The sequence below is a fragment of the Plecotus auritus genome (assembly GCF_963455305.1).
Source record: "Plecotus auritus genome assembly, chromosome: 7".
In the NCBI taxonomy this organism is placed as follows: domain Eukaryota; kingdom Metazoa; phylum Chordata; class Mammalia; order Chiroptera; family Vespertilionidae; genus Plecotus; species Plecotus auritus.
The window spans coordinates 51691627-51763715 of NC_137774.1; the positions used below are offsets into that span (position 1 = coordinate 51691627).

At 45.9% G+C, this 72089-nt stretch overlaps 1 protein-coding gene across 4 annotated transcripts; it reads right to left on the reverse strand.

The window, feature by feature from the left end:
- Positions 1 to 25235: 25235 nt before the first annotated feature.
- On the reverse strand, positions 25236 to 54294 carry PMP22 (peripheral myelin protein 22). 4 transcript variants are annotated; one of them, XM_080678296.1, is made up of 5 exons: positions 54123 to 54294; positions 49750 to 49864; positions 48418 to 48517; positions 34319 to 34459; positions 25236 to 26537 (listed from the first exon to the last, which is right to left on the reverse strand). In XM_080678296.1, the coding sequence occupies exons 2-5, from the start codon at positions 49825 to 49827 to the stop codon at positions 26371 to 26373; spliced, it is 486 nt and encodes a 161-aa protein (XP_080534422.1). In that variant the 5' UTR covers positions 49828 to 49864; positions 54123 to 54294; the 3' UTR covers positions 25236 to 26370. The 4 variants fall into 4 exon arrangements, with proteins under 4 accessions (XP_080534422.1, XP_080534424.1, XP_080534421.1 ...); XM_080678298.1 differs by having other exon boundaries at positions 49750 to 49861; positions 54123 to 54288; XM_080678295.1 differs by lacking the exon at positions 54123 to 54294 and adding an exon at positions 51509 to 51688.
- Between the last annotated feature and the right edge of the window lie 17795 nt (positions 54295 to 72089).

Here is a 72089-nt window from a genome sequence, read left to right on the forward strand (position 1 = left end):
GAATTGGAAAAAATACCCCATTAAATACCAAAGCATTATTTGTTATTTACCAAAGCATTATTTAGTATCATAATAAAGTTCTGCATTCAATTTGCTAATATTCTATTTCAATATTTTTGCATCTGTATTCAGAGGTTAGATTGCTCTCTGCTTATATTCTTTGTGCAATACTTTTCATGTTGTACCCAGACATTGTGGCCTCCATTTGCCCCTTCAGAGACACCTCCATCTTTCACCTGCTCTCTGCCCTCGGAGGCTGGCTACATAGACCGTACAGTTTCCAGTTGGGTTTGGCCAATGAGGGACCCAGGAAGAAAATTGAAGGGTGGAAGGAAAATGAGGTGAGGGCATCCATTCTCCCAGCCCTTCCCTGAACAGTCTAGGGAAGCTGTCTGGGACCTTCCAGCAAATATCCCAGTTCCAGTCAGGCCTCCCACTAGGTTCTGACAACTACACTTTCCCCTGCCCCTTCAAACCATGAATTGGTAACAGGACTGCAGCACCACCTTTCCCACACCTGTATTAAACACTTCAAGTTACCCTAGGTGAGTGTGACATCACTTTTCTGCTGAGGAACTGGCTGATGCCTGTGGTTAAGTTAACTTAGTAAAATGAACTGGAAAGTCTTCTGTTTTTATCTGTACTCTGAAACACATTAGATGTAGCAAGAATTTTCTAGTCTTTGAAGGTCAGAGAACTAATTTTTAGTGCCCTCTTGGCCTAGTATTTGAGGGATGGCGTATTTCTTTGACAAATGTTGAAAATTTTTCTCAAGTTTATTACTTTATTTAGGTTTCTTCTTCTTTCGTCAAGTTTGGTAACTGATATTTCCTAAAAGAGCATCTACTTCTTTCAGTTTAAATATATCAACATGGAATTTTTCACACTCGTCTTTACTTGTCTTAATCTGCTCAGAATCTGTGGTCACCTTCCCTATCTCACTCCTAATGTTGTTTTTTCTTATTGTTTTGATTGTGTGTGTGTGTGTGTTTTCTTATTTAAAAGTTAATTAATTTATTTTGAAAAATACTCATTGCAGCTCACGAAATCAATGTAATCACTTACCAACAAGTTGGAAAGTTTGAAAGGCACCACCACAAAGAACTTGTGCACATGCGCCAGTTGACATATGTGAGGATACTCAGAGAAGATCTGGTGAAAACTGGAAAAAAACACACGCCCAACAACTGCAATAAAACTGGCCAGAAGAATGGCTAATAAACTATGGCACATTCACAACAGACTATTATTCAAATGCCAATGAATGAGATGCAGCTATTCAAATTTGCCTCAAAGAATCTCAAAAACACAATGAGGAGCAAATTGCAGAAGAATTCTTACCGTATGAGTCTATGTTCACAATTGTGAAGGATATATACATATTTGATAAAACTGTTCAGATAAGCAAGAGAATAATAAGCAGAGTTCAGGAAAACAATTATTTGGAAGAAATAATGTTGGGGAAAATAATAGGAGAAAACAGGGTGCTTCTGGGTAATGTTCTATTCTTAGCAAAGGATTTACAAGTGTGTTTTTTTTTCATAATTTTCATGATAACAAATATGCAATTCATGTATTTTTTGATGTTCACATAGTTCACTTAAAAAATATATGTGTTAAGCTTTTATAACTGTTCCATGGATATTTGTTGAATAGTCTCTGTTTGAAGGAGAGAAAGTTCTACATCTTTAAATGTATCTCTTTGAAATTTTGGCTATCTGACCTGTCTGTGGTTTTTAAACTCTTACTCTAGGATTGTAAATTTCTCATTGTGCTTTTAACTATTCTTGCTTTATATATTTCATTGTGATGCCATTTGGCACATAAAATTTTATGATGTCATTATCTTTATTGCGCAGTGATTCTTTTATAAACAACAACAACAAAAAAAAACACTTCTTTTTCCTTTATTGCCCTTTGACCGGATTTCAACTCCATCTGGTATGAACATTCTTGCTCTGCTTTATTCTATTTACACGACCTCATCTCTTATTTTAATCTTTATGTGTTATTGTTTACTTTGCAGTTGTTTTATTTTCCTTTAGTACATAATGTTGTTCTTTTTCTTTACTTACAGATTATTTGGATGTTACACAAACTTTTATTATTCTACCGGTAGTAACTTCTAAATAATTTTCTACATATTACTTAATGTTATTCAAAATTTTAAAAGAATTTATTTTTTGCTATTTACTAACATTGAAATGATTCATTCTTGAATAAGGTGAGAAATGCAATTTGTTTTTACTTCTACCCTCCCCTCCAGATCCACATATCTCAGTTTGTGATGATCCTAATGTTTTAGGTGATAAGTTTTCTAGTAAATTTAATTTCTAAATTGTGTAGCTTCTCATTGAAGAAATACTTTTCACACTTTTGCAGTTTTATAATAATTTGTTTACCTATTTTCCTATTCTCATTTCATTTGTAATACTTCTCCCCCATTCTAAAATTCCTTATTATTATTCATTCTCCCACTGAGTTGTAAAAATAGCACTTGACAATATTTTTAGAAAATTGTCAAATTTTGTTGGTATGTATGTGACATTACATTGATGGGAATTATTTGGTTCACAAGCATTTTCCTTTAAAATTTTCTAAAACAGGTGGGAAACCAAGATGGCGGCATAGGTAAACACCTAAACTGCTGCCTCGCACAACAATTTCAAAACTACAACTAAAAGACAAAACGGACATCATCCAGAACCACAGGAAGGCTGGCTGAGTGGAAATTCTACAACTAGAAGGAAAGAGAAAAGCACACTGAGACTCAGAGGAGCTGCAGGAGGCAGAGGTACTGAGACACGCATGTGGAGAGGACTGGCAACTGAGTGCACGGCTGGCTTTCTCAAGCGGAAGGGAGACAAAAGCTCCCAACTGCGCTGAACTCCAATTCCGGGCAAGACTCTGGGGAACCAGTCTCATACAAGGTGAAACTGGACTGTCAGGAAAGAGAAAAGCACAGTGAGACTCAGAGGAACTATGGAAGGGAGAGGTACTGAGGCGCACGCGCAGAGAGGGCGGGCAACTGAGTACACGGCTGGCTTTCTCAAGTGGGAGGGAGACAAAAGCTCTGACTGCACTGACCTCCAGTTCCAGGCGAGACTCTGGGGACCCAGACTCATTCGGGGAGAAACTGGGCTGTCTGGAGTTTCTCTCAGAGGTGCTTGCAGTGATTACCATGAGACACTGAGACACAGGGGCCTATTAGGGCAGGGCTGATGGGAAACCAATGCTGTCTGCTCCACCCTGAGACTCTGCCCCATCCAAGCTGAGCACAGAGGCTTTTGCAAGTCCTGTCTCATAAGGGTGTCTCCGGCACAGAAGTTCTCCCAGCATAGACACAGCTGATCCTCAAAGCCAATTGGCCTGGAGGTCATTTCCTCCCAGTGATACCAACAACAATCAAGGCTTAACTACAACAAGACTGGGCACACAGCCCACAAAGGGGTGCACCAAGAGTGTCCACCTCAGGGAACTGGGGAGGCTGAGCCACTGGGCCCTATAGGACACCTAGTACACAAAGCCACTCTATCAACTCAGGGAAGCAACGAAAATGCGGAGACAAAGAAACAGGTCACAAATGAAAGAAATGGAGGAAAGCAAATGACTGGACACGGTTATAAGGTTTTTCAAGAATTTTCTAGAAAAGGCCGATAAATTTAGCAAGACCCTCGAGAATATGAAAAAGGACCAACTAGAAATTAAGCATACACTAACTGAAATAAAAAATATTATACAGAGATCTAACAGCAGACTAGAGGGTTGCAAGAATCAAGTCAAAGGTTTGAAATACAAAGAAGCAAAAAACACTCAACCAGAAAAGCAAAAAGAAAAAAGAATCCAAAAATATGAAGATAGTGTAAGGAGCCTCTGGGACAACTTCAAACGTACCAACATCAGAATTATGGGGGTGCCAGAAGAAGAGAGAGAGCAAGATACTGAAAACCTATTTGAAGAAATAATGACCGAAAACTTCCTCCACCTGGTGAAAGAAATAGACTTACAAGTCCAGGAAGCACACAGAACCCCAAACAAAAGGAATCCAAAGAGGACCACACCAAGACACATCATAATTAAAATGCCAAGAGCAAAAGATAAAGAGAGAATATTAAAAGCAGCAAGAGAAAAACAGTTAATTACCTACAAGGGAGCACCTATATGACTGTCAGCTGATTTCTCAACAGAAATTATGCAGGCCAGATGGGAGTGGCGAGAAATATTCAAAGTGATGAATAGCAAGAACCTACAACCAAGATTACTCTACCCAGCTAAGCTATCATTCAGAATTGAAGGGCAGATAAAGAGCTTCAGAGATAAGAAAAGGTTAAAGGAGTTCATCACCACCAAACCAGTATTATATGAAATGCTGAAAGGTATTCTTTAAGAAGAGGAAGAAGAAGAAAAAGGTAAAGATAAAAATTATGAACAACAAATACATATCTATCAACAAGTGAATCTAAAAATCAAGTGAATAAAAAATTCTGATCAACAGAATAAACTGGTGAATATAACAGAATCAGGGGCATAGAAAGGGAGTGGACTGACAATACTTGGGGGGAAAGGGGTGTGGGGGTGCGGGAAGAGACTGGACAAAAATCAAAAATCATACACCTATGGATGAGGACGGGGGGAGGCGGGCGGTAAGGGCAGAGGGTGGGGTGGGAACCAGGTGGAGGGGAGCTATAGGGGAAAAAAGAGGAACAATTGTAATAATCTAAACAATAAAGATTTATTAAATTAAAAAAAAAAGAAAAAAGAGAAGATGGATGCTGGTGGAACCCATTATGGTAATTGTGCCACAATATATGTAAATCAAGCCATCGTGCTATATGCCTTAAACTTATACAATGAGGTATGTCAATTATTTCTCAATAAACCTTGATAAAAGCCAAAAAATTTTTTTTTCTAAAACATTTAATGTTGCTGAGAAGGCTGATGACAAACATCCTTTTTCCTTCAGAATTAATGAGGACATTTTCCTTTAATTCATGTAGGTTATTTTCTAAACTTTAAAATTAAAAGGTTCAACAGAATATGTCTACACATTGGTCCTTTTTTTGACAATTCTGTCTGCTACATTGGAGGTTGTATCCCAGGCCCAGCTGTAAAAACAAGTTGATGTCTCTATGCTCAACAGGAGGAGTAATGGTGTCCTCATGGACATGCTCACACGTGGTTTAAACTGGTGGCTGTTGCTGACTCCATAGCTTCATTCTGGTGAGGTAGCCGATTATTAAGTGTTGAATTGTGTTACACCCCCAAATTCATTCATTGAAACCCTAACCCTTAGTCCCTCAGAATGTGACTACATTTGAAAATAGGCCTTTAAAAGAATGATTAAGTTAAAATGAGGTCATTAGGCTGAGCCCTAATCCAATATCACTGATGTTTTTATAAGAGACAATTAGCTCTAACCGGTTTGGCTCACTGGATAGAGCGTCGGCCTGCGGACTCAAGGGTCCCAGGTTTGATTCCGGTCAAGGGCATGTACCTTGGTTGCAGGCACATACCCAGTAGGGAGTGTGCAGGAGGCAGCTGGTTGACATTTCTAACTCTCTATCCCTCTTCCTTCCTCTCTGTAAAAAGTCAATAAAAGAGACAATTAGGATACCAGAGAGAAACTAAGGATGCTCTGTACATACAAAAGACCATGAAGACAGCCATCTGCAAGCCAAGGAGAGAAGCCTCAGAAGAAACAAACCCTGCTAATACCTTGATCTTGTACTTCTAGACACAAAATTGCAAGAAATAAATTTATGTTGTTTAGTCCACCCAGTCTGTGGTATTTTATTATAGTAACCCTAGCAAACTAATACATTGATATTATTCAATATTTTTGTGGCTGCTAGAACTTCCTAAAATGGTTTTAGTTGTTTGAAACTAAGAACACTGATTCCACACATATTATGTAACTAGAGGCCCAGTGCACAAATTTGTGCACTGGTGGGGTCCCTCAGCCTAGCCTGCTCCCTCTAGCAATCCGGGACCACTCGGGGAACGTCAGACTACTGGCCTGTGGGGATCGGGCTGAAACCAGCAGTCCGACATCCCCTGAGGGATATAGTAGTGGGGCTGGACACTGTGCCACTCCCGCTCATCCAGGACCCATTGCGCCTGCCGCCGCCACTCGATAGCGCACTGCTGCGGAGGTGGGAGAGGCTTGTACCACCGCAGCTGCCCTTGCCAGCCCTGAGCCCAGCTTCTGGTTCCTGTCAGTCAGCTGAGTGGCGCTCTCTCTATGGTAACACACTGTTCCCACTATGGGAACACGCTCTGGGGCAGCTCCTGCGTTGAGTATCTGCCTCCTGGTGGTCAGTGCACATCATAGCAACTGGTCGACTGGTCATTTGGTTGTTCAGTGTTTGGTCACTGGGCTTTTATATATATAGCTTGTAGAAATGGTGTCCCTTTCTGATATGGCTGATTTTTTTTTAATATATTTTTTATTGATTTCAAAGAGAAAGGAAAAGGGAGAGAGAGATAGAAACATCAATGATGAGAGAGAATCACTGGTTGGCTGCCTCCTGTACGTCCCCTACTGGGGATCCAACCCACAACCCAGGCATGTGCCCTGACCAGGAATTGAACAGTGATCTGGTTCATAGGTTAATTGGGCCACGCCATCTGGGCGCTCAATAATTTTTTATTAGATCAATCCTCCTGAAGATTACAACCATAAATTCTGGACATTTTTTAAATAAATATTTTAAAACATTGTTTTAAGGCATGGGAGAGAAACTAAAAGTAGGCATATTCTGGAAGGGACTTGACATTTGAAAAATTGGAATAACACTGGATGTTTCCCATTTATAAAAGGTTTAGTCTGAAAACAGGCCCCAACCTTCACCATGTGGAGATGGCCAAAGCTTTAATGAAAAATCTGCCTCAAAAGCGGAAAGAGTTTGGCTGAAAGAGCTGGAAGAGTTTGAGGAAACCACAACCACTAGAAAGTTAGAAAGGAACTTTAGGAAGGACAGAGCCAGAGGAGAGAGCCACAAATTCTGTGTATATACTTGGATTAACTTTCAGGCTAATTTCTGAACCGCACATGTATGGGCAGACTCCAACTAGCTTACCAAGAACAAAATAACTGAACTGAAATTTGAGCTGTTGTCTAAGGGACACAATCTGTACTTTTAATCCTACCAAATGAATTGCCTGCTAAAATGAGCAAACAGAAATCAATCCTCTTCAGAGGAATATAAAAAAATCCAGAGTTTTTATAATATAATATTTATAATGTCCAAATACATTTCAAAATATTTGACATAAAGAAGAAAATGTGAGTTATTCTTGAGACAAAACAATCAATAGATATTACTCCAAGATGACCCAGGTGTATAAGTTAGAATTTTAAACCCCCATTATAACTATGCTCTTGGGAGTAAATGAAAATACACTCACAATGAATTTAGAGATAGTAATTTTTAGCAGAAATATATCAACAGTAATAACAGAGCCAAATGGAAATTCTACAACTAAAAATATATTTAAAATAATTATATGTACACATACATAAGGATACATGGGAATCTGAAATAAGAAAGGAAAGTGAGCTATTGCTTCCATAAGAAAACATTATTTTTCAGTCTAGGTGGTGTGTAGCCCAGAACATGGGAGAGAGCACCATGGCCCATGACCCTAAGAAAGCTGCCAGACACTTCATGAGAAGATAACAGAAGAGGTGGGATAGGTCTACTGAATCCATAGGCAATAATTGCCACCAAAGTTAACTTATTTTGCCAAATAGAGGTTTTTTAAAGTTTGCCTTCTACCATCACCATCTTTTCATTTAAAAAGAGAAACCTACAAGTGAAAAGCATATAATTTCAATTCTTCCCCCCAAAAGGTATAGTTGGCAATCTTATATTAATATGTCAAAAGGGGGAGTGGTAGAGAGAAGAATATATCTAAAAAATACTAATGCAATAAAACTACAACTCAAAATGCCATTTGATGGTACTGTATCATATGTAAATTGTTTCCTGACACAAATCTTTCCATTTGAAATCTATATTTTACATTATGACGTGTTTCAATACTTTATTTTTATTTTAATACAGTTAAAATGCAAAAATCACTTCATGCCATTTTTTAATGAAACAATATCTTTAATGTTATTCACTTAATTTAGAATATTCTGAATTAACAAAGAATTCTCAAGGAGAAAAACTCAACCTCTTCATGGACCATTTTACCTCTCGGCAGGAAAGAAAGCAGGTGACAGCAGGAATGATTCAGATGGTAAGGGCTGCAGGAAGGGGGCTGAAGATGCTCCCCAGTCAGTGGCTTCTCACCTATGGTCCAGCGTGGCTCAGAGCCAAAGGAGTTTATTGCCTTGTTGATAACTTTGATATGGGTTAGCCATGGTAAAATATTTAGTACCCACTGACCTAGTGTCCTGAGGAAATACAATGCACGGCTGGCTGCTGACTTGGTCAGTAAGGTATCTACCTGGCACCTAAGTTTGCAGCCTGGAATTCAGCTGGGCCAACTCTAACACTGATGCGTTAGAGTTCAAAGACTTTTGGTTCTACAGTACTTCACAGTTTTCTCAGGATCCTCCATGGGCTCCTTCAATCTTTCCTGCTTCCTAGGCCTAAAACTGAGGTCCTAATTTTCTAGCATGAGCCAGGCCCACTTGTCCACTCAAGAAACCGATAGTGTAAAATTTATATTGCAAGAAATCTTCTGAAACAGATGGCTGTTTAATAGGGAAAAATATATGTAAACTCTCCTAGACCAGAACCCTGTAGCACTAATCTATTTTTTCTTTATTTTCATGTCTTCAAATTTATGCCTTCTAAATCTGATTATTTTCAGCACAAATCAAAATGTTTACTACCTTCAAGTTTTAAATTTGACAATGGTTTCATCCTCAGGTAATCTTGCATTGTTTTCATAACTCACATTTTATAGATGCAATGTCATCATGAATCTTATTAAAATACCAGTTGGAAGAGATTTTTTTCCCCTAAGTTCTCTTCATTTTATAGAGTAATTTTGTTTCAAAGGAGAGCTTTGCTTTATATCATATTGCTTCTTGTCTTGAACAACTATGTCCTTTCAATGACTGTGATTTATGTGGGTTTTTTTCTCCCAACCTGTCAAAGGGTATTGATCTAGTTTTTAGAACAGAGATGATTTTTCCAGGAATTTCCTTTTTAATCTTTAGCCCTTCTGGGAAAAAGAAACTGCTTAAATTTACTCTACTGTCAGATCAGAGACCCAAGAGTGTGAAAAAATAAGGGAGTTTTCTCCCTTATAGAATTCCTCTTTCAGTTTGTTGTGGGTAGTTGGAAGTTTTGTGACCAACAATCCCAAACCCTCAAAAACACAACTCTTTTGTCAGGACCGGCGTGGTAGCTCTGCTGCATTCTGTTGGCCAGGACTGCGCCAGGTGCGTGGCTGGAGAGAGCACCACAGGGCTCTTTCTGCGGTGTGATCTTCCACACCAGGTGCTTTCCCTGAACGTGTCGCTGAAGTTTGCATCCCAGCCCATCCCCTGTGACCACCAAACCCAGTGTTCACCCTCTTTACCAGCCATCTCTCATCTAAGTTACAAGGTTTCAAAGAGGTTTGCACTTACTTCTTAAATGAGCTTTCTTCATATGTGAAGCAGATTGATGGAACATTCTCTTAAAACAATTGGATATTGTGCAAATGTACTTTGAGGTTTCTAGTATATGGTTTCATGCTATGTAGGTACAAATTTTTCCTTATTTTTTTTAAAATATATTTTATTGATTTTTTACAGAGAGGAAGGAAGAGGGATAGAGAGTTAGAAACATCGATGAGAGAGAAACATTGATCAGCTGCCTCCTGCACACCTCCCACTGGGGATGTGCCTGCAACCAAGTTACGTGCCCTTGACCAGAATCGAACCTGGGACCCTTCAGTCCGCAGGCCGATGCTCTATCCACTGAGCCAAACCGGTTTTGGCAATTTTTCCTTATTTTTAAGTAAATTTGATAATTAAAAAATTGAGGCTTAAGGATGCACATAAAGAAATATATGTGATCAAGCCATCATCTTTACTCAATTATAATCTTTTAAAGTGCACATGTAAATTTGTCTGACCCCTTCCTCAGGAAACCACACCTTCATCCTTTGTCCATGTGGTTTAGTGCAGCTAACCCCATTCCCACTACTACAGAAGTGGACCTGTGATGCAGGCCTGGCCAATTAGATTTTTAGTCCCCACCCACACTGGTCCAGAGACTGACACATGATCCAGGTTTGTCCATTCAGAGTCCTCCCCAGATCTTGGCCTTGCAGTAGTTATCAACAGGATGCTCCTCTTCTTCTCACATCTGGGGCTCCAGAACCGTACGGGCTGGGATCGCTGGAGGCCGTCCTGTAGCCATGTGGAGGAAGCCCATCTGAGAAACGTCCAACCACAGGCAAGAACTTCCAGGGATGAGGAGAGAGGCAGCATCCTGTTGACGATAACGCTGTTACCACGTGCGCCTGTGTTGAAAAACTGCAGTCTTCCTCCTGTGTCTCCTTGGCTCTCACTGACCACCATAGTTACACTTCTGACACCGTGTGTGAGGGTTTCCCCCACCAAGCAATTCTCTGTGACTGCAGCTGGTGTCCTACAATTTAACTCCATTCTGACACTATCCACCTGGAGATAGCCTCAGATACCAGACACCCCCGCTTCAGATGCCATTTGCAAGTTGTAGGTTCCCAGGTTACCCCCAGCACAAATCTGACGTGGCTGCAAATCAGAGGTTCCCATGACCCCCTCTTCAGGCTCAATTAATTTGCTAGAGCAGCTCATAGAACTCAGAGAAATGCTTACATTTACCAGTTTATTAAAGGATATGATAAAGAATTAAGATGAACAGATAGAGGAAGAGGGACAAATGATCTGGGAGGGTCCCAAGCACAGGAGTTTGTCTCTCTTCATGGAGTTGGGATGGTTCACCTCCTGGAGTGGATGTGCTCACCAACCTGGAAGCTCACTGAACCCCCTACTGTTTGGATTTTATGGAACACCACATACAGGCATGATTAATCATTAACTCCATTTCCAGCCCCTCTCCCTTCCCTGGAGAAAAGAAGGTGGGACTAAAACTTCCAAGCTTCTAATCTAATAGGGCGTGGTCTTTCCTGTGACCAGCACCCATCCCGGAGCCATCCAGGAGCCCATCCAGAGTTGCCTCAGTGGAACAAAGGACCTTCCTATCTCCCAGGAAATTACCAGGGTTTTGGGAGCTCTGTGCCAGGAACTGGGAGCAGAGGGCAATATACACTGTGTGGCCAGATTATTGTCATCTTTGAATGCATAATAATCTGGCCACTCATTGTATACCCTATATAATAAAAGGCTAATATGCAAATTGTCCCCTCGATCAGGAGTTCGACCAGCAGGCCGGCCGGCCAATCGCCCATGTCCCCTCCCCCTGGCCAGGCTGGCTGGACCCCACCCATGCACGAATTCATGCACCGGGCCTCTAATATATATATATATATATATATATATATATATACTGAGTGGCCAGATTATTATGCGTTCAGAGAGATCATAATAATCTGGCCACTCAGTGTATATTTTTCATTATCTCACAGTTCCTGATGCCACATCTGTGTCCTTGCACTTTCCAGTTACAAATGCTAATAGACTCCCTGTCTTATTTAAGCTGCCCTCTATCTAGATTTCTGACAGTCACAGTCAAAGTAGTCTGACCATTATATAAGCTGATTTCTCTTACCATCACTAAGCATTTTCATAAAATAACCTTTTTATATTCTATCTGATTTATTTGAATTATATGCCCTACTCCATACTTCCTATTCTAGCTATCAGTCTCTCACTATGAATAAACAAGATAATGAGAAGTGGAGGGCTGGATGAAATTAATATTTACTGAGCACATATTAGGTGTCAGGGACCTAATTTAATTTTGCAATCATCTTTTGCTATTACATTTAATTCTTACAGTGACTCTGGAGGTTGATGTATATTCACTGTTTTACAGATAAACACCCCCCCACACACAGAGTTTCTAAAATGAATTCTAAAGCCCTTTTGCCACCATTACTTGCCCTCCTTCTCTTCCTCTTCCACCACTTAATTTACATCACAAGAATGAGAATATAGTGAAGCCATATTAACACAACAGGGTTAAAATACTGCCTAGCCACTTTTGGTTTTCATGAAAATCCCTGACTTTTATAGCATTTTCTTCTTAATTTTGACAGTTTTTTTTTTTTTTTTGCATTTTAAAACTTTTATATTGTGATGTCTGCAATTGATGTCATATTTAATGGATGCTCTTCTTTTTCTTGAGAAGTTTTTATTAAAGCAATGGCACATCCTCCATTAGAGGCATGTGGGAATTAGTGGGAATTAGGGGAAAAAAGGAATGAACCTTCCTATACTGTTCTGTCGTGGGATAAAGAAGGCAAATTTGATTACCTCCCTTGTTCAGCTGACTTGCCTAGAGTAGATCCTTAATAACAATTTACTTCACTGAATAGATAAAAATGAAGAAACCATGATTCACAGATTGTGTGTGTGTGTGTGTGTGTGTGTGTGTGTGTGTGTGTGAGAGAGAGAGAGAGAGAGAGAGAGAGAGAGAGAGAGAGAGAGAGAGAGAGGCAGGGGCGGGGGGGACTTGCCCTTGGTCATCAGAAGCAGAACTTAAGTTTTCTAGTGTCTAGCCAAAATAGTTTGTCTGAGTTTTTCCTGAGCTCTGCCTGCCCGTCATCCTGGCAAAGCATCAACATGAACCCCAGATCTGATCAGGGTCAATTCCAAGGTGAGAGTTTAGAAATCAGATGGAGGAGCTAGTAAGTTTGTTCACAGCTCTGGGTCCTTGAGGCAAAGTCATATCATGGGTCAGGCATGTGACATAGATGATGACTCTCAAGTAGATCACCAGGCAGATAAGAGGGAGGGCAGAAGGCTCCACTCTGGAGAGCCAGATCTCTTGATCTTCTGGGAGATAATACTTTTAATTTTCATGAGCACAAGACTATACCCCAAACCAGAAGGGATTGGCCTAATCCATCATGCTCCCTGGCCACACAATGGGACCCCTGACAAGCAGAACATCAGGAGTAAGAGAAATGGACATCATGAATGCTCATGAATTGCAAATGCTTCTTCATTAAAGGATGCTATCTTGCTTGGGACCATCTGCTTGATATAACTGGGCCCAGGTCCTCAGGCCAGAAACATCTGCCACTTTAATAATTTCACCTCTTAATTAAAGTACAACCAAAAGGAGGCCAAACATAGCTATGACCCTGGACACATCAGATTTAGCCACACAGAGCAGAGAACACATCTGCCTTGGTCTGGCATCAATAGGAACACATAGGTATGCAGTTCATTCAATAGATGTGATAAAACAAATTTGAGCAAGTGAACCCCCTCCCCCATTGTCTTTATGCATCATATCAAAGACATTCTGTCTTCAAATTTAATTGATCTTCCACTGGTAGGGCCTCCTGACCAGTTGTCTTTTAGTTACTCTGCCCTGGAGGCATCTTGGTCAAGCAGTTAATGACCTATAAATAAACACTTTAATACACTAGTAGAGATGCTATTTAAAGGAAACCTGAACTAATCCTTTTGTACCACAAAGAATTCTTTTGTAATGCAAATAGTCCCCCTTAATTGACCTGTTTTGTAAGTTCAGATTTTCATATCAATTTCACATGCAGCATCAAAGAAACAATGTGTGGCAACACTCCAGCACTTCACAGGAAGGCACTAAATAAATGGAGGGTGATACTATTATTTCTCACTTTGGGATGCAACCACGTCATTTTGAACTTTGATCAAATTGTAAGTATGCCACAGAGATTCTGGGTATGCATCTGTCTTCCCCATTCTATTTGTCTGTAACCTTTCTAAGAGCCTAGATGCTTAAATGTCTTCTTTTTTTTCATATAGTTATCCTACACTGAGTTCTGTACTCCAGCAGTGGATGCAGGCAACATGGTTAATTGAGAAACAGGACCCATCATTGTTTATCATTCATTCACTCAACAAGTATTTATTAAGCATTGTTTTATGCCCTTATAATGCAGCCATAAACAAACCAAGGTAATGACTTTAGAGAGCTTTGTTCAAGTGAAATAGAGAGAACCAAATAAACACGTATCTACACCAATAAAAGGGTAATATGCTAATTAGACCAGGAGACCTTCCAGACGTCCTTCCCAAAAAAGCCATGGTGGTGGGGCTGAGGCAAAGGCAGTTAGGAGCAATCAGGCTGGCTGGGGAGGGCAGTTGGGAGTGAGCAGGCTGGCGGGGGGGGGGGGCAGTTGGGGGCGAGCAGGCTGGCAGGGGGGGAAGTAGGGGGTGAGCTGGCTGGCAGGGAGTGGCAGTTGGGGGTGAGCAGGCCGGCGGGGGGTGGGGGAGGCAGTTGGGGATCAGCAGGGGGTGGCAGTTGGGGGCGAGCAAGCTGGCAAGGGGGGGCAGTGGGGGCAATTAGGCTGGTGGGGGGCAGTTGGGGGCAAGCAGGTCAGTAGGGGGGGCAGTTGGGGGCGAGATGGCCGATGGGGGGGGGGCAGTTGGGCGTGAGCAGGCTGGCAGGGGGGGACTTGGGGGTGAGCTGGTTGGCAGGGGGTGGCAGTTGGGGGTGAGCAGGCCGGAAAGGGAGGCAGTTGGGGGCAAGCAGGCTGGCGGGGGGCTGGTGAGGGCAAGCAGGCCAGCAGGGGGGAGCAGTTGGGGGGAGCAGGCTGGCGGGGGGGTAGGTGGGGGCGAGCAGGCCAGCAGGGGGGGCAGGTGGGGGTGATCAGGCTGGCGAGGAGGCAGTTGAGGGCAAGCAGGCTGGCAGGGGGGCAGTTGGGGTTGATAAGGCCAGCAGGCAGAGTGATTAGGGGCCATCAGGCAGGCAGGCAGGTGAGTGGTTAGGAGCCAGCGGTCCTGGATTGTGAGAGGGATGTCCGACTGCCATGGGATTGGGCCTAAACCAGCAATCAGACATCCCCCAAGGGGTCCCAGATTGGAGAGGGTGCAGGCCAGGCTGAGGGACACTCCTCCCATGCACGAATTTTGTGCACTGGGCCACTAGTATGAATAAATAAAATGTCAGTAGTAAATGTTAACTATGAAGAAGAATGAAGCGGGTGGAGAAACTATTTTAAACCATCTTTCTCAAGGAACATCTCTCTTCAGAGGTGACAGCATAAAGCTGGGAGATGCTGGACAATGCCACGAAGTAGGTAGAAGGAACAGCAAGTGGAGTGGCCCTGAGGGAGAAGTGGGTTTGGTATTTTGGGGAACAGTAAGATCCATGGAACAGAAGGATCAAAAGCAATGGTGGCAGAAAGTGAAGCTTAAGAGGCATGTAAGGCCCAGGTCACATACAGCTTGCATGAATGGTAGAGACTTAGTCCTAAGAGGTGTTTGTATAATGTAGAAGGATGATGCCAAGCTCTAGCGACTACAAAAGGCAGGACTTGTCATATTTTGTTCAGCTCTTTCTTCCCTGGAGGGAAAGGACGAAGCAGAGATTCTGAAAAGCATCACAGCATCACAAGCCTCTAAACATCCACCAAAGCCCTGAAAACTCTTCAAAGCTTCTAAAGCCACCAACGTGTCAGTGAGGACCCTAAGGCCCAAGATCCTCATTTGAGAGTTGTAACCCGAATATTCTGGTATTCTCTATGATTCAGGCTCAAGAAAGTGTCTACCAAACAAAAGTAAATAAAAAGTTATTAAAAAAAAACCCTGGCCAGTGTGGCTCAATTGGTTGGACATCGTTCTATTGTCTGTGTCCATGGGTTATGCATACATGCATACAAGTTCTTTGGTTGATCTCTTCCCACCCATCCACCCACCCCCACTCTCCCTCTGAGATTTCACAGTCTCTTCTATGTCTCTGGATCTATTTTGTTCATTAATTTATTTTGTTCATTACATACCACATATGGGAGCGATCATGTGATACTTGTCTTTCCCTGACCGGCTTATTTCACTTAGCATGATGCTCCCTAGGTCCCTCCACACTGTCTTAAAGGGTAAGAGATCCTTCTTTTTTTACTGCTGCATAGTATTCCCTGGTGTAAATGTACCACAACTTTTTTATCCACTCACTGCGATGGTTTTTGATGTGTCAAACTGGCTACAATAAACTACAAGGACAGAAGGAAGAACAGCAGTCTTTTTGTGACATACAAATACCTTCTCCAAATAATTCAAGCAAACACTAATCAGGTGCTACAGTAAAGGGATTTTGCAGATGTAATTAATGTTCCTAATCAGTTGGCTCAAGAAAGATTACCCCAGTGCAGTGGTCGGCAAACTGTGGCTCGCAAGCTGCAGTTTGCTGCTCTGTTGACTAATGAGTTTGCTGACCACTGCCCCAGTGAGCCTGACTCAATCAGTGAAAGCCCTTTAAGGGAGGGCTTACCAGGGGTGGGCAAACTTTTTGACTCGAGGGCCACAATGGGTTCTTAAACTGGACTGGAGGGCCGGAACAAAAGCATGGATGGAGTGTTTGTGTGAACTAATATAAATTCAAAGTAAAGGAGCGGAGGGGAGAGCAAGAGAACCGGATAGAACAGCTGGATCCAGCCCGCAGGCCGTAGTTTGCCCAAGGCTGGCTTAGGCAGTCCCTGAGCCAGACTTCAAACAGCAATTGAGCCAAGAACTGTTTTCTCTTTATAAAAAAATCTTTATTGTTGAAAGTATTACATATGTCCCTCTCCCCACCGCCCCATTGACCCCTTCTAGCCTACTCCCACTACCCCCAACCCCTGCCTTCACCACCCTATTGCCTGTGTCCATGGATTATGCACATATGCACTCAAGTTCTTTGGTTGATCACCTCCCACCCATCCACTCTGAATTCTCCTCACACAGCTCTAGTCCACTCTGCCCTCCCTCTGGGGGAGACCAAGGTGAATGGCTGCACATGAAATTTTGTGCATTGGCCCTTTAAGAGGGTGCCTGCATTTCCAGCCTTCTCTCCCTGGCAGACAGCAACCCCACTGCTTTTCACAGCCAGATGTTATGTGAGTACTTTTCTCAGTTCTGGTGCTCTGGGCTGGAAAGCCCAGCTTAAAGTTTAGACCCCAGAGTTCTCAGTGGCAACCCCTCCCCCCCCACAGCTGATATCTCTCTCTCTGGAACTTTAGCTGCTGCTTGTGGGAGTCCTGCCAGCCCTCTCAAGCCTCCGCATTTTCTACCAGCCTCCGGGGTCTCCACTTTCCGTCCTTGGTTATCAGGGTTCTCTCCAGCTAGTCTTCGGTTGATTATTCAGGATGGTTTTTCTGTGTTTTAGTTGTAATTCCAGTTTGGTCCTGGAAGAGTGTCAACATAGCTTCCACCGACTTCGCTGCTGCCGTTTTGGAACTCCCAGATGATCTTTTCCTTATGCCTAGTTTGTCAAATGTTTTCTACCATGAAAGAGTTGAGATTTGTCAAATATTTTTTCTGAGTCTATTGAGATACCACCTGGTTTTTATTTTCTATTTTGTTGATACGATGTATGACATTAATTGATTTTCTGATGTTGAAACAATCTTGTGTTTCTAGGATAAATGCAATTAGTTTGTGGAGCATTGTGCTTTTTTATTATGTTGCTGGAATTGGTTTGCTAGTGTTTTTGAGAATATTTTAGTTCCAGAATATTTGTTGGTCTGTAGTTTTCATTTTTTATGATGTTTTTGGTTTTGGTGAGGATAATATTGGCCTCATATAAAAAGTCGGAAGCATTCCTTCACTCTTCTATTTTTTAAAAGTGTGAAGAATTGGTATTAACTATTTTTTTTAATATGTGGTAAAATCTGGTGGTGAAGCCATCTGGGCTAGGGCTTTTCTTTGTGGGTAGTTTAGTATTATTATTAATATTATTTTATTTATTTTTTTTTGCTAATACTCACTGGAGGATTTTCTTCCATTGATTTTTAGAGAGAGTGGAAGGAAGGAGTGGAGGGAAGGAAGGTGGGGAGAAAGTAATAGAGAGAGAAAGAGATAAAAACATCCATGGGAGAGAAACACATAGATTGGTTGCCTCCCACACTCACCCAGACTATGGGGCTGGGATCAAATCTGCAACCTATGTATGTGCCCTTGACTGGAAGTGGGACCTGAGACCCTTCTGTTTTCAGGCTGACACTCTAAGTACTGAGTGATACCGGCCAGGGCTGTGGCTAGTTTTTATTTCATTTTATTTATTTATTTATTTATTTATTTATTTATTTATTTATTTATTTATTTAAATTCTTCATTGTTGGAAGTATTACATATAGTGTTACATATGTCTCCTTTTTCCCCCATTGACCTCTCCCGGGCCACCCCCACCCCCTAGCACATGACCTCACCACCCTCGTGTCTGTGTCCATTGCTATGCTTATATGCATGCATACAAGTCCTTTGGTTGATCTCTTACCCCCATTCCCCTGCCTTCCCTCTGAAGTTTGAGGGTCTGTTTGATGCTTCTCTGTCTCTGGATCTATTTTTGTTCATCAGTTTATGTTGTTCATTATATTCCACAAATGAGTGAGAACATGTGATATTTATGTTTCTCTGACTGGCTTATTTCGCTTAGCATAATGCTCTCCATATCCATCTATGCTATTGCAAATGGTAAGAGTTCCTTCCTTTTTACAGCAGCATAGTATTCCACTGTGTAGATGTACCACAGTTTTTAATCCACTCATCTGCTGATGGGCACTTAGGCTGTTTCCAAATCTTAGCTATGGTGAATTGTGCTGCTATGAACATAGGGGTGCATATATCCTTTCTAATTGGTGTTTCTAGTTTCTTGGGATATATTCCTAGAAGTGGGATCACTGGGTAAAATGGGAGTTCCATTTTCAATTTTTTGAAGAAACTTCATACTGTTTTCCACAGTGGCTGCACCAGTCTGTGTTCCCACCAGCAGTGCACGAGGGTTCCTTTTTCTCTGCATCCTCTCCAGCACTTGTCATTTGTTGACTTGTTGATAATAGCCATTCTGACAGGTGTGAGATGGTACCGCATTGTTGTTTTGATTTGCATCTCTCTGATGATTAGTGACTTTGAACATCTTTTCATATGTCTCTTGGCCTTCTGTATGCCCTCTTTTGAAAAGTGTCTATTTAAGTCCTTTGCCCATTTTTTGATTGAATTGTTTATCTTCCTTTTGTTAAGTTGTATGAGTTCCCTATAAATTTTGGAGATTAGGCCCTTATCAGATACTAGGGGCCCGGAGCACGAATTAGTTCACAGGTGGGGTCCAGCCAGCCTACCCCAGTGGGGGCCATCGGGGCCAGGCCAAAGGGGGGGAGGGGCCACAGGCAGTTGGACTACTGGCCAGAGAGAGGGGCCGTGGGAGGTTGGAGCGGGGGCAATTGTGATCTCGATCAGGCCGGTTGGCTGCCACAGTGCATGTAATAGCAACCGATTATTTCAGTCATTCCAGTCGTTCCATCATTTGGGTCGCTTGGCTGTTATATATATATACTAGAGGCCCAGTGCACAAGATTTGTGCATGGGTAGGGCCCCTAGGCCTGGCCAGTAATCAGGCCAATCAGGGCCTTCCTTCCCCTGGCTGGGGCCTTCCTTCATTCTGCACCGTCCCCTGCCTGGTGGTCAGCACACATCATAGTGAGCGGTTGAACTCCTGGTCAGTCAAACTCCCGAGGAGACAATATGCATATTAGCCTTTTAATATATATATATATATATATATATATATATATATATATATATATATATATTAGCAAATATGTTTTTCCATGCAGTGGGCTTTCTTGTTGTTTGGTTGATGGTTTCTTTGGCTGTGCAGAAGCTTTTTATTTTGATGTAGTCCCATTTGTTTACTTTCTCCTTCATTTCCATTGCACTAGGAGCTGTATAGTAAAAGATATTGCTACAACATATGTCTGATATTTTGCTGCCTATGGATTCTTCTAAGATTTTTATGATTTCCTGTCTTACATTAAGTCCTTTATCCATTTTGAGTTTATTTTTGTGTATGGTCTAAGTTGATGGTTTAATTTCATTTTTTTTACATGTATCTGTCCAATTTTCCCAACACCATTTATTGAAGAGACTGTCTTGCCTCCATTGTATGCCCTTGCCTCCTTTGTCAAATATTAATTGAGCATAATGGTTTGGGTCAATTTCTGGGTACTCTGTTCAGTTCCATTGGTCTATATGTCTGTTCTTGTGCCAGTACCAGGCAGTTTTGAGAACAGTGGCTTTAAAATGTAGCTTGATGTCTGGTGTTGTGATCCCTCCAACTTTGTTCTTCTTTCTCCATATTGCTGCAGCTATTTGGGGTCTTTTTTTATTCCAGATGGATTTTTGGAGAGTTTGTTCTAGGTCTGTAAAATATGCTGTTGGTATTTTAATGGGGATTGTATTAAATCTATAGATTGCTTTGGGTAGTATGGAGATTTTAATGATGTTGATTCTACCAATCCATGAACACGGTATATTCTTCCATTTGTTTATGTGTTCCTCTATCTCTTTTTTCAATGTCCTGTAGTTCTCCAAGTACAGGTATTTTACCTCCTTAGTTAAGTTTATTCCTAGATATCTTAATTTTATTGTGCAATGGTAAATGGGATTTTTTTTTTGTTTGTTTCTCTTTCTGTGAGTTCATTATTAGTGTATAAAAAATCCATAGATTTCTGGGTGTTACTTTTGTATCCTGCTACATTGCCAAATTCATTTATTAAATCTAGTAGCTTTTTGATGGAGTGTTTAGGGTTTTCTATGTACAGTATCATGTCATCTGCAAATAATGACAGTTTTACTTCTTATTTTCCAATTTGGATGCCTTTTATTTCTTCTTCTTCTCTGATCGCTATGGCTAGCACTTCCAGTACTATGTTGAACAGGAGTGGTGAGAGTGGGCATCCCTGTCTTGTTCTTGTTAGGGGAAATGGTTTTAGTTTTTTCCCATTGAGTATGATGTTGGCTGTAGGTATGTCATATAAGGCTTTTATTATGTTGAGGTATGATCCCTCTATTTCCTCTTTGCTGAGAGTTTTTATCAGGAAAGGGTGTTGGATTTTGTCAAATGCTTTTTCTGCATCAATTGATATGATTATGTGATTTTTGTGTCTCAATTTGTTTATGTGATGTATCATGTTTATTGATTTGCAGATATTGTACCATCCTTGCATCCCGGAATAAATCCCACTTGGTCTAATGTAATGCTGCATCCAATTTGCTAGGTTTTTGTTGAGGATTTTAGCATCTACATTCATCACAGATATTGGCCTGTAATTCTCTTTTTTTGTAGTGTCTTTATCTGATTTTGGGTGGGTAGTTTGTTGTTGTTGTTGTTTATAACTACTTGAATCTCTTCACTTGTTATAGATCTATTCAGATTATTTATTCTTGAGTCAGTTTCTGTACAGTAAACCATCAATTTTGTGGACCTCAATTTAACAGACTTTGGACTTAGTGGACAAAATTTCCTGTCCATATGTCATGTGTGAAAATTAATACCCTGTTAATTTAAAAAATGTGTTTAACCAAGATTTGTTTATAATTAAGTTAACAGGTTTTTTTGTTATTAATTCACTGTTATTATTAACAAATTTTAGCGAATAGGCTATATGTTGGAACAACACTGTAATAATTCCACATACATAAATCAATATTGTGTACCTGAATCTATAGTCTACATATTTAAATCCAAGAATCACTGCTTGTAAACATTGTTCTGAGAATGATTAGCATGTGATCACACTGCATCCTGGGTGGCATTGGTTCCCTTGTCTCAGGGTGTGACTTTCTGCAGCACTTTTAACCCCTGCAGACTGATGTTCCCAGGTGTGCTAAGCCTCGCACCAGCCAGGTGCCTCTGTTTACTTGAGGTGACTGGTGAATGCACACATTTACTGGACCCAAATTAGTCTTTGATACCAAGGTTTTCCTGTAATTATATCTTTCTAGGAATTTGTCATTTCATCTAAGTTATCTAATTATTGGCATACAATTGTTCATAGTATTCCTTCACAATCTTTTTTATTTTTTAAATTTCTTTAGGGTCAGTATACTATGCCCTCTATCATTTCTGATTCTGGTGATTTTTTTTTTTTTTTTTTTGTCATTAAGGGAAAACTGTTTCTCTAGTCACAAATTCTCTATTCATAAATCACGATATTTCTGATACTAAATATTTCTGATACTAATTTCCACATCAAGAAATTTTCCAATTCTCTGCAGAAATCAGCTGGATGTCCTACAATTTAATTCTCTCTTGACACTGATTACCCAGAGTTAGTGTAGATCCCACAGGTTAGGGCTCTGTCCCATAAGACTGCCCCCACTTCAGATGACAGTTGCAAGTAGTGGGTCCTGGGGTTACCCACATTTCGTCCAACTTGGATCCAAGTCAGGGGTTCCCAGGACACTAATCTCAATTCACTAATTTGCTGTAATGGCTCAGAGAACTCAGGAAAGCACATTCCTTACCTGTACTGGTTTGTTATAAAGGACTTTATAGAGGACACAGGTGAGCAGCCAGGTGAAGAGGTACATAGGGTGAGGTCTGGAAGCATCTCGAGTGCAGAAGCTTCCACCCCGTGGAGCTTGAGGGGCACCACCCTCCCTGCACATGGATTTGTTCACCAACCTGGAAGCTCCCTGCCCCGTACTAGGATTTTTACAGAGTCCACTACATAGGCATGATTGGTTAGATCACTGCCATGGTGATTAACTGAGTCTGCAGCCCTTCTCCCCTCCGCAAGTCAGGAGGTGGGACTCAATTTCCAACTTTCTAATCACTTGGCTGATTCCTCTGGCAACCAGCTCTCATCCTCCAAACATCACCTCATTAGCATAAACTTGGTGTGATTGGAAGGGGCATATAATAAATAATAAATTCCTCCTCTCTTTTCACTCAGGAAATTATGAGCGTTTCAGCTCTGTGCCTGGAACCCATGAGGAAGACCAAATATATATATTTTTTCTATTTTTTTTCTGTTTTCCATTTTGTTAGTTTCTGCTCTTATCTTTATTAATTTCCTCCTTGTGCTATCAGCTTAATATGCTTTCCTTTCTCCAGTGTTGTAAGGTAGAAGGTAGATTAATTTCAGATCTTAATGTTCGCTTATAAATTTCACTTTAACCACTGCTTTAGCTGCCTTCCCCCTAAGTTTTGACATGTTATTTCTTCATTTTCATTTATCTCAAAGTATTTTGATTTTTCTTTTGATTTCTTCTTTAACTTACTGATTATTTAGTGGTGTGTTTTTTAATTCCCACATATTTATTTCTCAATTTTCCCCTGGCTATTGATTCCTAATTTCTTCCTACTGTGGGAAAAGAACTTTGTGTTATTTTTAATCTCTTAAATTTATTCAGATTTGTTCTATGGCCTTGCATGTGACATATCTTGGAGGCTGAATCTGTGTACATGTGAGAAGAATATATCTTCTGTGGTTGTTAGGTGGAATGTTCTACAGATTTCTTTTAAATCCAATTGTTTCAGAGGGATTTTCAAGTATTTTATTTCTTTGTTGATTTTCTGTTCAGTTGTTTATTCCACGAATGGAGTATTTAGGTCTCCAACACTTATTATTTGTCTATTTTCCCTTCATTTTGTCAGTTTTTGCTTTATATATTTTGGTGTACTAATAGTAGGTGCATATATGTTGACAACTGTTACACCTTCCTGGTGTACTGAGCTTTTTATCATTATGAAATGTCCTTCTTTATAGTCTATAAAAGAAAGTTTTTGGAATACAAGTGCAGGCAGTCCTCATTTTATTGCACTTCGCAGATATTGTCTTTTCTTACAAATTAAAGGCAAAAGCCTCACCAGCAGAACGGTGGACTGATGTACTGCAGTGGTCCAGCACTGACCCACAGTCCCTGAGGTATGCCTGTACACATTTGCAAAGCATGATCTTAGAAGTAAGCTTCTCAATCGCCTGTGTCTCACGTGCATTTCGTGGCCATCTGTGCCACTGAACCAATCAGTCGGAGTCAGAGGCAGAGTGTACCGGTCACCATGGAGACCCTCAGAAGGAAGGAGCCCTACATCACACATGTCCAAGGGCAGGAGAGCGTGAGAAGCCTGCCAGGGGCTTCCTTGTAGGTCCTTGCTACTCAGGTGTGACCAGCAGCACCAGCATGGTTCAGGCTCTACCTGGAAGCACAGAACCCCAACCCCCACCCCAGACCTACAAAGCCAGACTCTGAACTTCACAGGTGCTAGCTCATAAAAATCTCATCATCAGTGGGAGTCATAAAGGCTGTCACCCTGGCTGTGCATTGCCATCACTGGCAGGGAGGGTGCCCCCCAGACACAGGGATCGGAATCCGGAGTGGGCCCAGCATGGAGACTCTAATGTGCAGCCCAATCCTGAGATTCCCCAGAACAATCAACATCTTCTCCCACACCTCTATTGTGACATTTGTGATAAACACTAATTTATAGGATACTTTCTATCCACCATCACCATGCCAAGTATCTCACACTCACTATCTCCTTTTAGCTTCTACAATATCATCAACATGACTTGGCATCTTCATTTAAGTAACATGTCCAGCCTCAGACAGCTGGTAAGGGGCAAAGGGCAGATTGAAACCCAGGCTGCCTAATTTCTATGCTCTTCATTATAATGTAATCACCATTTGCTTGTGCCTCTCACTAAAATGTGACCTTTTGAGATCGAGAATTGTATTATTTTCTCTTGACCTCTGGCTCAACATAGGTGCTCAATAAACATTGAAGAGTATTAAATGCATCACTAACCTGGTATATCGCAGATGCACAATAAAAGGTCAATGGGTAAAAGTGCGAGTGAGACACAGCCCAGAATCCAGAGGATGACATGTCACCCTTTCTCTCCCTCAGGACAGTGTTAGGAGCTCAGCTGATGCCAACCAATGTTTTATCTGAGTCTGACCTCAACTCGCCATCATCAGACTTTCCATCATATCACACCGCCCTTCTTTCTCAAGGGTAGGGATCTGAGTTCCTCATGCTAACATTCCTCAGGTGAGTGCACGAATAGCGCTGTGGTCCCCATGTTGGTCATCAGAGAGCAGAGTACAAGAGAGGGCTGACTAAAGGAACTCCAGTCCATTCACGATTACCGTTTCCACTGAAGTTCTTGGCCCTGTGCAATCAGCAGACATTTGCACAGGCTTCTGGAAGCCCTGTACAAAGCTATGCTTTGGGGACCAAACTGCAACGTTGATCATCTGCTCAACTTCCTTTCCACTGAAGTGCTCCCCTCCACTAGGACATGCACCTCACACTCACACTCACACTCACACCCAGGTCCCCACAGAAATCCAAGAGAGATCAGTGAGTTACTCTGATGTTTATTTTAATGCATCTTAGTCCACACAGTTGATATAAAATCAGAAAAAGCGAAGCAAAAACAAAAAGGTCTGGAGTCTTAGCATCAGAAGGGCACCATATATACATCTACAGTTGGTGGCCAATACAAGTCATTGCCAGACAGTCCTTGGAGACAGAGAACAGCCTAGACCCAGCGGAGTCCTGGAAACTCATGGCCACAAGGGTCTAGAGACTCGTCCTGACCCTCCGACCGCAGGAACATGTGGGAGTGATAAAGCTGTGTTTATGACTTATTATCAGAGTAATGATAGCAGCCCAGCCAGGTACAAAGGCAGTTATAAACCATTTATATTACACAGAATTATTCAGTCTCCATTCTACTTTATGGTGTAAAATTGTTAATTGAATTTCCAGTGAGTAGTTTAGAAGATTAGTGATAATAAGGAATGGTAAATTCATAGCACCATTTCATAGGGGTTTTTTTTGTCACTGATTTCTCATCTTGACATGTGACCAGGACACCCACCTCAGGGGCAAGCATTCCAAAGCCACAGCCGTGATTTTGCCAAGGGCTCTAGTTTGAGGGTTTCGTCCACATGTGTAAGGCTGGGCGTGGGTATGGGCAGTGTGTGCCTCTATGAGAACACAGGTCACCACTGTGAGAGGGCTTCTGGCCATTGGGGCTTTCTACCCACACTTTGGTTTTCTGAATGAGGTGGAGTGGGAGGGAGGTATCGTCTTTCAAATGAAAGGGAAGGGGCGAGATGGAGTTATTTTATTTATGGGTAAAACAAACAAACAAAAAAACTCAAAGCAATACTGAGCTTGATTATACGGTTAGGATGTAAAGTTCCTTAGCTATTTCTTTAAGGTTTCAACACAAGGCTGATGGTCAACATATAAAGCAAACAATACTATGTACATATATGTAAAAAGTGTTATAAATAGGTTTTATAAACCGTAGATATTATATACATCTTCAATCAACACTAACCCCACCCCCCAACTGCACTCTGTTTGGTTTGGTTTGAGTTTGGGTTTTTGGCTAGCTTTTTGGTTTTTTTCTTCTTCTTTTTTTTAGGTTTCCTTCCTCCCTCCCCTGTGTATGCCCAGAGCCTCAGATGAACTGGGCACCTCAGTCGCGTTTCCGTAAGATCACATAGATGAACCCGCTGAGCAGAGCCAGGGGGAAGGCCACCCAGGCCAGGATGTAGGTGAATCCGTAGGAGTAATCAGAGTTGTTGACGTGCCATTCTGTGTGTCTCACCGTGTAGATGGACGCTGCGCTCATCACACACAGACCTGGGGAAAGAGAGGGACAATTCGAGTGAGGGAGAGATCACAGGGGGACGGACCCCTCTCCACCCCCGACTACAGGGTCCACAGGACCTGGGCACCTTGCCCACACTACTCGCTGCCCTGATCTCACACACACACACACACACACACACACACACACCAGGCCCCCACGTGGGCTGCAGGGAGGCAGAGACCGCTGCATGTGGAGAGCATGTAGGGCTCTGGAAGAACCTGCTGCGGGGTCCAAAAGTGACAGCAGAAGGCTTGAAGATACAGGGACACGAGAAACAATCAGCACTCCACTTCCAATCTATGTGACCCAGGCCATCCATCATCTTTGCCATCTTTTCTGCACCATTTCTCTTGCTTTAACTGTCAAACAATTCCCAGTTACCACAGAGTGGTCAGCAAGAATTCAGGTTGCAAGATAAACCTGCCTATCTCCTTACAAGGATGGTTCGGCAGGGGAGCTCCTGAAAACCTGTGACCACTCTCCAAATGAGGGGGCATTTCCTGGAGCCAGTGAAAGTGCAATGACACTTTACTGTTATCAGAGTTGTGTCATGGCAACAGCGTTGGGCTCCAGGCAGAGCACAGGGGCAGGGCTCCATGCTAATCCCCTCAGCATGTAAGACATTAACAAGCAGACAGAACATACAGAGATGAAAAGTGAGGAGACAAGGAGGAAGGACAGGACATGAAGAGGACGCAAGCTGCAGGGGGAGGAGACTATCAAGGGCAAGCTCATTGCACTGGGCCCCTTTCAACAGTTCTTGGTTCCTCCGAGGTTGGATTTGAAGCCAAAAGAGGGTACAACGATGTCACATACATAGGTAGGCCAGGCCACCCTCTCTGGCCACCACTGCAGCCCTCTGGGAAAGAGAAGAAAATGTCCACCTTGGTCCTCATGAAGCAGGTAAGTTCAAATGCGATAGTCCATGCCCACCATGGCAGTCAGAATCCCCTGTGGGGAGGGGTCCAGTGACATCAGCACCCAGCCTGGAGTTGCACAAAGCCTGCTCTGTTTCCTCCTGAAAGCAGGGTCTTTGAAAGGCTCTGAGTGACTCTATTATGAATGCAGCAGGCCGTGTGGGATTCCTGCGGTTCCAAAGCTCCCAATGGTCTGGACCACCTACATCTAACCTCACTGCTATTTGATGGGACACTGCAACTTTGTTTGAATAAAGTGCAGAATTGGAATTTGTCACATTCACTACCCTGATAATATTGTCCTTCTGCAAGTCAGAGCAGAACACTCCTACTCCACTGGCCCCCGTTGAGAAAGCCACACAATAGTCTTAGAACTACAGTGGGATCAGATCCAGGATCCCGCTACCTACAGAAAGTCTGAGAGGCAGCGAGGACATCTGTGTCAGAGGGGGAACTGAAGCTGGCAAATCTGTGTTAGAGATACAGTTTTGATCTGCTGGGGACACACTATTAGCCTTGAGGTCCATGATCCTCAGTGACCTTCCCCCATTGCTCCATGACTCACCTCTCTAAAGTGCTAATTCTTATCTTTAAGAAATACTGAAGTTGCCTCTTGAGCGATAACCTAGCTACCCAATGAGGGCAGAGCTATAAAAAGAGAAGCATGACCAAAGGAGAGAGGGAGGTTAAAGAGAATGCTGAGAGGCCGGGACAATGCATATTGTGTTGGTAGGGCTTCCAATGAGGTGTGTCTAACCAGCACTAGTGTGGAAAATGCAATCGTAGCCATGTAGACCAGCTGTGCACAGACTTCACTGGCAAAGAAAACATCAAAGAGAAAACATTCCATCAACGACCAAGATGGATAGAGAGAGGCAGGATACACAAGTGTGATGACTAACTAGATGGCTTAATTTATGACATTTACCCAAGTGGAATCTCAGAAGTAAATGAATTCAAGTTTTGCTTTAAAAAGCAACAAGCTTAGATACTTACAAAGTCAAAGAGAGGAAACACACTTTATAATTATTGTTGTCAGTAGACTGGAGTTTTAGGGAATAGAATACATTATTACAAGGCTTTCTATACATAAAGCAATAGTTGTGCCCTGGAATCAAGAGCAGTTAATGCCATAAAATAGTCCCTAAAAGTCACACATTGCTCCCCATAAGCGGACTATGACTCAATTTCTCAGCAGCCAGTACATAGAAATGCATTTTTGAAAGACCCCCATGATGAAGGGAAGTGAAAGTCCCCATGATGAAAGTAAGTGAGGTCCCCATGATGAAGGTAAGTGAAGGTCCCCCATGGTGAAGGTAGGTGAAGCTCCTGACACACTGGCAGGTGCTCTGCTTTCCCCACAGGTGACAGTCTGTGCTTTGGCAGTGACATGCCCTGAGAGGGGCCTGAGTCTGAGAGTGTAGGCCATTTTTAAGTGGAAGGACACAGAACCTGTCCAAACAACATAAAAGTGCTGCCCATTCACGAGTTCACAAGAGTTTCTACCTGTCTCAGGATGGCTGGCTCTGAATAACTCCCAGAAAATTCTTCCTTGAGAGTCTTCTTGAAGAGGAGATCTCAAACCTCCTTTAGTGATGATAGCAGCTGCAGGTAAGCAATTAGAGCCCAAAATTTTGGGAGGGAGCAACCAAGGGGCCGAATGCAAAGGAATAAAGAAATGGTGGGAATTCTCTAAACTTCCTTATCTTTATTCTGATTGGTTCAAGAAACATGCAGTGAGTACCTATTGTGAGCAGGCACTGTTCTAGAGCATCTAGATAAAGAGACCCAGCCCCCATCTTCATGGAGTGAGCGTCATTCAAAAACAGACATGTCAGTAGAAACTTCCAATATTGTATGATGTGACTTCCAGGGAGGGTGAGAGAAATGCCCCGGAGGCTCTGAGAGCATGGATGGGCACTGAGTCCAAAATAGGGACTGGGAAGCTTGACGGGGGAGACAGTGCTTGACTTGCGACTAAAGGATGTGTAAGAGTTAGCTAGGTGAAGAAAGGTGCAAGGGAATTCAGAAAGAGCACGAGCAAGACAAGGAAAACAGAGAGCTTGGTGGAAACCACCAGCAGGTGATGATAAGAGTGTCCCCTGATACAGGAGGAGCAGTACAAGATGAAGCCGGAGGGCTCATAAGGCCAGGAAAGAGGGGGCTTCAATGGCATGTTGAAGTTGTGGAGGGAAGTACTTTTTCAGCAGAGGAGAAAGGATGCTCAGATGTGTGTTTTAGAAAGATCATCCCAACAGCCATGTGGAAAGTAGATGTAGGGGTGGGGACAGAAAGTTGAATGAATTGGCTCTGGCACAGCTGCAATGCTGTTAGTGAGTAAAAGAGAAGAAGTGGACACAATATCTATGAATGCTACCTGATGGCAGCAATTGGGTGGACTGGGTATGGAGGAGGGAGAGGGGGCTCTGGCAAGACTGGTGGGTTAACTTAGGTAACTGGGAAAACAGTAATGGCGTGAAAGCCAAAGGGAATAAATAGTGAATAGAAAACCGTACAGGAAGGATTGGAGGAATTCAGCCAATGACTTAAAAGTGGACCTTGGTAACCTTTGCAAAGCAGCTCGTTTGAGAGCCTACAGCAGAAGCCAGAGTGAGACCGGCTGGAGAGTGAATGCCAGGTGAGACCCAGAGCCAGTGGGGAAGGTGCCTCGTGGTGTCGGAGTGATGAGTGAGTGAGGGGCTCAGTCTCACCAGCCCCATCCTCAGGGTGATAAGGTGGGGCAGGAAGAGGCTGGGTGATCTGTCCTGCTGAAAGCTTTGACTCTATGTCTGATCTACACAAGTCTTCTCTGTGCAGCTGCCCGGTTGCCATTCCAGCAGTCACGTGAGCCCTGCAGCCTAGGAAGTTGCCCACGGCATTCTAGATTTTGGGCACAGCCAGTGCAGCATCTGGAATGATTGTCTCATAAGGAGGGTGCTGAGTGTGGTACCCAACTGAAGCTGCCTTTGATCCAAACAGAACAGGGGAGGCACTGTGCTCTTATTCATCTTTCAAATTATTTCATCCTAAAGCCCGATATCTGTACCTATATCAACCTGACAGGAAATAAAACAAGCAGCAAGTAAAACCCACTCAGGAGTCTCCTTCTCCCATGTTTTCTGTTCCTTTTAACTACACATGTGACCTGAGTTTGATTCTGTCTATGGAACACAGTCATGAGTCATCCAGCGAGTAGGTTATTCAGGGCCTTTTTTTATGTGGTGTGCACAGAGCTCATGGCTGGTGTAAGGAGTGAAATCAATAAAAACATGCAGAGCTCCTTTTTAGGTCTGTATCTATAGGACTTTCTTGATGTTTTCCCATCTAGCACAACCCAACGCAACCCAGCTAGGGCAAGGGTAACTACTATCTGGGACCAGGTGGCTACAGGCTCTGCAAATGAGAATGACACCAAAACCCAGACACAGGATCAGCATGGCCTTTCTCTAAGAAGGAGGTAGAGAAGAATCGGTGGCTCGTGAACAGGAGGAGCTGTCTGTGAAGAAATGTCCCTGAAGAACTGGCAGTGGGATGAAGGGCTGTTTAAAGGCTACATCCTGTGGTTCTGACCCTGGAGGAACCTCAGAGTCACCCAGGGAATGGCCCCACCCAAGAGCTCTTAAGTAGGACTCTCCAGGGATGAAATCTGAGCACAGGATTTTTTTAAAAAGCACACCCTCTTCTAAAAGGTAAATCTGTTGTGCAGCTAAGCTTGAAAAGCACTTAACTAGGTGAAGACGCCTCTTGATATGTCTTTAGGAAGCAGCCAACCTCAGAAGTATGTAATCAAGGAAAGACAGCTCTTAAATGTGAGACGTGTGGCTTATTATGAAATGGAGAAAGGATGACGCAGCAAAGCAGGTGGACCTATAACCACACGCAGAGCTGTAATCTGGAGCAAGGTAGACTCAGCTCCCGAATCTTGAGTCAGCCCAAGAGCTCCTCACACCTTTTGCTACCTTCCCCGCACCCTTAGGTGCCCGATCTGTAAAGATCACAGCTAACCCCCTCCCCATCACCCAAGAGAAGCTATGCCGAGACAATCCAGCCTGCACCTGTCACCTGGGAGTCTGCTGGCTTCCACTTAAAATGCTTTCGGCTTTGAGGATGCATCTGCCCTGCGTGGACCCTACCTACTGTGGCAGAACACTTTGATTTACATTCCATGATTGTGGGCTACTTGCTTCCCCCTCCCTCCCTCCTTTCCCCTTTTTGTTTTTTTTTTGTCTGTTTCAGCTTTCCTGATCTGTTCCTCGACATTAAGCTGTAACTTCTCAGGCTGTCCCCAGTTCTCAACTCCAACAACCTTCCCTACTTTTCTCTCTAGTTGCTGGTTTCTTAATGGGGTGTGAATTGGGAAAGACATGTGACAACGTTGATTTAAAGTTGCCACACATTACGAGTCAGGAAGTCTCTGTCAAATCCCTAACCCGTTTAGTTCTCAATTTTAATGGAAAGACCCTACAGCAGGTTCAAATTCAACATTCCAGATACCCGAGGTTCCTAGAAGACAAACTTCCAGGTCCTATTGGCTGGAGTTAACAGTTGAACAGAGCATTCGTAGGACTTACAACTTACAACTGCTATTTTGGCTCAACATTTCTAATTCAAGATATGGACAGCTAAACTGACAAACTCCTAACTGAAAACCAGGTCTTGTGATAGATAAGCAGCCAGATTTGAAGGGGATAAAGGAAGAACAACTTGGTGCTTTTAAATTCAGGGGATTTTATAGAGTTCTAACAAGACTTGCATTGGGTTCAGAGGTGAATCAAAGCAGTGAAGCAAGTACGGACAGTAAATACACTTCGGAAGATGAGAAAACCTCAACTCCTAAGAGCTTTTTGCTGAACGAAATACTTTAAAACAGTGCAGGGCCAGCATTTGCGACTTCATGGTCATTAACTCTGGTCTTATCAGGACATGGCTGCAGAGGCATTGTCACAGGATTTAAAGCCGAGCTAGCTCAGCAGGGGAGGACAGGCTGCCTGCTCGGAGGGGCCCCTGCAACAGCGATGGGGCTCTTCTCAGCCAGTGCTTTCAGTCTAAGTAGTTCTGAAGGTGCAGGCTCTTACTTATCACAGATGCGTGGGGCCTTAAGAATAATAAATGAAGCAAATTTGCATGGATTTTCCACTGTAAATTGGTCAAGGGAAAATAATGCAGAAAGCAGTTTCTACCTTGGATTTTCTGCTCCTTGGAAATGTTGGTGTATTCTGCATCTCTAAATATAAAGAGGCGCCTACCTGTAGTCAGTCCCTGTGGTCTGAGGGAGTGGAAGCATTCAGGTGATTCTCCCCAAGGCCAGCTTATTCATCAATAGAGTCACAAGCTTGTACAGATCAAATATAAATATTTTTGAAACTTCTGCTTCCTAGGTCTATATTACTTTATCTTGAGGACACATCCATTGGTACAGTGGGTATAATCATCATTTGAATACTCATCAAACTTAAATGGTGAATCAAAGAAATCCCAGACCATGAAGTCGCAAATCGCCTCTGGAAACGGAGTGAGTAATGATAACTCTGCTGCTAGCATGCCTACAGATGATCTTACTGCGTAGTTACTAATTTCACAAGCTGGCGACAATCCAGGAGCTTGGTTTGGTATAATCAAACTGTGCAAGTGCAAAGCACGATTTGGTTTTGAAACCCTAATACTGTGCATATTGAAACATTATATTTAAATATTTAATGGGAAGTGGATCTCCAGGTTACTTGCTTTTTCCAGTAACTCTCTGGCTTTTAGAAAAGGTCATCAACATTCAACCTCAGGCTGTGTCCGTCCATACAGCCCTGTGCAAGCCGTTATATCCACCCACCCATCCATCCATCCATCCATCCATCCTGAATGCATGGGCTGTTTTCAACCCTCCACATGACTGCTCCTGAGCACAAGCTGGTGACTCAGCACCGGGGACATTCTCACAACCAACTAGAACAAGATGCCATTTGCCTACTCGGATGCCAGAATCTAGAACATCTCACAGCTGCCAGATGTCCTCTGGTCCATCTGGAGTCTGTGACTTATTAACTTGGGCTATAGGACCCACCACATTTGTCTCTTATTCCTCTCAATGTCCTGCTGAATTGGTAGAGTAAGACACTGTTCAGAAAAGAGAGACAAAGTCGGAGGATTCGCCCTCCACACTAGAGGCTTCTAGGACTCTCGCATCGGACAACCTGTCCAGTGGGGGAACTTGAAGGCAGTTTAGAGAGGAGATAAGGATCTTGTGTGTTGTCAGGGACTCCTGTTTGGGAAATGATGGCAGATTATACAATGCTGACAAAATGAAGACACCTGAAATGACAACAGGAAATCAAGCCCAGGGGAACCGAGAAACTGGAGTGAAGGAGAGCAGGAGTTTGTTAGAGTGGCTTCATCGCTGTGCAGAGTAAGAGACATACCCAAGAACGCCTTGGCTGTTCTCAACAGCACGTCAGGGGCATTCTCTAGGCTGAGGCCGGAGAGCTCCCTGGGGCATAAGCTAATCTCTAGGAACCCATCCTCAGGACTTGCCTCTGCTATACTGATACCCTCAGCATTGAACTCTGATTGTGGGTCCATATTGCAGCTTTCTTCCTGGTAACAGGTCGGGTTGGGTCAGGAACCTTCCTTCCAGAACCCTAACTCCTATTTTCTATGCACACCATTAAATGAGGAAGTGGGTAGTTCCCTGATTCTAAGGTATATGCACAGATGTGCACACACACAAACACATGCACACACATCTGTATTTTATGAAAACCATTCCATGAGCAGACTCAGGAAACATCAATCACTCCAGGGCCACGCCCTCCTACTAACTGATCAGGCCCAGCTCCTGCATGCACTTCATCGTCACCACTTACCAGCAAGAATCTGGAAGATCCCAGTGAGGTAAAACCGGCCCCCTTTGGTGATGGTGAAGAGCTGGTAGAAGAACAGGAAGAGGGACAGCACACTGAAGATGATGGACAGGATCATGGTGGCCTGGACAGACTGCAGCCATTCTGGAGGGAAGAGACACGGGGTTAGCACCACCAGCATGGCCAAGGGAGGGCCTTGTCACGAGGAGCATGGGGCCTGGTGCACTATGACCCTTGAGAGGCACAGTCCTCCCAGGCTGCACAAGCCCTCTTTTATGAGCAAAACTGGACAATTCACTTTTGTCCTCTTAAAAGTCAATTGTGGACATTTTAGGAAAGGGCTGTAAGACAATATCTACAGTCCTACCACTAGCAGTTAAATTCAAATTAAAATGTATTAACTTGCCTTCCAGTCTTTCTGCCAAATGTATTACTTACATATATGTATGTATGTATTAAAGAGGGTCTGAGCCCCACACACTGCCTTTTCTCTTCTCGACTTCAGAGGTTTTTGAAGGGTTACTGGAATCCCTACATTACAAGAATAGCTTAAAACCACTGTTCAGAATGTTAGCATTCCCCAAAGAATATATGTATCTGGGGGATGAATGGGAATAAGGAAATGGTAGAAAATTGGAAGAAAATGCTGATGGAGAAGAGATATGAAGATCCATTTGCTCAGCCAAGCTGTATCTGTTCTTGGCCAATCTTGACCCGCATCATTAATCTCAGCACAGAGCAGTTTGTGCTCAAATCATGTGTACAGGGGTCATAGATTATACTTCCACATCTTTATGGAACCCCCTTGCCTTAGATCAAATCTCCAGGCTTCCATCTGAAATTCAGGCAAGAAAGAGTTCTGGAGTTCACCATCTACTGCAAATAATGTCATTTCAGCAACCGAGGAGGAGTGGACACACCTGGGCTCTGCACTCCAGAGAAAAACCCAGGGCAACCACTTAGCAGAGCTGTGCTGGGCCTCGCCCACCTGTCACCCGTGTCCTTCCTTGCAAGTGCCAAAGACGCACTGGGGCAGCACTGCTCTAAACAAGCAAACGCAACTGGAGGAGGCCCAGGTTTATCCTCTCTGCTCAGTAACCAGTGAGTGTGCAGCGGCTAAGAAAAAACACACTGATGCGCAACACAGCATCCACAGCTATGAGATGTGGAGGGTTTATAATCCTAACTGGATATAAACCTGGTTTAGGTTACACGTCATAGCTCATGGTGAATTTTAAAGGTGCTGGATAGATTAACTGTTACTGGAGCTTCCCATGAGATTTTCCAGACACAGGAGAAGCTTTAGAGTTGGAAGGAACAGGAGAGGTCGACTACTTCAGCTCCTTTGTCCTGAAAGACAGAGATGTCCGGGGACGTCTGGATGAGCCCATTAGCACAGCCAAACCCTGAGGGCCTGACTGCAGCTTGGTGTTCTTTTCACTGTGACAGAACATGTGCTTTTTCATTTTTTCAATTTATTTGTCAGATAAGGTAAGAAACTGATGTTGAATGGGTTCTGAGCCATCCTGGCTTCATTTTTATATATCCCTAACGAAATGTTTGTCTGTATCCAGCACAGTGGTTCTCCTGACGAACCGTCGGCAATAAAGCTAATGTTGCCATCACATTATTATTTTTAAGTAAACTAATTACCCAGCACTCCAGTAGGTGAAGCTAGAAACCTAAAGAAATCTGAGACGAGATGAAGATTCACAACTAAAAGACCGCGACTCAGCTTTGCTGGGGGGTTCCTCAACGCGCACCCGCAGAAGGAGTGTGGCTGGTACAGACCACATCCTGGTTTTCCTCTCCAGGTCTGAGATCTCACCTTAGTCTTTACCCCCACTGCCAGGACAACGGGAACTTCTACCAGACCTCATATTGAGAGAAAACTCAAAATCTCCTACATGGTTTTGTTAAATCTACATGAATAGGGAAGATCCCCTTAGACTAAATAATGTAACTAAATCCTTCTTGGAACTTCGTTTACCAATAATTTGAACTTTAGTCCCATCTCCATTACAACTGAGATATTTTGTCAACAGTTGTTTCTCAAATCAGATCAGAATGAGTAGATCAGGAAGTTTTTATTCAATGAGCATTGGTTGAACACCTACTGTTTTGAGTCAGGCCCCTTTGGTTGGTTAACACCCTGGGGACTAAAGTTAAAGAGGAAGATTTTCAACCAGAATCATAATAAGTAAAACACATACATAAAGATAGTATGTCCAATTACGTCATCAATTACAATAAATGTGAACAGATTCAAGTAATTCATTATATGATGTAGAATTCATTTTTAATTACATCATTCTTATGTATAGACCTATATAAGAGGTACAACTAAATCAAACAAGTCAAAAATCAAAGATTTTCAAAAGAAGCACCAGGAAAATATTAACAAAAAGAAACTAGGTAGCCCTAGCTGGTTTGGCTCAGTGGATAGAGCGTCAGCCTGAGGACTAAAGAGTCCGGGGTTTGATTCCGGCCAAGGGCACATGCCTGGGTTGTGGGCTTGATCCCCAGTGTGGGGCGTGCAGGAGGCAGCTAATCAATGATTTTCTCTCATCATTGATGTTTCTATCTCTCTCCCTCTCCCTTCCTCTCGCAAATCAATAAAAATATATTAACAAAAAAGAATAAGGTGTACACACAACATTATGTCATTATGTAAATACACTCCAAAAAACTACATGTGTATTCATAGGTACACATGCATGAATGTGTGTGTGTTCATTGGAAAAGGAAGCAATGACGTGCTAAACTCCTATCAATGGTTACCCCCAGGAACTGGAGCTAGAATGAAGGACAATTTGGTTTAGAAAGCCTTTCATTTGACCTGTATCATTTGATTTATTTTTAATAAGGAGATTATTTTCATATAATATGTAAACAATTAAAACCAATTTAAAAGATGACACGGTGCCAAAACCGGTTTGGCTCAGTGGATAGAGCGTCGGCCTGCGGACTGAAGGGTCCCGGGTTCGATTCCGGTCAGGGGCATGTAACTTGGTTGCGGGCACATCACCAGTGGGAGGTGTGCAGGAGGCAGCTGATCGATGTTTCTCTCTCATCGATGTTTCTGACTATCTATCCCTCTTCCTTCCTCTCTGTGAAAAATCAATAAAATATATTTAAAAAAAAAAAAAAAAAAAAAGATGACACGGTAAAGAAGACATGGCAGTCAATAAGAAGTTAGAATTCCAAAACTCAAAGCGCTAGTGGAGCCCTGGGCAGGACTGGGTCCACCTGCGAGGAGTAAAGGGACTTTCCTTTCCTCACCCGCTGACCATTCAAGCTGCTGATGGGCAGAGGGGTAAACAGAGAGCCAGGAGGAAGCGCGGCCAATCTGCCCAGGAGGCTGGGTAAAGATCCCAAAGCCTGGTTGGTACTGTCCCGAAGAGAAGCCCATGACCCCCGAGGTGATTCCGAGGTCTGTAGGACTTCGCTCCACAGCCTGAACCACTCATGGGAACTGGCCCAGACCAGCGGCAGCAATAAAGAGCTGATGCCACACACTCCAGGCACGCAGGTGCCTGGTCCCAGGTGAGGATATGGGAGCCCCGACTCTCCTGGGTGGTCACGCGCTCTGGTTAGAACAGAGATAACTCTGTTACTTAGCTCTGCTGAACACATTTTTAATTTGCAGGCTACCATGTGCCAACCCCTGCAATAGCCCAACAGATCAAATGTACAGAAGATAATTATTAGTTGGATGCAATAGAACAGCTTCCAATGGCAAACCTGTTTTATATGGAGCAAACCTACTGTGAGGCCAATTCCAAGGGGCAGACACTTACCCAAGCCCCAGGACAAGTTCGCAGTCACTACCAGAGAAACAGCCAGTGCCCACTGCCACCCTCCCGGCCCCCCAGGGCCTCGTAAATATGGTGGGATTCCCAGTGGCAGCCTTTTCATCTCCATCTTTGGTGCTGGGCACAGGAATGAAAAGCCCTAAAACTCTTTGCAGACCTACTGTTCTCATGTGAGGGCCAGGTGAAAGAGCACTTACAGCCTCTGGACATAGGCCGCGGCTGCAGGCAGACCCAGCTCCCCAGGAGACACAGGGAAGGGTGAGTGGCTCCATAATCAAAGCTCACTTCAAGCTCATATTCCTGCTGCAGGCAGCCAAGCAATGAAGGAAGTGCATCTGCCCCCTCAGCTGTATTCTTAGCCTGGGCCCTGCAGTCCAGTAAGTTATGGGCCCAGAAAGGATGAAGCACTTTTATTTTATTTATTTATTTATTTATTTATTTATTTATTTATTTATTTATTTTATCCCTACCTGAGGATAGGTTTATTGATTTTAAAGAGAGAGAGAGAGAGAATCATCGATGTGAGGCAGAAACATGGATTGGTTGTTTCTCCTACACGCCCTGACCCAGGATTGAACCCACAACCTGGATATGTGCCCTGACCAGGAATGGGACCCACAGCCTTTTGGTACATGGGATGGCACTCCAACCAACTGAGCCACCAGCCAGGGTGGATGAAGCACCTGTAAATGTGCATTCACCTGGGTCCGTCTGCACTCTCATTGCCAGCATGGAGCCACCCCGTCTTGTCCCGACGCCCCTCGAGTTCCCTTCTGGTCAATTCAGAAAAGCTCTCTGACTCAGTTAGGAGAACAGTTGGAACATAAATGGAAGAGGCCACGGGAGAAACAAGCTGTGAGGAAAGAGGCCATTGGAGGGGACAAACCCAACAGCAAGAGGCAGCACCACACATCAGCATGATGCTCGGCTGTTCTCAAAGGCACGGGACTCACAAGCTTGGCCGCCACCCTCACACCTCCCAGCCCACAGCCGTCACACAAGTCTCCATTTTCCTTACTTCTCGGAGAGAAATGTCATTCCAGAAATAGTTGACTTGCCAAGAGGCCTCCATCCTAAACAATGTGGCCTTTGCGCTTGGCTTCGCCCACCCGCTGGAACATGCGGGGCCCAGCAGGTCCTCCCCCAGGACCCCAGCACCCCCCAATCCAGACCAGCTGCTGGCTTTGAAATAGGGTTCAGACCTCCAGCCAGCTTTGCTGCGGCCCCTGCAGATGGCGAGCCCCAGTGGAAAGCTACGTGGGCCTTCAGCCCACAGACATGGACCTGGAGCTCAGAGCGAGGAGGAAGCCACAGGAGCATGGGGCATGTTAACTAGGGCAGAACCTACGGCTGGCAGCTAGTGAGCACAAACTGCTTATGCAGGAGTTTCGGCTAAATCTGACGCAACCATTCAGTTAACTGCACTCCCAGGCAAGAGGCTCCCTAGAACTAAATAGGCACACTAACTATTTTCCAGCATCTAATTTATAGGAAACACAATACAGCCACTGAGGTACCTGAAGTACCTGAAAGTCAAGGCCCCTTTTACTCCCTGGTTGGAAAACTCTAGCTGCAGAAGGATCCGCTTAGGCTGTATTTCCCAAAGAATTGTGGTGGGAAGACTTACCCACCAGTTGATTAAAAAAAAATAAAAAATGAGGGAGTGGGTTCCATGGTCAAGTATTTAGCCTCCCTCCTTGGACATGACAATGAACAATGAAATGTAAAGCAGTGTTGGGGGAGGGACTGCTTAACTTCCAAATTTTAGTTAGCAGAGACTTTTTTTTTAAGACTAGCTAACTTGGAAATGCTGGGTTTGGCCATTGAAAATGATGGCGAAGAGAAGAAAGACACTTTTAATTGCCTGACCATGAGAGGTTTTAATGGAGAATGTACTTAGAGAATGACTGAGTTCTTAAAGATCTTTGGGTTTTAAAGGCATTCTCCATGTAAAAATAACCTAAGCCCCCTCTCCTTTTTAGTCCTAAAGTATAAAAAAGGGCCAAGCATCGTGCACATTAAGAGCTAGACCCAATATGGCCCCTGCCCACGTGCCATTGACATGCTCGTCCGCAGCACACTCCCTGCTCTCCTCTGCACACCTCCTCCAGTTCTACTCCGTGTCCAAGGCCCAGCTCAAAGGCTGCCCCACTCAGGATCCCCCCACGTCACCACTGCATCCTGCATGTGAAGAGGTGCTGGGCTGCATGTGATGTAGCACCCATCACAGGTCCTCCTCCTCTGGGCCCACTCCATCAGGCAGCCAGGGCCCTGCCCCAGCGTCCAGTTGGGTAGAGCAGAAAAGCAAGGACCCCCGATACCCAGGCTACTGGGTTTCCCAGGACAACACACTGGAGGTGCTGAGAAGTGCAACGATCTATCTGAAAACGAGTGCATAAATGATGCTACTGCCTTTCCTTACATTTAGAATCCACAAAAGATAGAGAGGATGAGAGGGGGAGTGGCCGGGAAGGGTACGGCAAAGGGAAAGAGATTCCTCGGATCCTCTAGGCATCCACAAGCCAACCCCCATCTAGCCTCAGAGCAGAAGCGATCTGAGATCAGAGCAATCTGGGATCAGAGGTGATCCTCACACAGCGGGACTCCGAGGCATCTCCCCAGTACCAGAGAGCCCCTGACAGAGTGAGGCATCATCTAAAGAAAGGAAGGCACCAGGAGATAAAACCACGGTCTCCAAATAATTGAAGAAACAGTCCAGGGACCCTAAAGAGATTTAGACTCATTAAGGACAAGCCCTGCAACTGAGTAAAACCCAAGCCTAGCACATCGCGCGTGAACAGAGACCACCAGAAAAGGCTGGACAACGAAGTAATTTCTTAATTGACACATCGCATGGCATTCCTCCCACATCACTACCACATCTTCCCAGTCTCGCCTGCCAACCCCTTCCTGGACCCCGTTCTCTCTGCTCCTCCTCTCCTGTTCTTCCTGGTAATTTTATTCCCCACCGTGACAGGGAACACTGTGTGGACTAAAAGCCCCCACATCTGAATGTCCAGCCCAGACCTCTGCCATGAGCTAAGGACGTCTAAATCCAAGTGCTCTGATCACATTCCACACGGTCTGCATAATAGAATGAGCTTTCGAAACTCAATCACATCCCGCCACTGTCCCATTTAAAGCCCTTCAGTGGTGTCCGGCTGTGCTCAGTACCAGGGTCTGTGAAGCCCCAGCGATCAGCCCTCTCGCCCCTTCCTCCACCAGCACACGTAGCCCCCGGCCAGCCCATCACTGGTGGACACATCACCTTTCCTGCCCAGGCCCTGGGCCATTTCCATGACCTCCAGCAGTTTCCCTCTGTGTCCTTCAGGGGCCTGGCCCCTCTGGTTTTTAAGTCTCAATCCACAGGACCAGGAGAGAAGGAGGCTTTCTCCCCAGGGGCGACTTTCTGTTTCTCACCTGCTTTGTCTCCTGCAGAGTCCTCTCACCATCACAGTTATTTACTTCTCTGTCTCCCCCAAGTCCAAGAACAGGGTCTTTCGGCTCTGTGTGCCCAGTTCAAAGAATAAGTGGGTAGGCCACATTGTCAGCTCTTCAAATGAAAGGGGCTCCCTTGACAGGTAGTGAGCTCCCCATCACTGGTAGGATGAACACCACAGGCACATGGCAGAGGGGTCTGAGCTAGGTGGGACAGGGCGAAGGGATGGGCCCCGTGACTTCCCGGGGCCCCTGGTTTCTGAGTGTGCCAACGACTGCCCACTCGGGAGGCTTTCTCCCAGGCACCTTCTCTCACCGAAAATCAACACCCGCCACCTCAGGCTGCATCCCGACCAATCCCTGCTCCTGAAATAGTACAAGGGATGCTTTCTGGACTCAGGTGAAATCCTAGGCATGCAATCTGAATTTTTTAAAAAGCAAACTCTGTGAGAACATTCCAAATTAGCTCCTGGCTGCTGGCACCTGAGGAGAAATGGGGAGGGTGGGAACGTCAGCATGATGACGCCACATCCCACCCCTGGGCCTCTGCTGCCGGCTTCGGCAGCCCACAAGGGCCTGTAAAATTACTTGGACAGAGGTTGTGGGTTGGCCCAGGGAGCCACAAAGATGTTAAATTGCCAAACATGGACCCATAAATGCAGAGGGCCTCCGTGTTTTCTAAACTCTGACCGAAAGCTGAGCCACAGATGAGGAAATGGTCTAATGCCCTTGACAGAACAACAAGGCCACTGGCGGGGTGAGCAAGAGGACTCCGGGCTGTGGACACAGACCACAGGAGACCACTGCGCCCTGGAGGGGGAGCTCCGACACTGGCGAGACTTCTTTTTTCCTAATTTTCCATCCAAAGCACTGGACTACTGCTGCCCACAACTGCTGAGTGCCAGGAGCTGGTCACTGTCGCTTAGAAAGGAAAGAGAGGCACAGGGCCCACTCTCCCAGCTTCTGATCCTGGCCCAGCCCACACTCTGCGGCAGAGCAGACCTGCCTGGGGTCACTGGGAAAAGGGGTACATGTGTGCGGCTGCCTTTGTACACAAGAGGTGGCAAGGGGCAGGGACACCCTGGAGGAAGGCCCAGTTCTTTCCTCCATACTTTTGTGTGGAGCACAGGCCTCCTCTTTAGTAAGAATGAAAATGCTTCAAGAATGAATGCATTTTATGTGCCTCATAATACAGTATGAGAAAGTTTGTTAACTCTCTTCTGAGGCAAGAGGGTCCTTGGAAAGTGGGGACAGGGGATGGAAGGCAGGTTTTACTGAAGACAAGCTCTGCCTGCGTCCTGCCTCCATGTGACCTTCTGATGCTGATGAAGGCAGGCCAGGGGCAGGCACGGCCAGGGCTGTGCCTTGCAGTCACAGAGCTGGGAGCCAGACTCTAGCCTCCCAACCCTTGCTGCCACACACCAGGTCCACACGGCCAAAGACAGAGTGGGAGAACACTCGTGCATACCTGAGACTTAAAATCTAGATAATCCTGAGATTTCCAAACAGAAAGCATTAGTTCACTCAATGCTAGACAAATGCTTTGCTAACCTCTGGCCAGTAAATTTTAAACTCACCTGTGGTATGAGGACCCCAGGAAGACGGGCACCTTCAGGACTTGGGGAGGAGGCTTGGTGCACCCCCTTCCCAGGCCCCAGCCACAGCTGCTCAGGTTTTATCAGTTTGAAAACCGGGGCTCCAGGGACTGGCCTCATCTGTCTCTAGATGGCGGCCCAGTGTGCACACGCTACCCAACAGGCCCGCCCACCACGCCGTGCGCGCCACTTCTTCATCAAGGCAGAGCGAACCTGTTTGTTATTCAATCGAATTTCCTAACATAAAATATTGTCCTCAGTTATTTTCTGATCATGAAATGAAAGGTCTCAAAATGAGTAAGGCAGCAGAGAAAAGGAAAACCACAAAAATGACCAGAATCCGTGACCTGAAATAATCACAGAACTGGACTGAGACACCACAGGGAGTTTAACGCTTGCTGGCCTTGCCCTGAATGAGGGAACTAATGCTTTTGTTTCATGATTCCACTTTGTAAGATTCCTGACACATTCTGCCTTATAAATGTTCTGGACTGTTATTCTAAGTTGGAATAAAACAGGCATCGATAGAATACATATAAGACAGAGCAGGTCACATGAAATTATAGAAACTAGAAATGGATCCATATGCACCAGACTCCTGACTTGGGTCTAAGGACCAAGGGGCTGGCCCACTACCCTTCTCCTCGCTGTTCTCGCCATTCTGCCTCTGTTCCTCAACCCTGCCAGGCTCCTTCCCTCCCAGTGACCTTGCCCTTGATAGTCCCTCCACCTGGAACTTCTCTGAGATGTCCATGTGACCGACTCCCTGTCATCCTCAAGGGGTCACTCCTCCAGGAGGCCCCCTCTCCACCCACTCTGCCTGACCACATTGCCCTCTCTCGTTCTCTTTGTAGTTCCTACCAGGGCCCACAATTACCCATGTTTGTTTACTGTTTCACCCAGGAAAACATGAGTTCTTACTCTTGTATCCTCAGTGTCTACAATGGTACCTGAGCATGGTAGGTATTCAATGAGTCGTTCTGAATGAAAGAACAGAGGAAGGGGCTCCTGCGGTGGGGAGTTCATGACAAGGACCTAAGAGAAGGCTGAAATTCCAAGGGGAGCGGAGGGAAGATGGCCGACGAGCTTTCATGGGAAACAGGAACAGGTCAGGTTTCTATAGGCCTCGGCACGGACTGTCCCCGGGAGGTTAGAACCAATAAGGGGACTCTGACAGGTTTTAACTCGAGAATGCTATGATTAGGTTTGGTTTTTTAATGTCACCCTGGATTCAATATGAAAAATGAGTTACAAGGGAGCAAGAAAGGTTAGGAGTTCAGAGGCTGTGACAGCAACTCTGACAGGTGAGGGGGCCACACACATGGGAGGGTGAGTGGCCATGGCTCCTATGATGACTGAGAACAGAGTCAAGGCGGACTCAATGCTCAGCTTGCTGGCAGAGGGGCAGCATCCACCAAAATACTAGACATGTCAAAGGGTAAATGGGGTGGAGGACGGTGAACACTGCCTGGCTGGGCTGCCTCTGAGACCTCCCGTGGAGCTGCCTAGTAGGTAGCTGGATATGAGGGTCTGGGGTTCAGGAAACAGGTCCAGACTGGAAGGAAACAAAGGTTCAAAAGACACGATGAATAAGACTGCATTAATGACCAGGGAGGTGAGAGAGAGGGAAGTGGAAAGATTCTACGTTCCTGATATGGGTCCTGTGGAAGGGGGATGCTCCTGACGAAGCCCCAGATATAGCAGAGATGGACTTTTGAAGAATCCCACATCTGCTCTGAAATTGCCTGGGCCCAGCAGAGCTACTGTACAAAAGGCTGAGTGGATCTGGAGAGCGGCAGGCAAAGCCTAGGAGAGAAGTGTTTCAAGCTGGCTTACTGGGAGGTGCTGGCTATAAAATGTGTTTGAATGGAGAAGTCATACATCTCCTAAGGCCAAATGACTACATTCTCAGCCTCCCTTATCACTAGGTGTGGCTGCGTGACTAAGTTCCAATGAAGACAGAAACAAGTATGTGATCTATCCGGGATGTTTCAGGAAAAGGGAAGGGGACACATTCTCCTTCTCCTCTTTTCTCCACCCTATTGCATGAAGCATGGATGAAATGGCTGGAGCTCTAGCAGCCTGTAGGTCCATGAGGATGAGGGCCAAAGCCAGAAGGTGGCAAATAAATAAAGCAAGAAAGTGCCTGACAACTTCAAGAAACTGCCAAACCTCTTCTTGGGATTGCCTACTTTCAGACTTTTTTTAAAAGAGAGAGAAATACACTATCTCATTTAAACCACTGTCATTTGAACCCGTTCTGTTGTATGCTGTGGATCCTAATCCTAAAGGGAACATTGCATCCCCTGCATTGCTTTCCCCTTGCTGTAGGTCACGTCCTTGCCTTGATAAGGAATATCCTCCTCTTTGCCTGTATTTATTTAAATCCTGCCCATGCTTTGGAGGATGGATCAAATTCCACCTCCCACAGGAGACTTCCCTTCCACTTCCTCCCTGAACCCTGGCACTGCCTGCCAACCCCTACACCTTGGGCATCTGGCCTAAGCTGCCTTCACAGTGGTTCATCCCTCCACGCTGACCTCCTGACTCCTCGAAGAATCTCGGGACCATCAAGGGCCTTGGATTCCATACAAGGTCACCATGAATATGCCCCCAATAAGCCTCAATCACCTCTACCTGCAGCCAGGGGCAGGGTGGGGTCAGAAAGTATGTAAATAAATTCTAAAAGTGGAAAGACAGGCAGGAGTGAGGACAGTTTGTAAGATAAATAAAACTACTTCTAATATGAAGAGGCAACTTGGGGAAAGATCTGATAAGCCTCCTTCAAACTATGTAACACAGATGTTTGACTGCCATACAGTTAACCGGGCAAGAGGCATGATTCATATAAAAAACAAAATGAATTGCAACCCGAAGAGGTGTAGTGCTGTAGCCCCACACACATAAAACTGAGCCCCTTCAAAAAAAAAAAAAAAAAAGTCGTGTTAACCAATGTATTTTCATAGACCACACACACAGCATATTCTGCATAAATTTTTATCAGTAACAAATTACATTTGATTTGAGTAAAATAAAAATTATGTTCCAAACATTCTAAGAGCAAGTTCAGACCCAACTGATATAGTTCATTTGTGAAAACAGTATAATTTTTTAAAATTATATACCTTTTCGCCTTATTGTCTGCCACAGAAATTGTTAAAATCAATTGAAAAAGCAGCAAAGGCCCAGAGAATTCAGCCCCGTCAGAGCTGGATTTGTCACACAAGCTGACCAGTCAGAAAGATGTCACCAGAGACAATGACTGGGGAAGCTAAAAGGGAAACTCCCAATGCAGTGGATCAGCCCAGGTCCGAATAACAGGGTCTGTTTAAGGGCGTGTCCAGATTTCCTCCAAATGCCCGAGTGAGAGGTGAGAATGCAGAGAAGCTACGCTCCAGGACTACACGGAAACCCCAAAGTCAGCATAAATAAACACGCACAAACCCCAGTGGTCATATATAAACCCCGCAGGATGAGCTTGGAACCGAAGGGCCAGTTCAGAGAGAAGTTTTCTGGTTGCAATGACAGTGCCTCTCTGAGACCTGCATCTGGCATGGAACAGAAGCCATTTCAAACTGCAGAAGATGCCAAGTGCAGGGCATAACAGGCCACGAGGCTAATACTGCTCTTTCCTGCATACCGTGTAAGCCGTTTACACAGCCGCGCCTCCACCGCCTCACTTCTTTTGAAACCCGGCTGGTTTCCCCATGCCTGCCCAAACTGCCTCCTTCCGGGCCTCGGAGTCCAGAATTCCATGCCAACCCCGCATGGCCAGGTGCCACTTGGGACTGGTGCTTGGGGACATGGCTGGGCCCCAGGGAAAGTCTGCCTTCTGGACTGAGTCACCACAGTGACCACCAGGTGTCAGTGGCGAGCGAGGAGACACCCATCCTGAGTTTTCAGGGCACTTCAGCTGACCCTGGAGCGGGGGACAGCCATGCCGTGGCTCCGGGACAAGCAGCACTATCTCAGATTCTTAGGCACACAGGAGCATTTCATTTACTTGCAATTCACCATGCAACCTCACTGCGCAACTTCTAGGATGGTTTTAACTCAATATCCTTCAGACACTTAGACAAAAGGGTAAGGACTGTCCACTTCAGCAAGGACTGGCGCCTTGCTCTTCTTCGCCCAGGAAAGTGGAGACACAAAGCAGGTTTTCTACTCCTTGCTATTTCTCCCTATAGAAACCACCAAGTGACTATTCTAGCAGTTTCTCTATATACTGAGGCTCCAGATGTTTCGTTTGTAAGGCTTCAGTGTCAGTTTAGGTGCTACTGGGTGTGGAGCATAGGAGGCAAAACCCAGCAAAGGAACTGGCTACTTCACTGCCTGCTCTGATAAGCTGGATCTAAACTGGTTTCTTCCATCCGGTATAACGTCTTCAACAGAAATACTGGATTTATGGGTCACGGCAGCCACTAGGAAGCCTGTATATTATTGGTCACTTAAACCCAGGGTGTCAGCAAACCCTGTCATACCTATATCTACTTCCCTCTGTAGGTGAGGACACTTCTTTGGAACACACGCGTATGCCAAGCCGGGCTCATTGTATCCTCAACAGCAAGCTCCTTCCAGAGTCCACGTAGCCACTAAACATCACCCAGATACCAAAAAGAATGCATCTATTCACCTTAGCCTTTCGACATCCAGACACAGGCCCCTGCTGAGCACTGCCCCCTCCAAGGACTTGAGCTATCTGGCAGGTTCTTCCACGGCCATTATCCCCTTAACTTGAATCTAAGTGAGCCTGATTCCCAGTATCTCACAAGCCAGGATGCTGAGAACAGAGGAGAAACACAAACTCCCTGATGAAGGACCCTTCCGAGTTCAACTGAGGCTTTTGCAAATAGCTTCAAGACCCCATCTTGCACAAAGAAACACTCAAAGGTTTTTATACTAAATGGCATCACTGAGTCCCAAAACTTGGAAAGACAGTTTGGTAATTGGGGGACCAACGCTGGCCCAGCTATCCTTGGGACAATCTTTATTCACAAGAAGCATTACACTTAGTGATGATGGGGAGCTCAAGGGCACTCTGTGGGTACAGAGAATGTACAATGATAGCCAGGACAGTAGCTTAGCCATGGAAGTGACTGCCCCCCTCCTTTTGTCTTCATTCATGGCCCCCTGTCACATTCCACTCAACCCCAGCAACAACTTTCAAGCCTGTGTCTTCCAAAAACAAGGGCTTCCAGGTCTAGACAAAGAAACGTGCTACAGACAAGCTTGCGGGAGCAAATGCCAGTCTCACCGTTTGTTGATGACGAGAAACAGTGGCGGATGTTACCCAAAGAGGACGTGCTACAGTTCTGCCAGAGGTCCATTGCGTGTCCGTTGCCCACGATCCATTGCTAGAAAGAACAGGACATCCTAAATCAGGTGAGGCAGTGAGAAGTGACAGAAAGGGGAGGGAGAAGACCCTGGGAAAGCAAAGAGGTGCCTCATCAATCTGCCCCCTGGCCTGCCCTTGCCCTGCCCGGTGCTGCCCAGCCAGAGGCCACTGTCATGCTGGAGAGGAGAGAGGTGCTGGTCTGGCTCAGACACTGTCAGCGGGAAGGCCAGGGTTCGTCAGTGAAAAGTACTTTGTAAATGGAAAAGTAGCACACACATAAGTTATGATGTGCAGAGCTGTGTACTATGGTAGAAGGCGTCTGGGCTCAACCCGGGCCCACCTGCCTTCAAGCCTCCTCTCCACTGGACCTTCTGCTGTTTCCTTATTTATTTATAACTCCTACCAACCTGACAAGACTATCAGGCACAATGTTTTAAAATGCTTATAAATGATAAACCCGGATGCTTATAAAATTCACAAATCCAGAACATAATTATTTCTCAACCTTTGAAACAGACAAGAAGATCCTGCCTGGGACCTGCCTTATATGAAGAAGTGAGAGCCACAGCACCTCGATGCCCAGGTCTGTGTCCACCTTCCCAGCCAGGAAATGAGTTAAGGGCTTATCTACTTGAGAGCTCAGTGGTTTTGTAACCCAAGTTGCCCTGATGGCTTGTTCAGACATGGGGAACTTTTACTAAGAAGGTGCTATGTTCACATCATAAAGCAGACCTGGGACTGTGAACTCTTTTTTTAAAAAGCCAATTTTAACTTCCCAATTTTAAGTCCTAAAGGGTGTTTTGTGAACTAAACTGCCCATCTGACTTATGACATTTGGGAAAAAACACACAAACCTTCATAATTATTCCACATCCTCAACAAACCTGCATCAGGAAAATAAGCTAAACAACTTTACCAAGTAAAGGTCTGGGGCCCTGGATCTGCCCTGAAATTACTGGGCTTAGAGAGAGGCCTGGCAGCTAACCTAGTCCAGTGATTGCTTCCTTCCTACCCCTTCATCTGCTCTGGTTTTCTCAAAACAACCCAAGAGGCGCAGATTGCCAGAAACTGCAAAACGCTAGGGAACTTCTGGGACTTCTTATTGCAAATAATAAAGCGGTCCTGAACTGGGAGGTGGCGGTGGGGTGGGGGTGGGCACAGGTGGAATCCTGGCCTCAGGAGGCCCTAGCTTTGGGTGAAGATTGGATGACCTCAGCCCCTTCCCCGCCGGCCCGCCCACCGGGCACTCACACTGACGATCGTGGAGACGAACAGCAGCACCAGCACTGCGACGTGGAGGACAATGATACCCAGCAGCAGGAGGAGCATTTTGGCAGCAAGTTGTGATCAGCGGAGTTTCTGCCTGCTGGAGAGAGCACAAGCTGGACGTGAGGCTCAGCCGACTGGCCCCAGCGAGCTCTAGCGAGGGCGGGAGGGGTGCGAGGGAGGTTCCCGGCTGCGGAATGCCGGGTCTGGCGCTGCGCCAGCTCTGCCTCCAGATGGGGGCCCTGCACGCCCGGCGGCCGCCGAGAGGGGGCAGCAGCGGACCGTAGGATGTCTGCCTAAACCTCAGCAGGGAGGGGGTCCCCCTCCACAGAACATCTTCTGCTTTTGGAAAAAACATGTGCTAAGTCAGTCCAGGAGTAGAGGTTTTCCCAAAATGACAAGCAAAGGCCAGAGCCCGCCTCCACCCACCGCGGCGCCTCCCGGAGCAGCCCGACTTGGGGAAGGGGTCAGAAAGTGGAGAGCAAAGCTCCCTCATGGAGTGAAGGTGGGGGCGAGAGGCTAGGCACCCAGATTTCTGAGAGAGGCCTGGGGGCAGCAGGGGCAGGCTGGGCGGGAGAGCGCCTGGCAGGGAGTGGGTTTCCCAGATCCCGGCGCGCTCCGCATTCCGTTGGTCTCCAAGTTTCCACTCAGTTCTGCCAGCGCCCGGAGCCGTCCTGGCCCCAGCTCAGCAGCCAGAGACACTGGCGGTTCGGGGAGAGGCGCAGGGTGGCGTGGGGAGGGAAGAAAGGCGGAGCGAGCCCCGGACCCAGAGCTTCCCGCCAGCCGCGCGCGCCCCCTCCCATCCCGCAGACCCTGGGCGGGGCCTCCAACCGGCCGGCGCCCCGCAGGCCCGCCCTACGCTCCTCAGGGCCGTAAGCACGCGGAGCTGGGATTCAGACCTGGGACTGTGAAATCTTTTCTGAAAACGTCAATTTTAACTTTCCAATTTTAAATCCTGAAGGGTGTTTTGTGACCTAAGCCACCCATCTAATAGAGCGGAGCAAATGTCGGTGGGAAGAAGAGGCGGAAGGGAAAGGGTCCAGTCCCAGGAGAACTGCAGCAGCCATCGCGCGGTGCTGTCCTCGCCCCTCATTTTAGGGACCTTGGGGAACTGGAGACCCGGGTGACCTGTTAGAGGATAGGTAAAGTTGGGAGACCAGTTGAGTCTTTGGGGACTATTTCAGGACGGAGTCGTGGGCCAGGGAGATATTTCATAACTCGGTTTTAAAGTACCCAATCCCAGGCCCCTTCGTTATCCTCCATAAGCAACACCCTGAAAGAAACCCAGGATTGTACAGGGAGAAATAAGCAGTTTTCTGATGTCTCCCAGAAGGTTTAAATAAATCCCGTGGCTCCTAGTGCCGTGGAGGGGCAAGAGGAGGAGGCTCCGGCATACAGCTAGAAAGTGGGGAACTACAGCACCCCGGGATGTCCACCGCAGGCAATGAGTCCCGAGTAGGCTCCTTTCCATCGAGGCGAAAACTGCTCCACCCCTGCCCCATATCCCGACCCCAACACCCGCGCCCCTTAGGTTTACAGGTCAGCAGCACCCCACTCTGTATCCTTAAAAACCCCGTAGGAAACGTAAGGGACAGACCCTGGTCTGTCTGCCCGCGCCCAATACCGAAAGCTCAGGGACCTGGCCAGCGGAAGCCTGCGCGGGCTCCAAGCTCTCTGGCACCATCGACGGAAGATACCCACGTTTCTTCTCCGTCTCCTCCACTTTCCCTACCAAAGCACTTACAGCCCAAAGGGATAGCGGTCCCCGATCCTCAGAGCGGCCTCGGGCACGGACTCGCTGAGTTCTCTCGCTGGCGGCTGGCGTCCCCAAAGACAGCTGCGCTGCGGGGCTTCGCGCGCCGAGCAGGGGCGGGCGGGAGGCTCCCGGCCTTCCCTTTAACGGGAACAACGCCCTGTCTGCGTCGCCGCAGTGGGGTGTGTCCCTGGGTCAGCGTGTGCGGGAGGGCGGGACTCGGGGAGGAGAAAGGGCAGAAAGTGGCGGGTGGGGGCAAGAGACAGTTATTTGTCTTCATTGCGCCTCAGGAGAAAGTCAATCACTGCAAAACCGCTGCGACTTTTACTGGAAACTAGGAGACAGCGGAGCTTTCTCACCTCCGCTTCCCCTCACTCCGCCGAGTTCATGAAAACCAAGCGCTGACCAATAAAGTGGCCCCTCCACCCCCTCAGCCCACGTGGGAAAAGCCAGCCAGAGTTCGCCCCCGCGGGTGCCCAGCGCTGGGTTTCGGGGGCTCACTCACGCAGGCTCAGTTCACTTAGGGAACGAGGCTGGATTACACTCGGGGGCGTGGGGGGGTGGGGGGGAAGGGCGGCTGACACTTCAGTGTTGGAAGATGCCCAATCCTCTCAGTTCCTTGCGCACCTGGCCTGCTCTGTGGTCTTAACAGGGCACATCTGCACCGCACGCTCCCGAGCTATCCGTGTCTGTACGCGGGCCGCGCTGGGATTGGAGTGGACCAATCTAACGGGCCCTGCTTGGATGAGAGGGGCTGAGGGAGAGTCCTGGCAACTATGAGACAGCCTGTCCTGTGGTCCAGCCCCCCTTAGCCTGGGCAAACCAGAACACAACCGAGTATGCTCCAAGCGAAGTTTGCCTGACTTAGCTCCCAGGCTTGGCTGGCGTCCCTGCCATGAGGTGGGGAGTTGGCCATTTGAGGTGGGGGAAGAGCAGCCAGGGAAATCAGCTGATTCATAGCCGCCTGAACTTGGTCCGCCTAGCGTCACGGAGAGAGACTAGCCCTTCCGGGCGGGCGGGCGGGCGTGGCAAAGATGCGCTCAAATAGACACTCCTGCAGTCCAGCCTTGGTGTATGAATAGAGAGCCCCAGTGTGGATGTTAAACGTCTTTGCCTAATAATGCAGTACACACGCGCGCGCGCGCACACACACACACACACACACACACACACACCTACCTACTAGTGAACTGTCATAAAATCTCATCACTTTAAATGATTCAAATCATTCCACATTATTTTACTATTTGAAAGTAGCTGCTTATTGTAGCTAATCGTATATGCATTCTTATATTTAAGTGAAAATAAGTTATTTGAAAAATTCTTCAAACAATGATCTTTTAAAAAATTGTTATATTATCAGATTTTAAAAAAGAATCATAGTAAAAATTGTATCCAATGTCCATCATATGGCAGACACTTTAGCAGGACTTTACACTTGTCTGTGAGAGGTGGTATCGTCCAATGGTTAGGCACTGTGGCTCTGGGCTCAGCCACACCTGATTCCCCTGCTTTCTCAGGGTTCATGAATTTGGGGAATTAGCTGAAGTCCACGGAGCATCTGTTTTCTCTCTGCAAACAGGACTAATAGTAAAATGTGAAGTAGCAAGTGTAATATCTGAAACATAGTAAGGGCCCAGTGCCCAGCACATTGTCACCATTCTTATTATGACATCACATGTAATGCTCACAACAAGTTCAGGGACAAGCCTGACTGCCCTGAACTAAAATAGCTCTTAACTCCCATCCACTGAAAACGCATATGCAAGGAGAATGGCTAACTAAAGAAAAAGAAGTGTTTTTTTCTCCCCGGATCATTTTACAGTCAGGCTTGCCCTAGGAGTTATTGCTTTGCTTTATGCCATTCAGACTTTTATTTAACTTATTATTTAACCAACACTTATGCAATCACTATGTACCCAGTACAATTCTAAGCACTTTACAAATATTAGTATATTTAACTCAGGATTTTTTTCTCTTCCCTTTTCCCCACAAGTAAACTGTTAAATGAAATATACATCTAGAAAATGTACACATTGTAAGGCACACCTCAGACCTTTCTTTCTTTTGAACCCAATATTTTAATCAGTACCAGGTCACAGCCATACTGTGGGCTGTGGAACGTGAACCCAGACTCCCTCACAGCCTCTTCTGTCTTCTGCCTACTGGGCTCCCAGTGGTGGAGGAGGCTCAGTGCAGGGTGAGCGAGCTTTGCCACACCCAGAGCGGGCCAGGGCTCAGCTACAGGTGGAAGCTTCTCTCCAACCTGCTTACCAATGCCAGATCACCTGGCAGTGTCTAGGCAGAACTGGTTCCCATCAGAAAAAGACCATCTGGACCCCCCTGATCCCTTCAAACCGGATGTACTGGGCTTTCTAGATGCCCTAGGATGGTCACTCTCACCACCCCAGCCAGAGTGTATGTCCAGCTCTTAATCTAGGATTAAAAAATTCTCTGACTCCCCAGTCAATTCCAACACAAATGCAGCCCCCACTGCAAGCCTTGCCATTTGCGTTCTGCAGGGACTGGGGGATTGGGCAACAAACACTCTATAAAGCGTAATAAGTACATGCCACCCAGAGGCACAGTTTGCAATAAAACTCACCGGGCCAAACAGTGTAACCCCTTCCTCCACGCGGCTTTCTTTGTAGTCAAATTCAAAGGGTGCAGGGGCAAGGCCCTCCCACAGGGCAGCAGAGAGGCCTGCAGCTGGCAGACCAAGCCCGCTGCTTCCGACCAGGCCCCCAAGATGCTCCCTGGTGGTGTTCCCTGTCACTGAGAACTGAACCAGGCGTCCTTCCAGTTATTCAGGGGCTGGTCCAATGCTGGGATCTGTCATGGTGGCCTGAGAGCATCTCAGCCTCTACTATTTAAAGAGACAGCGCCCAGCTTTGCACGCTTTGCAGAACATGGTGATCCTAAGAGGCCCTGCAGGGCATGCAGAACCTGAAATCAACAAGATGAGCTCTTTGTATGCCCAAAACCTAGGATGTTCTCACTGGCAGTGCCAGCTTGTGTAATAGCAAAAAGGTCTCCTGGGTTTTCAGTGTCCAGCCCACCTCCCAGTGAATCCTGTAAAGATGAAATATATTGTGTGAAGGGTCCATGTCCATAGTGGTATATGTGTGCAGACAGATTTCATTTTTAATCAACAATATCATTTTAAGGAGCTGAAACATTGCACAGATCACCTCTCATAGCGTCACCCCAGGGAACCAAATGTCTCAATGTCATTCATTATAAAGTGTTGACCTTCATGAGATAATTCAAGAAAAAAAGCAACAACACTCTATTGAAAACATTCTAATGTGTCAGGCAGGATAGGCCAGAAGAGCAATCATAAAGCTATGAAGAGGTGCACAACTGAAGGCATGGTGTTCTGCAGGCTCTCTGTGGCTTATATGCCTCTGAGCTCCCCAAAAGAGCCCTCCATCTCTTGCAAGGTCTCCTGGTTGGAAACTCCAGGACAAGGGGAGTTGGTTTTATTGAATGAGTTTCCTGAAATTCTGGCAATTTCCTCACTTTTTTTAAAAGGATATGTTTTATTGTTTTTTTGTTTAGAGAGAGGAAGGGGAAGAGAGAGAGGGACAGAGACAGAGACAGGGACAGAGACAGAGAATATGCCCCAACTGGGGATCGAACTGCTACCTAGTTATGTACCCTGACTGGTAATCAAACCCACAACCTTTGGTGTATGAGATGACGTGTCAACCAAGTGAACCACCCGGCCAGGGCTCCCTACCTCTAAAATTAGGGACTCGGAGTCTGGAGCACCCCACAGAGTTTGGGGAAGTGCTCTCAGCACAGATACTTTGTGTATTGGGCTATGCAGGTGGTCTGGAAGGGTGGGGGGACCAAGCTGCTCTCTCCCCTGTTCTGCTCCCAGCCTGCATTTCCAGTCCCAATTAAATAAGTAGCCTTTTCCTTCGGGCAACTCATTTTTATTTTTCCCAGCAGTGGTTCCCAGTCCTGAACTGCTCTTGGTTTCCCTCCAGCTGCCTTCTGCTGTGGAGCCCCATTGGAGGCAAGGCCCAGTGTGGGCTGCAGTGTTCTACAAGTTATAGTTCACAGTCCTGCCAGACAGATCAGGGTGTGTGTGTGAGTGTGTGTGTGTGAGAGAGAGAGAGAGACAGGGGGCGGGGAGGAGACCTCACTCAATCACTCCTGGGGGGACCTGTGAGCATGGTTTTCAGGCCTCCCAGACAGCCCCCTTCCTAGGATGCCTTCCACAGTGAGACTCTTCCACTGCTGACCTTCAGGCTGGGATTAAGCCTGGAGACCTCTGAAAGGATCACTCTGCTCAGGGGAAGAAGCACCTGCATTTTGCTTCTGAGGAAGCAGAGCCAGTCTGGTCAGCTCCTCACGCTTCCAGGGCTCCAGGTTTCAGGACCTGCTCTCCTGGCCTTGGGTCTCCTTTGCTGCCCCATCTCCCGCAGTGAAGCCCTGGAGAGCCTGCTGGCATGGGCTGTGACCTGTGAGACATGCCCTTGAGGCTGCAAGGACCAGAGCTGGTCACTGCACTCCACAGCCCCATCCACCTGGTCTGGCTCCCTTGTCTTCACTCACACAGGCCTCCCCACAGTCAACCAAGGAAGTGCCTTCCTGGTCCTCCAGGGGACCTGCACCCAAGGCATCTGTGTTGAGCAATGTGTCTGTCCTCAGGGTCATGGAGAATATCCCACTAGGCCACTTGCCATAATAATGAATAGGCTATTTACCAAACCACACTTATCATTATTTCCCCATCTTCTAGATGGAGAAAGTGAGAATTTGGCAAATGTCTTGACTGGCGAATTCCCACACCCCAACTTTTCTGCTGCACGTGCTACTTCAGCTTGTTAGCGACAAGTCACCCTGAAGTCAGTGCTGAAAGCGATGACAACTACAGTGGCTCACAGCTACCTGGGACTCACCATGTGCCAGGCGCCATGCTGAGCCTCTTGCATGAATCCAATAATTTGGTCCTTACAACAACCTTACGAAATACCCTACCACCCTGTTTTATATAAGGGGAAACTGAAGGCACAGCATGACATCTAGTGAGTTTCTCAAGACAAAGGAATGACAGATTCGAACCAGGCATCTGTGAAGTTATGCAGTCATAGCACATCCATGCCCTTTTCATGCTGCTGCCATAGACACCGTACTATCTAATTTCCTTTTTACTGAAGATCCAGACACATTACACCTACTTATAGATTCATGTTTCTTTTTATGTTAATAAACCAAGAAAGTGTCCCAACCGCCACCACCCCGCCCCCATCAACTGCATCAGTCCTGTGAGTCCCCATGTACGCATCCTGCCTCATCCTGACCCACGAGGCGCCTGTGTCCCTCACCTCGCAGCGACAGTGCCTGTGGATCCTGCACAGAGGTGACAGTTTCATTTCCCAAGGCTGCCTGTGTCCTTGGGGAGTGGAACCAAGCAGACTCGGGAAGTGGGGGGGCGGCCCTTTCTGAATGCATTTGCAGCTACTAAATCTCATTTCATGGAGTGTCTCACTCAGCGGGGACTCCTTGTGACCATTTTCTAAGTGGAGAAACTGAGCGCTGCGACCTGCAGCCAGTTCTCTGGTTCCCAAACCTGTGAACATTCCAGACGCAGAGGCCCCACCCGGCACGCAGAGGGAGGCTCCACTGGGCATCTGGCCAGGGGATGCAGTTGTCTGTGGAGCTTCAGCGCACCGCATGCAGTCAGCATCTGGGAGTGTTTACACTAGCAAAGCCTTTCCTGCTTCCTTGTAGCCACAGCGGGTGTGGGTATGCTTGGTGAAGCCGGGGCACCGCGGGCCTGAAGGGTCCACAAAAGTCAGGTTATTGCCTCATCTAGTCTCATCTAGATTTTTCTGACCTCGGGTTAGAGTAGTTGATTATTAAAAGAGCAAGCAAACTGGAAAAGATGGCAAAGAGGAAGGAAGGGAGGGAGAGAGGAGAGAGAAAAAAAGAAAGAGAGGGAAGAGGGGGAGAAGGGAAGAAGGAAGAACCTGAAGGAGCCAGTTTACCTTCCAAGAGCAGGTCCCTCTATAAAGTCATGTTTGAAGTTATGTGACCTCCAAGTCCCTAGAAGGTGTCCTCAAGAAGCAACGCAGAAACAGGTGGAGAGCAGCTAAGACACCCAAACTCAAGTGGCACAGGCCAGTTCCTAAATTACATGGATGAATAAATTCTTTTGCGGATAAACTGCATCTTTGTTCCTTCACCTATTGGGGAGAACCAGCACAGAATGATTATGTTGTGCCACTGGAACGATACGAAGTACAAAGAATTCTTTGTTCCCAAATGCAGTGTTACTTGGGAAAGCCAGATTCCACAGATGCAAGTGGAGGGGGAAAGCGGTCCTTTCTCTGACATGTCATGAGCTAGCAGAGAAAGGATTCAAGAACTATTTAAGCGAGAGAGCTTCTGAAACTCATTTGTACTTGGAATTGAAAATTCTGAAGCTCTTCTAAGACTCTTCCTCCTAAGGGACATTTTTCTACTCCAGCCAGGGATAAGCTCACTGAGGCAGGGAATGTGAGCCGTCCGGCCACACAGCAAGGGATGGATTTTCTGGGCTTCTCAGAGCAGGCACAACAATGCTGTGGAAGGCAGCCTGGGCTTAATGTCAGTGGTTGGACTCATTGTGGGAGGAGGACAGGAAAGGTAACTATAAGCCAAGGAAATGCTTGATTCGGGCAGACAAGGCCACACCGAGCTGTGAGACATTCATCTCCCTCAAAGAGGAGACCCACATGAATATTCTGAAAGGGAACCTGGGAGAACAATTTCCACAATGCATCATTGTACCCATGAGCCCTCAACCCGCCTCTGAACCGGAGAAATAGTGGTTTAACATAAAACTTGAGAGCAGATGTTTCTTCATCTCTGAGTCCCTGAACCACTTACCAAGTGTGACCCCTCAGCTAACACCAGGGAAGGTCACCGACAAAGGCCAAATCCTTCTGAGAGGTTCAAGCCAACACTGGGCCAAGTGTCAAGAATTCTTACTCTTTGTTGTTAAAGACTAGGAAATACCCAATCTAGGAAACTCCAGTGGTAATCCTGGGCCTCCTGGCAAAATCACCTTAGAATTTTGATTCAGAATGAAAATTGTAGAAATGTATCTTAAAATAGTCATGGGTATGCAAAAATATGGCTCTCGATGTATTTATTGCAGCGCTCTTTCTGATGAAGGAAAATATGGACATTCTAACTCTCAAACAATAGGAAAATGATTGGGTAAACATTGGTACAGTGGAAAGATGTAATGTTATGCAGATATTAAAAATAACGTGAGGACGATTATTTAGTGAAATGAGGAACTACAATGGGGTTAGTTGGGAAAATGTTTCAAGTTCCTATACCTGTAATCTGTTGGACACTTCCAGGCACTGTGCTACACCTCTCATTTGTGACCGACAACAACCCCAGGAGGAGTGACCTGCCATGACCGCAGGACACCAAGGGGTGAATGCAGTGTCCAGGGGCACTCAGCCAGCAGGTGGGGTAGCCAAATGTAAACGTTGACACCTGAGTCCAAGACCCTGCATTCTTAACTACTGAACTCCATCACATGTGTAGTCTTAGATGTACCCCAAGTTCCACAGGGATAAAAATGAAAGCAAACCCTGAAATGCTGTACAGCTTGGAGGATGCAGTATAAAATAATTCTTTTAACACTGTGTTTTCAAGTTCTAACATAAAAGGGGGAAAATAAATTCACACGGAAGTGAGCATATCACGGGGATAATAGTGATTAATAACCCCACATCTTAGCCTCATGCCTTCATCATGACGAATCTGTGGCTTTCTGGCTTAAGTGGAGGGAACAAGCATGGGGCCTGCCTCAGGGAGGGCTGGGGCATGGGAGGGTGGTGGAGGGGGGAGCCACAAGCAGGCCCTGATTCTTCTTCTGTGCCATCTCCAAATGGAGTCATACATCCAGGCACAGAGGTGTCATGCCAGGGTGAAGTTAAGTTGAGCATCCTACAATATTGCTGGTAAAATGTAATCATTTATATGGACCATGAGTTTGGTAAGTTTATTTGTACTTATTTAAATACCCAGAAAGACTTAGGGTAGGGAGTGGCCTGGACCTTTACTGATCTTGAGGAACCCCGAATAAGCCAACAGTTCATTGATTTAAGTTAGGTGGCTTTGAACCTGAGAATCCCTACAAACCACACCAAGAGCGTGTCAGACATGGTTCAGATGAGTAAAAGTGCACTGAAAATTATGGTCCATTTGACCAAGGGGAAACACCCTACATGATTGTCTATGGTCTGTCACCTACCACATTATTCTCATAATCAATATCTTTCTCTCTCTTTCTCGCCTCATTCATCCATCACAATGTGTAACCATAATGAAATCAAAATACCTATAATATTTGAATTTCACTACTTTGCAAGATCCTCAATGATTGAGAGACCTCAAGACTTTTTTTGAATTTTCCTTTCCAGCAAGATATTTTCAACAGCCTTCCCAGGGGTGACCTACTTGCCATGGCTTCAGGCCTCACTCTTATATAACCACAAATCATAGACATGCACCTGCTTGTGGACCTGTAGGAGGGGCATATTTATGAAGTATTTCCTAAATTTATCGTACCCTGGAGCATTTGTTCTCAGATTCTCTCTAAGACTACATTTCCATGAAACTCCCGTGGAAACATGGGAGTTTCCCATGACCTCTCCAGCTCTGACAGTCTGGTCTCTATTGGTGAAGGCAAATGGAGGAAATGGCAATGTTTTCCAGGCAGGGAAGAGAAGCATCCACAGAGGCCAGAGAGTCATCACTGTGATCCTAAGTAAGGAACTGAATAGGTGTGTTCTGAGGCCACCTATGCCATGTCCTTCCCAATGGCTACTCAGGCTCTCTCTTGTTATATGTTCATCCCCCTTTTGGAGGACCACCATGATTCATCTCAGGGGGTGGCCTCATCCTGGTCTTTGAAGACCATATAGTTATAATGCTATATGAATGATCCACAGGTGGCCTCTGTGTATTGATCCCTATGTTGTTAATTTCTTCACTGCAGGCTGAGATCCATTATGTCAAGGCCTATTGGCATCTAACTCAAAGTGTTACACATCTCATTATTTTAAAAATAGCCCAAACAAGATTTTTAGCCATTTATAATCTGTATGCTTTGCATACCCCATCAAGCCTCACCTCACATCTGCTGGCCATTAATGAAAGAGAGCCTTGTGGTTATAAGACCCCCAGATGCTCCAGTCTTTCAGAATTCTCTGACCCAGAGACTCTGACCATGCAGCTGAGCAACATCACCTAAATAGGTAGGCCCCTCTCAGGCCCCCTTCTTTCCCAGGAGCTCTATTTCCTCCTTTCTGGGTGGTAGGCCCTCTGCTCACCCTAGCCATTGGACAGTCTCATTCTGTGTGGGACCTTGCTTCTCATGCAACCCTGTCCAAGTGTCCTGATAAAGCTTGTTGCCTGTTACTGCTTCTTATGGTCAAATTTTTTTCCTAGATCACCCCCAAGACCCTCTGACAAACCCATAGAAAGAGGTAAGACATAGAGGAGCACTGGAGCTGGTACACAGAGACCCAGCGATGCCACTGGCATTCATGCTGCGGAGAAGGATGGGCAATCCCCCAGAGAAGCAGAAGCATTCTGTAGCTATCATCACACTGCCCATCCCAGATTCCTCAAATAATCCAAATGAAGAGTTTCCTCCAGAGAACCCAGGGTGAAAGTCATAGACATGAAGCACCAGTGGGCCTCCAATTGGAAAAGCACCATCACACCATCAAGCTGAGGGAGAAGATTGATTATGAGGCTGGATGATGGACTGCTCAGCTATGGAGCTAAGGAAAATAATAACCTGCACATTAACCTGTGCATAGACTTGGTGGTTGTCCACCAGAGCCCAACACTCAGTACATATGTTCCACTCAGGTGCCTGGTGGAGCCGTTTTTCATGCAACAATTCCAGCAGCTGGTCCCTAACCCTTACTCTATACACAGTGTTATGTGTGAATACTGCAGTAGAGCTAAAATTGGCTGTTAACAACTGCACACTGAAGCATCAGCTCCCAGTCTATACCAGTGGTTGCTTCTATAAAAGCCATTCAAGTCAGTCTTACTAAGGTCCCTGGACTTAGCTGGCTTCTTTCATGGTGACAGAGTAGGCAAAAGATGACTAAGTGTTTTTGGCATACCAGGCCATCCACAGTCAACACCAGACTCTGAAAGAAGGGTATTTTGAACATCTTAACCTCAACTAGGTGAAGAGAAGAAAAACCAAAGGCTCTTAAAACAGTATTTATTCAATAGCTATTTATTGAGCAGCTACTGTAGGCCAAAAGCAAACCAAGTCACTTGGCCTCTTCAATCTTTATTAAATGCAAAAAATAGTCACAAAAACTTCTTATTTCTATATGCATGCCTCTTTGCAACATAGCGTTCATGTTCCTTCATGAAAAGGTGCGGTCTATTCTTCCACTCCTTGACTCTGGACCAGGCCCAGTGACCTGCTTTGGCCAATAAAACACAAACAGTATGACATAGGCAGAGACTTAAATGGTGCTTGCTCATTGGTGCTTGTCCGCTTACTGCTGGATTCTGTTGCCCCATCATCTGAACAGGCCCAGGGAGACCTGAGGGAGGCCTGCTGGATACCGACAGACCACCTGGAGAGCAATCCCAACCATCCCAGCCAACCCAGCTGAGGGACTACCAGGGGTGGGCAAACTTTTTGACTCGAGGGCCACAATGGGTTCTTAAACTGGACCGGAGGGCCGGAACAAAAGCATGGATGGAGTGTTTGTGTGAACTAATATAAATTCAAAGTAAAGGAGCAGAGGGGAGAGCAAGAGAACCCTCCGCTCTTCCGGCTCCGCGGGCCGGATAGAACAGCCGAACGGGCCGGATCCGGCCCGTGGGCCATAGTTTGCCCACGGCTGGACATGAACCACCCCTGGACAGCTGGTCCTTACTCAGACCAGAAGGGACACCAAATAAGGCTAAGCCAGCCCTCAGAATTTGGGAAACCAATAATTTGTCTTTTTAAGCCACTACGTTCTGTGGTGATTTGTTACACAGCAAAAGAAACTGGTACACTAAGAATCCTAGAAGTCGGGCTTAGGTACCAAACACACTATACTCAGAGGCAGGACTCTGCCAGGGGTAAAGGCAGTGTCCCTGCGGCAGCAGCCTGGCTCCACTCACTCCTGCTGCTCGGCAGCCTGGACGATGGACTGGAGTCATTGGCTCAGCAGCATCTTGGAGGAAGGAGAGTGGTGAGGTGAAAGAGACTGAGAAGATCCCTGCGGTTCTGTGGGAATTGCTTCCAAGTAGAGACTTTCAGGTATTTCTGAGAATCTTGTGGTTCTAGGGAAAAGCCTGTGGGTCTCCAAGAGCCCTGGGTACCCATGGAGTGTGAGGTGCAGCACAGAGCAGGGCTTCTCAAACGAAGGGAGGTGAAATGCCATCGTTCTTTCTTTTTCCCTCCCCCTCCCTTCCCCCTCCCTCCCTCCCTCCTCCTCTCTCTCCCTTTCCCCCTCCTCCTCTCCCTCCCTCCCTTTCTTCTTTTTTGTCTTTCTTCCTAATCTATCAGTCAATTACAGGATCCTGCTAGACATGTGAGATGGACACACCCACTGATCCTGCACTAGGACCTCGTGAAACATAAACCTGCTAGAAAAGTTTCTAAGTTCTTGTTCTCAATGTCTGTGCTTAGCTCACGGCAGCCGGGAACAGGCTGTGAGCTGGCTCTGGCCACGTGTGTGGACCACACTTAAAGCAGCACTGCTGTTAAAGGGCTGAGGCTGGCCCTATGGCACCCACAGTCCCTGGCCTGGAACCACAGACTCTCCTCTGTGGCAGGAGCCTGACTATTACAATTTTTCTTTGAACACTGAACCAAATGGCATTTCTTCAAACCCCAATGTAATATCAAATAACAGGAAAAGAACCCTTTCTTGGGAAAGACACTGAATAATAAAAATAATAACTCAACATTTAGTACCTCATTGGTTAGAAAAAGTAGTTGTAGTAAGAAGCATTGTTCTGCAACCACCTGTGAGCCACAGTCCTGATGGTAGCGCTGAGCTGAGGGCCAGCCCTGCCCTGGACGTGGTGCAGGCGTGGCTGGGCAGTGCTCCCGGGGCTGTGGGACAGCACTCCAGAGTGGGACGATGCACCCACGCCCCAGGCAACTGTTCCCCCTCCATCGAGCTACACTTTCTTAATGACCGGCACACACTAGGAGTACAAAGGGTATAATTTCCAGGAAAAACTGCAGAGTGCTTTAAGGAGTGTCTCTTGAAGCATCTTCCTGAGGGAGGGTCTTAAAACATTAAAATGTTCTTCATATATATATATATATATATATATATATATATATATATATATATACACACACACACACACTAGTGGCCTGGCGCACAAAATCCGTGCACTGGAGGTGGGGGAGGATCCCTCAGCCCGGCCTATCCCCTCTTGCAGTCCAAGACCCCTCAGGGGATGTCTCCTTCAATACGCTCCACGTTCCTCCTTGCATCCTGGATCCTGAAAACTCTTTGGTCTTTGGAAACTGGGTGCTAACACAAGGTTCACCTAATTTGTTTCATATATATATATATATATATACTAGTGGTCTGGTACATAAAATTTGTGCACAGAGCGGGGTTCCCTCAGCCCTGCCTGCACCCTCTCCAAACGGGGACCCCTTGGGGGATGCCCAATCACTGTGGGACAGTCGGACATCCCTCTTGCAATCTGGGACCACTGGCTCCTAACTGCCTCTGCCTGCCTGCCTGATTGCCCCTAACCCAGGGGTGGGTAAACTTTTTGACTCGAGGGCCACAATGGGTTCTTAAACTGGACCGGAGGGCCGGAACAAAAGCATGGATGGAGTGTTTGTGTGAACTAATATAAATTCAAAGTAAAGGAGCAGAGGGGAGAGCCAGAGAACCCTCCGCTCTTTTGGCTCCACGGGCCGGATAGAACAGCCAAACAGGCCGGATCCGGCCCGCGGGCTGTAATTTGCCCACGGCTGCCCTAACCCCTCTGCCTGCCTGCCTGCCTGATCACCCCGAACTGCCTCTGCCTGCCTGATCTTGCCCCCAACTGCCCTCCCCTGCTGGCCTGATCTTGCCCCCAACTGCCCTCCTCTTCCAACCAATTTGGTTCTGATTGGTCGGTTTCTATGCCAGTCAGTGTCAAAAGCTCTGCCTCCTAGGCAGCCACTGGCTCCTCATAGTTGACCCAGATTTGGTTCTGATTGGTCAGTTTCTATGCCAGTCAGTGTCTCTGGGCCTACCAACATGGCCTGATCAGAAAGGCGGGGCTGATTAGCAGCCCTGGTGGAGGCCTGGAGAGAAATGGAGGTGCAGCTGCTGGCCAGACTGGGAGAGAAAGAGAGAGGCAAGCACTGATCAAAAGCTGCCACAGAGTCAATGGATCAGTCCCTGCTTCTCTCTTCAGGCCTCCCTCTGGCCCTGATTTGCAGCCCCCTCAGCAGTCAGTGCTGGGGCACCATGCCTGCAGCAGAAGCAGTCAGCTCTGAATGCAGGACTGACTTACAGTTGGTTGAGTGAGCCTCGGTCATTATTGGACGTTACAACCTAGGGTTTTTATATATTAGGATATATATATATTTCAGAGAGGGAGAGAGAGATATAAACATCAATGATGAGAGAGAATCATTGATCAGCTGCCTCCTGCAAGTCCCACACTGGGGATCAAGCCCACAACCCAGGCATGTGCCCTTGACCAGAATCGAACCTGGCACCCTTCAGTCTGCAGGTCGACACTATCCACTGAGCAAAACTGGCCAGGGCTCTGATTTGTTTCTTGTCTCTCGAGATTACTGCTGCTTGTTGTCTGATGTTCAGTGTCCACTTTCTGTATATTTTGCCTGTATTTTTTGTTGTTTGTTTTTCTTTTTGTTTTTTCTTTTTCTGGTCAGAGGTAAATAGTCCCTGTAATTCCTTCTTGGCCAGAAACAGAAGTCTCATTGTTTCATTTTTGACTAGTATTTCCCTCATAGACTAAGTATGGTCTTTCTCATCACTTGACCTTAGTCACATGGTAATTATATGACATCTTCCAAGAATCAGCTGCAAAATCTTCCTAAACTTCTCCTGAGACTTTCTCCCTACCATTCTATGCTTCATGTGGAACAGAGCCTTCCTATTCATCAGGGATGTGTTCTGAGCACATCCTGAGTCTCCACATTGGGTCCACCTATACAGTATACCCTTTCTCTCAGAAGCTTCTGATTTCTGGAGAAAGACAATTGTTTCTTTAGAGGTCTTTCATGTCTCTTCATTTTCACCATTGTCACTAGAGGCTGGATTTTGTTTCAAGATTATTTTTCTCAACAAAACGGAAACAGGATTTTATCACATGGTGAAGGCAGCTGTGCTGGTGGCCCACACAGAGAACCAAGCATCTCTGGGATGTGGAAGATGGGCCGTCAGCCATCTCCTTGCCAGTTTGGTGACTTGTTCCTGCCCATGCATTTCATACCGTGCTCTCAGCCAACCAGTTTATTATGTGCCTCACCATAATTAAAATCACTACATGTATAAATAAACTGTAGGACATCTAGACCATTGGGTGTTAATTAGCACACCAAAAGAATTGAGCTATGAAGCCATGAAATGACATGGAAAAATCTCAAATGCATGTTAGTAAGTGAAAGAAGCCAGTCTGAAAAGGCTACACATTGCATGATTTCAACTTCTGGGAAAGGAAGGACTATCTATACTAATAATAGCCTAGGTGGTCGTCAGGCCCTCATGCATCACATCCTAACGTCGTCACAAGATGGCCGTCACAAGATGGCCACGCGCACAGTGGAGGAGGCAGGTTGCGGCAGGGGAGGGCAGTTGTGGGAGATCAGGCCAGCAGGGGACGTCAGTTATGGACAATCAGGCCAGCAGGGGAGGGCAGTTGGGGACAATCAGGCCAGCAGGGGAGCAGTTAGGCATCAATCAGGCCGGCAGGGGAGTGATTAGGGGGTGATCAGGCTGGCAGGCAGAAGCAGTTAGGGGAAATCAGGCAGGTAGGCAGGCGAGCAGTTAGGAGCTAGTGGTCCTGGATTGTGAGAGGGATGCCTGACTGCCGGTTTAGGCCCGATCCCCCTTGGGATCGGGCCTAAACCGGCAGTCGGGCATCCCCCAAGGGGTCTCAGATTGGAGAGGGGGCAGGCTGGGCTGAGGGACACCCACCCCCATGCACAAATTTCTTGCACCAGGCCTCTAGTGGAGTCAATAAAAAGATCAGTGGTTGCCAGGGGTTTGGGAGAAATGAGAATGAATAGGAAGAGCACAGAGGATTTTTAGGAATTGAAACTATTCCGTATGGTACTATCATGATGGATACATGTCATCGCATATTTGTCTAAACCCATAGGATGAACAACACGGAATGAACCCCAAGGGTAAACCATGAACTTTGGGTGATTATGATGAGTCAGTGTAGGTTTACAGATTGTAACAAAGGTCCCACTCTGGTGGGAGATGTTGATAGTGTGTGAGGACAGGGTGTATGTGGGAAATCTGTTACTTCTCAATTTTTATGTAAACCTAAAACTGATCTAAAAATAAATTCTTGGAAATAAATCACTGCATGTAACAGACCTGTGTGACTTCTCAGAGACTGCAACACCATGAATACCACATCCAGTTGTTATAGATCTAATTATACTTTATTGCATTTATTTGTTTATTGGGTGCCTCCTCCTAGGTTATAAGCCTGTGGAAGCTTAGGACTTGTCTTACTATTTTCCAATTCCTATGGCTAAGTACAGCCCCTGGCATAAAATAGGCACTTTATTGGTATTTGTTGAACTGATGAATGAAAGTGTGGTTAGAAAGACAAACAACTCTCCAAACCTCCGTGCACTACCAGGATGCCAGCACGTGGTGACCTGTGGTTATAGGCACCACACTGTGGCTGTGAAACATTGCCTCGAGCTGTTTTGCAACTCATTTATTTACGTTACTTCAAACATTTTAAATTTCTAAATATGTTGGCACCTTACTCTTGGACCTCAGCTTCCAGAACTGTGAGAAATAAGTTTCTGTTGCTCATAAGACACTCAGCTTATGATATTCTGTGACAGCAGCCCGGATGGACGAAGACATTGACTCGAAAGAGGAGGGCAGTAGCAGTAAGGAGCCTGAAAGTGATGTCAGGACTCACGGAGATGGGGCAGCAGCTCTGTTCAATTAAATTCGTGCTGGATCTTCTAGGCCAGGACGCTCAGTGGGCACTCACAGTGATGTGAAGAAATGGGGCTGCCTTGTGCTCAAGGGGTCATGGGAGTAGAAGATAAAGCAAGATCAGTGTTGTTCAAGAAAGACAAAGTGACAAGTGATAATGGGACTGAAGGATGAGGGCTTTTATTTTTTTTTATTAGGGAGAGCTTAATACAGGAGGTGGAACTTAAAGGTGGGGACAGATGAATAGGATGAGTTGTGACAGAATAAGGGGGATGTTATGAATAAAGGTATAGACAGGGGTGGAGGCTTTCTGGTTGGCTGGAACAGAGGGCTCCCAGAGGAGAGTAGTGGAGGACAAGCGTGGGAAGACATGTTGGGGCCACGTGGAGGAGTAACTTGAACTTTGTTGACTGGCCATGAGGACTAGGTTTGAGCTGTGTTTGGGAAGATGCTTTCGCCCATGGCTGTGAAGTCTATGAAAGGAGGGAGGGCTGGGGGTGGTAGAATTAGAGATGGGAGGCATAAGGTTTGGAAGAAAGTGAGTTTGTCTAAGAGATAAACTACAAAGAAATATAATTCTCTCTTTTTTTTTTTTTTTTATTAAAGAAAGCCAGAAATTGCTAGGCTGCTCTAGAAGGAGACTCTCTGTGGGGGAGGGGAGGCCAGACTTGAAGCTGTGGAGGTTTCTTCCCTTTGGAGTTCCCTCACTCATTGCTGAGCCCCACCACACTGCTCTGTCGAGGGATGTTAGGACTGAATTGTGTCCACCTAAAATTCGTATGTTCAAGTCCTAACATCCAGGCTCTCAGAATGTGCTGGATCTGAACACAGCATCCGTGAAGAGGTGGTCAAGCTAACATGAGGTCACTAGACTGGGCCCTCATCCAGAGTGACTATTCTCATCAGAAGAAGAGGTTAGGACAGGGACAAATGCAGCTCGCAGGCCATATAGGGAGAGGGGAGCGTCTGCAGCCATGGAGAAAGGTCTCAGAGGAGAGCACCCTGCTCACATTTTGATCTCAGATTGCAGCCTCCAGAACTGTGAGAAAATCACGATCTGTTGTTCAAGCCACTCAGCCTGTGGGACTTTGCTGTGTCCTTCCTGCAAACAAATGCAGGTGTATGGAAAATGACTTCTTTTGCTACCTTATTGCACAGCTGAGAGAAGACATTTGGCTTTCATAAAATGTGGGAGACAGCAAAAGGTAAGCAAGCTGGAAAACTAAGATAAAGTTCAAGCTTGTAATAAGTGGCTTGCTTTTTAAGACTCTAATGACTGTTCTCATTTGTGAAACGGTCTGTCCAGGGATCACTGCCGCTGGGTCCTCTACTGCTGCTCCATCCAGAGGTGGGGCTCCAGTGCAGCCCCATCATTTTGTCACGGAGCCTTGCTCACATGAGCCCAGAGCGGGGTTGGGACTCAGACCACAAGTGGCCTGTGGCTGGAGTTTGTGGCCAAGAAAAGAGCACTAGGACCTGGTGTCACACCCCAGGCTTCTCCACAAACCAATCTGGACACCCTGGGACGCTGAATGGCCCTGGTGCCTTGCAGGTGCTGGAAAGCTTGCAGTAGATGACGTGTTGATAAACTGCAGCTGAGTGTTGTGTCCTGGCACCCGGCGCCTACAGCAGGGGTGGTGCTTCCACCAACTAGAGAGCAACACTGTCCCACATTCTCTGGCACAGATTGGTCCTCAAGTGCTCCAGCAGAACCATCCTCTTGGGGGTTAGGTTTCAACATATGAATTTGGGGGACACAAACATTCAAACCAAAGCAGTCAACCATACTGGTGCCTGACAGAGGAGGATTTTTCTCTACCTTTTTTTTTTTTTTTTTTTAGAATATATTTTATTGACTTTTTACAGAGAGGAAGGGAGAGGAATAGAGAGCTAGAAACATCGATGACAGAGAAACATCAATCAGCTGCCTCCTGCACACCCCGCACTGGGGATGTGCCCGCAACCAAGGTACATGCCCTTGGCCAGAATCAAACCCGGGACCCTTCAGTCCGCAGGCCAACGCTCTATCCACTGAGCCAAACCGGTTTCGGCTTTCTCTACCTTTTTATACTTTGGTTCATAGAACCAAACACAGGAATGGCCAGGTCTGGATACACAAACACTCAGATGTTTGATCATGACTGCGTGTTCGTCCTGCACAGCCTTTCAACAGAGCACACCAGATCCTCATCCTGCTCCAGGCGGGGCTGATCTTCTGTTCGGGGACCAAGTACTGTGAAGTGGGGATCCTCAGAGACAGTGAACCGGCGAGAAAGTTCACATTTTAGGGTGAGCTGGTGGCACAGCATTAACTCCTGCAGGAGGTCCAGGGTTTGGGAAGCTTCTTTATACCCCAAACTCATTTCCCTTAAGTTTAAAGTGGAAATAATAATAAAAGTATGTCTTCACAAGCATGGTTACTAAGTTTTATAATCAGATTGAAAAGCAAAAAAGACTCAACTTTGCCCTAGAAAAGCTTTCAAAGTCCCTGAAAACAATAAGCATTCAGAAAGCATCATAGGGGGTGTGGTGACACAATATTGCCCAAGGCCCTTCCAGTAGGTGCTTATCACTGCATCAGGCATTCCAGAGGTACTCTGTGATCCTACTTTGCCACCTTCTCTTGTTTTTTAACCTTCTTGACATCTAAGTGACAGAATAGAGGCTAGGTGAGCCATTAGGTTGGAAATGTGAAACATTTGAAGACTCCAGTGAGAATCACTCCCTGTTCATGGATGGCTGTCGCTTCCTGATGTCCTCACTTGGTGGAAGAGGCAAAGCTGCTCTCTGGCCTCATTTCTAAGGGCCCTCATCCCATTCCTGAGGGCCCTACAATCATGTCTTAATTATCTCCAAAGGCCCCACTTTCTCATACCTCTTGGGGGTTAGGTTTCAACATATGAATTTGGGGGACAAAAACATTCAACCCATAGCAGTCAACCATACTGGTGCCTGACAGAAGGAGTATTTTTCTCTACCTTTTCATATTTTGGCTCATAGACAAATAGACTTTGCTCTTTTCTCCCTGTGGAAGAGCGTCTAAGAGAACATGCTGGCCTTTCTCTACCCACTTCAAGAGGCCTCCTCACAAAGGGGCAGTGGGCACTGGCTCTTGACAATTTGAAATCCATTATGTCTACTAGTGGGCAGGGCACTGGGCTAGAACCAGTGCTCATTGCCACATACTCTTTCTGGTATTTTCAGTGGCTACCTGAAGCCAGCTGGTTATCCTTAGTCAGCAAGTGGGGTCAGGGATTTTCTCAAGGCCCTATCTCTCTCTCTACATTGGCATCTGAGAATGGGGGCTCCCAGATTTCAGTTCTGGGGTAAGAGTCAAGAAGTAAGAGACCACCATCTTGTCCCTAACTTCAGAACCCTCCTTCTCTCTAGATATCACCTGCATGTTGCATGCGAGTTCAGGCTGGCCTTCCTCTACCCCTTTCAAGGGCCCCCTCACAAAGGGGTGGTGAGCACTGGGCTCTTGAAAACTTGAAATTTATTATGTCTACTAGTGGGTTCTTAATTGATGTATCTATATCCCATTGAAAAGAAAGCATGAACCTCAAAATCTTTCTCTGTTGCTTAGTAAAACCTATATATAAACTCCACCAAGAAAAGTAGAGAATGGCCCTGCAAACCACTATTCCTGCCATGGTGAAATAGTCAGAAGGTTAAAGGAGGGGGATAAATTAAACAATTTGGGCAGCTCTTGCAATAAAGGACAAAAAATAAAAACAGTTGGGGATATAGAGAGGGAAGTTGTCTGGTTGCATGGAGGGAAAATCAGATTCCTGAAGATCATAAGCTTTGACCTTTTCAGATTGTCCCCCTTTGTCTGAGAATCAAAGAAGTAAGGTTTTTTATATTATCTGTCCCTAAGGATACAGAGTTCTGCTTATATTGTTTCCCCAAGTCACCCAAATACAGGATCTCCAGGGCATATGAGCTACCTCCCACGTGATTACTCCACTCAGAAATAGCCTATACTTAAGTTGCTGGTAGGTTACCTTCCTGACCCATCCACCCAATGGGAAACATTTCCTGTTGAAGACTGTAGGAAATGGGACATATTTTACAGTCAATGTTTATTAAATATATTCATCCTGTACAATGTAGCCAACCTGATTCATTTAGCATAATTTTATTTGCAAATTATTCTTTTTAAAAATTTGTACATTTTTGTTGTCACCATTCTTTTGTGTTAAATCCCAGATCACAAAAAACAATCAATGACTTTAAAGTGGTTGGTTAAAGAATGAGTGTAGCCCTGACCAGTTTGTCTCAGTGGATAGAGTGTCGGCCTGTGGACTGAAGGGTCCCAAGTTTGATTCTGGTCAAGGGCATGTACCTTGGTTTCAGGCACATCCCCAGTAGGGAGTGTGCAGGAAGCGGCT

What these genes read in the sequence shown, in the direction of transcription:
- PMP22 (XM_080678296.1), bottom strand. Translation starts at nt 49,827, where the DNA reads ATGCTCCTCCTGCTGCTGGGTATCATTGTCCTCCACGTCGCAGTGCTG. An exon ending in TCGTCTCCACGATCGTCAGT is followed by an intron (nt 48,518 to 49,749) that starts GTGAGTGCCCGG and finishes TGTTCTTTCTAG; the next exon opens with CAATGGATCGTGGGCAACGG. An exon ending in TTTCTCGTCATCAACAAACG is followed by an intron (nt 34,460 to 48,417) that starts GTGAGACTGGCA and finishes TCTTCCCTCCAG; the next exon opens with AATGGCTGCAGTCTGTCCAG.